Here is a 65,271-nt window from a genome sequence, read left to right as displayed (position 1 = left end):
AGGCTAGGGTAATGTCTATGGCTATGTCTATGTCTATGGCTATATATACCATGGCTATGTCTATATCTATGTCTCTGTCTATGTCTATGGCTGTGGCTATGTCTATATCTATGTCCACAGCTACAGCTATGGCTACGGCTACGTCTTTGGCTACGGCTAAGGCTACATTTATGACTATGGCTCTGGCTATGTCTATGGCTATGGCTATGGCTATGGCCATGTCTCTGGCTATGACAATGGCTATATATATGTCTATGTCTATGTCTATGGCTACGGATAAAGCTACAGCTACGGCTACGGCTACATCATATGGCTATGGCTACGGCTACGGCTACGGCCACATCTATGGCTATGGCTATGGCTACGTCATTGGCTATAGCTATGGCTATGTCTATGGCTATGTGTATGACTATGGCTATGTCTCTGTCTATGTCTATTGCTATGGCTATGGCTATGACTATGGCTATAGCTCTGGCTATGTGTGTGTCTATGGCTATGGCTATGGCTATAGCTCGGTCTATATCTATGGCTATGTCTATGTCTATGGCTATGTCTATGTCTATGGCTATATCTATGTCTATGTGTATGGCTATGTCAATGGCTATGGCTCTGGCTGTCTATGTCTATGTCTATGGCTATAGCTATGGCTCTGGATGCTATGGCTATGGCTATGGCTATGATTATGGCTATGTATATGGTTATGGGTATGTCTATGTCTATGTCTATGGCTATGGCTTTGGCTATGTGTATGGCTATGGCTAGGGCTATTGCTCTGTCTATAGCTATGGCTATGGCTATGTCTATGTTTTCAGCTATGGCTATTTCTATGTCTTCAGCTATGGCTAAGGCTATGGCTACTTCTCTGTCTGTCTATGGCTATAGCTATGGCTATGGCTATGTCTATATATATGTATATCTATGGCTATGGCTATGGCTATGGCTATGGCTATGTCTATTTAAAATGCTATGGCTATAGTTATGTCTATGTCTATGTCTATGGCTATGGCTATGGTTATGGCTATGTTTATGTCTATACCCATGGACATGTCCATGTCCATGTCTATGTCTATGGCTATGGCTATGGCTATGGCCATGGCTACGTCCACGTCCACGTCCATGGCTATGGCTAAGGCTTCGGAAAAGGCGATGGCAATAGCAACGGCGACATCTACGGCTACGGCTAAGTCTCTGGCTATGGCTTTGTCTATGGCTATGTCTATGGCTATATCTATATCTATGGCTATGGCTATGGCTCTGGCTCTGGCTATATCTATGTCTATGTCTAAGTTTATGTCTATGTCTATGGCTATGGCTATGTCTTTGCCTATGGCTGTATCTATGGCTATGGCTATGTCTATGGCTTTGGCTATGGCTATGGCTATGTCTATGGCTTTGGCTATGGCTATGGCTATGGCTATGTCTGTCTATGGCTATGGCTATGTCTATGTCCATTGCTATGGCTAAGGCTATGTCTATGGCCATGTCTATGTCTATGACTATGGCTATGTCTATGTCTACCATGGCTATGGCTATGGCTAGGTCTATATTTATGTCCACGACTATGTCTATGTCTATGGCTATAGCTATGGCTATGACTAAGTCTATGTCTATGTCTAAGTTTATGTCTATGTCTATGTCTATGGCTATGGCTATGGCTATGGCTATGGCTATGTCTATGGCTTTGGCTATAGCTATGGCTATGGCTATGTCTGTGTATGGCTATGGCTATGTCTATGTCCATTGATATGGCTAAGGATATGTCTATGGCTATGTCTATGGCTATGACTATGGCTATGACTCTGTCTATGGCTATGGCTACGGCTCTGGCTATATGTACGTCTATGTCTATGACTATGGCTATGACTATGGCTCTTGCTCGGGTTATGTCTATGTGTATGTCTATGGCTATGGCTATGGCTATGTCTATGTTTATGTCTATGGCTATGTCTATGTGGCTACGGCTATGGCTATGGCTATGACTATGGCAATGGCTATGGCTACGGCTATGCCTACATCTACGGCTACGGATACGTCTATAGCTATGTCTATGGCTATAGCTATGGCTATGGCTATGTCTATTTCTGTGTATGGCTATGACTAAGGCTAAGGCTATGGCTAAGTCTATGGTTATAGCTGTCTATGGCTATGGCTATATCTAAGGCTATGGCTATGGGTATGTCTATGTCTATAGCCATGGCCATGCCCATGTCCATGTCTATGTTTATGTCTATATCTATGGCTAGGGCTATGACTATGGCTATGGCAATGTCTATGGCTATGGCTATTGCTATGGCTATGGCTATGGCTATATATACCATAGCTATGGCTATGGCTATGTCTATGTGTATGGCTAGAGCTACGGATAAGGCTACGTCCTCGGCTACGGCTACGGCTACGGCTATGGCCATGGCATCATCTATGGCTATGGCTATGGCTCTGGCTATGGCCATGTCTATGGCTATGGCTATATCTATGCCTATGGATATGGCTATGTCTATGCCTATGGCTATGTCTATGGCTATGGCTATGGCTATGTTCATGTTTATGGCTCTGGCTATGTCTAAGTCTATGTCTATGGCTATGGCTATGGCTCTGTCTATGGATAAGGCTACGGCTAAGGCTATGTGTTTGTCTCTGTCTATGACTATGGCTATGGCTCTGGTTCTGGCTAAGTCTATGTCTATGTCTATTGCTATGGCTATGGCTATGTCTATGTTTATGTGTATGGCTATGTCTATGTGGCTACAGCTATGGCTATGTCTTTGTGTATGGCTATGGCTATGGCTATGGCTATGCCTATATCTACGACTACGACTACGACTCTATCTATGGCTATGCCTACATCTACGACTACGACTACGTCTATATCTATGTCTATGGCTATAGCTACTGCTATGGCTATGTCTATTTCTATGTGTATGGCTATGACTAAGGCTAAGGCTATGGCTAAGTCTATGATTATGGCTGTCTATGGCTATGGCTATGTCTATGGCTATGGGTATGTCTATGTCTATAGCCATGGCCATGGCCATGTCCATGTCTATGTTTATATCTATTTCTACGGCTATGGCAATGGCAATGTGTATGGCTATGGCTATGGCTATGGCTATGGCTATGGCTATGTCTATGTTTATGTCTATGGCTATGTATGTGTGGCTATAGCTTTGGCTATGTCTATGTCTATGGCTATGGCTAAGGCTATGTCTATGTCTATGGTAATGTCTATGGTTTTGGCTATGGCTATGGCTATGTCATTGGGTATGTCTAGGGCTATGTCTATCTTTATGGATTTGTCTATGGCAATGGCTAAGGCTAGGGTAATGTCTATGGCTTCGGCTATGGCTATGTCTATGTCTATGGCTATATATACCATGGCTATGTCTATATCTATGTCTATGTCTATGTCTATGGCTGTGGCTATGTCTATATCTATGTCCACGGCTACAGCTATGGCTACGGCTACGTCTTTGGCTACGGCTAAGGCTACATTTATGGCTATGGCTATGGCTATGTCTATGGCTATGGCTATGGCTATGGCCATTGTGATGGCTGGCTTTGACCACCACTTAAAACACTACACTTATCAAATAGTATTCACCATCCTACAGTACTAAGTCCACTAAAGGTGGAATAGTAACCAAACATCAATACGAGTGCAAAGTCAACTCAAGGGGACAAAGAAAATACCACAAAAATTTCCTTAATTTTAATACATAATAACAAGACAGAAATAACACCTGAACCACAATAATACAATGATAAATGATACACACTCAATCTTAACTCCCTGTAAAAGAAAACAATTACACGATTACAGAAAGATCATCAACACATGCATACTAAATGGAGAGAGGGTCCAGAAAGGAGAAGGCCAACGAAAAGTGAGAACATCCTAACAAATACAAACTAAATATCCCTATCAAATTGACGATGACTGGTGTGATTGAAAGGCTTTCACAAGCTCCACTAATGACGTCAGCTGACTATCAACGGTCGTGATGACGATATTTAAGCAGGTATAAATATTATTACCTTGGGACAGAGAGGTCCCCTTGGCTTTTACTGAACCAAGGGCAGTGCACAAAATGTTAAGACGATCTGGGTCCTTGCTGCAGAGAAAGGATATCCAAAAAGCTAAATAGCTTCACACTGTAGCTCTGCAACGGCGAGGAGTAAATATAATCCAGTAGCAAATGTCGTGCCCTTCAATGTTGGAGGCTCAGAAACACACTGAGGAACCATCCTCAAAAAAAGCCCCTCCAAAACTCCGTTCACGCAGGAGCGCAGCCACGTAATCCGCACCACTTGAAAATATAAACAGCCTTTAGTCCATTATAAACACTAACAAAACCAGTGAAAAGACAAACTAGTAAACAATAAGTCTACAGTATATTTAACCTTATACATCTATAAAACTTAAATAATTTAGAAATATATAGCAATAATATTACACCATGTCTATGGCTATGGCACTGGCTATATATATGTCTATGTCTATGTCTATGGCTACGGATAAAGCTACAGCTACGGCTACGGCTACATCATATGGCTATGGCTACGGCTACGGCTACGGCTACATCTATGGCTATGGCTATGGCTACGTCAATGGCTATAGCTATGGCTATGTCTATGGCTATGTCTATGACTATGGCTATGTCTCTGTCTATGTCTATTGCTATGGCTATGGCTATGACTATGGCTATAGCTCTGGCTATGTGTGTGTCTATGGCTAAGGCTATGGCTATGGCTATAGCTCGGTCTATATCTATGGCTATGTCTATGTCTATGGCTATATCTATGTCTATGTGTATGGCTATGTCAATGGCTATGGCTCTGGCTGTCTATGTCTATGTCTATGGCTATAGCTATGGCTCTGGATGCTATGGTTATGGCTATGGCTATGATTATGGCTATGTCTATGGTTATGGCTATGGCTATGTCTATGTCTATGGCTATGGCTATGGCTATGTGAATGGCTATGGCTATGGTTATGTTCATGTGTATGGCTATTGCTATGTCTATGTCTCTGTCTATGGCTATGACTATGGCTATGACTCTGTCTATGGCTATGGCTACGGCTAGGGCTATATGTATGTCTATGTCTATGACTATGGCTATGGCTATGGCTCTGGCTCGGGTTATGTCTATGTGTATGTGTATGGCTATGGCTATGGCTATGTCTATGTTTATGCCTATGACTATGTCTATGTGGCTACGGCTATGGCTATGCCCATGGCTATGACTATGGCAATGGCTATGGCTACGGCTATGCCTACATCTACGGCTACGGCTACGTCTATAGCTATGTCTATGGCTATAGCTAAGGCTATGGCTATGTCTATTTCTATGTGTATGGCTATGACTAAGGCTAAGGCTATGGCTAAGTCTATGATTATGGCTGTCTATGGCTATGGCTATGTCAATGGCTATGGGTATGTCTATGTCTATAGCCATGGCCATGGCCATGTTCATGTCTATGTTTATATCTATGTCTATGGCTATGGCAATGGCAATGTCTATGACTATGGCTATGGCTATGGCTATGTCTATGTTTATGTCTATGGCTATGTCTGTGTGGCAATAGCTTTGGCTATGTCTATGTCTATGGCTATGGCTAAGGCTATGTCTATGTCTATGGCAATGTCTATGGTATTGGCTATGGCTATGTCACTGGGTATGTCTATGGCTAGTCTATCTCTATGGATTTAGCTATGGCAATGGCTAAGGCTAGGGTAATGTCTATGGCTATGTCTATGTCTATGGCTATATATACCATGGCTATGTCTATATCTATGTCTATGTCTATGTCTATGGCTGTGGCTATGTCTATATCTATGTCCACAGCTACAGCTATGGCTACGGCTACGTCTTTGGCTACGGCTAAGGCTACATTTATGACTATGGCTATGGCTATGTCTATGGCTATGGCTATGGCTATGGCCATGTCTATGGCTATGGCAATGGCTATATATATGTCTATGTCTATGTCTATGGCTACGGATAAAGCTAAAGCTACGGCTACGGCTACATCATATGGCTATGGCTACGGCTACGGCTACGGCCACATCTATGGCTATGGCTATGGCTACGTCATTGGCTATAGCTATGGCTATGTCTATGGCTATGTGTATGACTATGGCTATGTCTCTGTCTATGTCTATTGCTATGGCTATGGCTATGACTATGGCTATAGCTCTGGCTATGTGTGTGTCTATGGCTATGGCTATGGCTATAGCTCGGTCTATATCTATGGCTATGTCTATGTCTATGGCTATATCTATGTCTATGTGTATGGCTATGTCAATGGCTATGGCTCTGGCTGTCTATGTCTATGTCTATGGCTATAGCTATGGCTCTGGATGCTATGGCTATGGCTATGGCTATGATTATGGCTATGTATATGGTTATGGGTATGGCTATGTCTATGTCTATGGCTATGGCTTTGGCTATGTGTATGGCTATGGCTAGGGCTATTGCTCTGTCTATAGCTATGGCTATGGCTATGTCTATGTCTTCAGCTATGGCTATTTCTATGTCTTCAGCTATGGCTAAGGCTATGGCTACTTCTCTGTCTGTCTATGGCTATAGCTATGGCTATGGCTATGTCTATATATATGTATATCTATGGCTATGGCTATGGCTATGGCTATGGCTATGTCTATTTAAAATGCTATGGCTATAGTTATGTCTATGTCTATGTCTATGGCTATGGCTATGGTTATGGCTATGTTTATGATGTCTATACCCATGGACATGTCCATGTCCATGTCTATGTCTATGGCTATGGCTATGGCTATGGCCATGGCTACGTCCACGTCCACGTCCACGTCCATGGCTATGGCTAAGGCTTCGGAAAAGGCGATGGCAATAGCAACGGCGACATCTACGGCTACGGCTAAGTCTCTGGCTATGGCTTTGTCTATGGCTATGTCTATGGCTATATCTATATCTATGGCTATGGCTATGGCTCTGGCTCTGGCTATATCTATGTCTATGTCTAAGTTTATGTCTATGTCTATGGCTATGGCTATGTCTTTGCCTATGGCTGTATCTATGGCTATGGCTATGTCTATGGCTTTGGCTATGGCTATGGCTATGTCTATGGCTTTGGCTATGGCTATGGCTATGGCTATGTCTGTCTATGGCTATGGCTATGTCTATGTCCATTGCTATGGCTAAGGCTATGTCTATGGCCATGTCTATGTCTATGACTATGGCTATGTCTATGTCTACCATGGCTATGGCTATGGCTAGGTCTATATTTATGTCCACGACTATGTCTATGTCTATGGCTATAGCTATGGCTATGACTAAGTCTATGTCTATGTCTAAGTTTATGTCTATGTCTATGTCTATGGCTATGGCTATGGCTATGGCTATGGCTATGTCTATGGCTTTGGCTATAGCTATGGCTATGGCTATGTCTGTCTATGGCTATGGCTATGTCTATGTCCATTGATATGGCTAAGGATATGTCTATGGCTATGTCTCTGTCTATGGCTATGGCCATGGCTATGTCTATGTCTACCATGGCTATGGCTATGGCTAGGTCTATATTTATGTTTATGACTATGTCTATGTCTATGGCTATGGCTATGGCTACAGCTATGGCTATAGCTATGGCTATGGCTAAGTCTATGTCTATGGCTATATGTATGGCTATGGCTATGATTATGTCTATGGCTATGGCTATGGCTATGGCTATGGCTATGTCTATGGCTATGGCTATGTGTGTCTATGCCTATTGCTATGTCTATGTTTATGTCTCAGTCTATAGCTATATCTATAACTTTATCTATGGTTATGGCGATGGCTATGGCTATGGCTATGGCATGGGCTATGGCTATGGCTATGACTATGTCTATGGCTATGTATACCGTGGCTATGGCTATGTCTTAGTCTAGGTGTATGGCTACAGCTACGGCTCTGACAATGTCTATGGCTTTGGCTCTGGCTATGGCCATGTCTGTGGCTATGTCTCTGTCTATGTCTACGGCTACAGGTACGGCTACGGCTACGGCTACATTTATGGCTATGGCTATGGCTATGGCTATGGCTATGGCTACGTCAATTGCTATGCTATGTCTATGTCTATGGCTATGTCTATGTCTATGTCAATAGCTATGGCTATGGCTATGGCTATGGCAATGTCTATATCTATGGCTATGGCTATGTCTATGGCTATTGCTATGTATAAGGCTATGGCTATGGCTATGTCTATGTCTATGGCAATGAATAGGACTATGGCTATGTCTATGTATATGGCTATTGCTATGTCTATGTCTAGGGCTAGGAATATGGCTAAGGCTTTGTCTATGTCTACCATGGGTATGGCTATGGCTATGGCTATGGCTATGGCTATGTCTTTGTCTATGGCTATGGCTATGGCTAGGGCTATGGCTATGTCTTTGTCTATGGCTATGGCTATGGCTATTGCTATGGCTATGGCTATGTCTCTGGCTATGTCTAAGTCTTTGGCTATGGATATGGCTGTCTTTGGCTATGGCTATGGCAATTTCTATGGCTATGGCTATGGGTAGGGCTCTGGCTATGGGTATGGCTATTGCTATGTCGATGTCTATGGCTACGGCTACGGCTATGGCTACGTCTATGGCTACGGCTGTGGCTACAGCTAAAGCTATTGTTATGGCTATGTCTATGGCTTTGGCTATGTCTATGTCTATGTCTATGTCTATGGTTACGTCTACGGCTACGGCTACGGCTACATCTATGGCTTTGGTTATGGCTATGGCTACGGCTACAGCTACGTCAATGGCTATGCTATTTTTATGTATATGGTTATGTCTATGTCTATGTCTATAGCTATGGCTATAGCTATGGCTATGGCAATTTTTCTGTCTATGACTAGGGCTATGTCTATGGCTATTTCTTTATATAAGGATATGGCTATGGCTATGTCTATGTCTATGGCTATGGCTATGATTATGGCTATGTTTATGTCTATGGCTATTGTTATGTCTATGTCTATGTCTCTGGCTAGGGCTATGGCTATGTCTTTGTCTATGGCTATGGCTATGGCTATGGCTAGGCTCTGGCTATGTCTTTGTCTATGGCTATGGCTATGGCTATAGCTATTGCTATGTCTATGGCTATGTCTATGGCTATGTCTAAGTCTATGGCTAAGGCTATGACGTTGGCTATGGCTATGGCTATTGCTATGGCTATGGCTATGTCTAGGGCTATGGCTATGGGTATGGCTATTGCTATTTCTATGTCTATGCCCATAGCTATGGTTATGTCTATGTCTATGTCTAAGGCTATGGCTACGCTATGGCTACGTCTATGGCTATGCCTATGGCTATGACCATGTCTATGGCTATGGCTATGGCTATATCTATGTCTATTTCTATGTCTATGGCTATGGCTATGACTATGGATATGGCTCTGTCTTTGTCCGTCTATGTCTATTGCTCTGGCTATGTCTATGTGTATGGCTATGGCTATGGCTATATCTATGGCTATGGCTTTGACTATGGCTAATGCAATATCTATGGCATTGGCTATGGCTATGGCATTGGCTATGGCTCTGTCAATGTCAATGTCAATGTCTATGGCTATGGCTATGGCTATGGCTATGGCTATATTTATGGATATGGCAATGGCTATGTCTATGGCAATTTCTTTGTCTGTCTATGTGTATGGCTATCGCTATGGCTATGGCTATGGCTATGTATATATTTATGGCTATGGCAATGTCTATGTCTACCATGGGTATGGCTATGGCTATGTCCATATCTATATATATGTCTATGGCTATGTCTATGTCTCTGTCTATGTCTACGGTTAGGCTACTGCTACGGTTATGGCTACATCTACAGCTACAGCTACGGCTACGGGTAACGGCTACGGCTATGGCTATGGATATAGCTATGGCTAGGGCTATGGTTATTGCCCTGGCTCCGGCTATGGCTATGTCTATGGCTTTTTCTATGGCCATGGCTGTGTCTAAGTCTATGGCTATTGCTATGGCTATGTCTATGGCTCTATCTATGGCTGTGGCTATGGCTATGGCTATGTCAATTTAATGTTTATGTCTTCAGATATGGCTATGGCTATATCTATGTATATGTCTATGTCTGTCTTTGGTTATGGCTCTGTCTATGCGTATGGCTATGGCTATTGCTATGGCTATATCTATGTCTATATCCATGGCTATGGCCATGTCCATGTCTATGTTTATGTCTATTTTATGACTATGTCTATGGCTATGACTATGGCAATGTCTATGACTATGGCTATTACGATGGCTATGTCTATGTCTATGGCTATGGCTATGGCTATGTCTAGGGCTATGGCTATGGCTATGTCTATGTCTATGGTTATGGCTATGGCTATATCTATGTCTATATATATGGCATTGGCTTTGGCTATGGCAATGGCTAAGGCTATGGCAATGTCTCTGGCTATGGCTATGGGTTTGGCTATGTCTATGTCTATGGCTATGGCTATATATATAATGGCTTTAGCTGTGGCTATGTCTATATCTATGTCTATGGCTGTGGCAATGTCTATGTCTATGTCTACGGAGACGGCTATGGCTAAGGCTATGTCTATGGCTACAGCAACGGCTAGGGATATGGCTACAGCTTTGGCTATGTTTATGGCTATGGCTGTGGCTATGGCCATGTCTATGGCTCTGGTTATGATCATATCTATTTCTATGTCTATGCCTATGGCTATGGGTATGGCTTTGTCTCTGGCTATGGCTATAGCTACGGCTACGGCTACGGCTATATCATATGGCTATGGCTATGGCTTTGGCTATGGCTGAGGCTCCGGCTACGGAAACATCTACAGCTATGGCTATGGCTACAGAAACATCTACGGCCATGGCTATGGCTATGTCAATGGTTATTGCTATGGCTATGTCTTTGGCTATGGCTTTGGCTATGTCTAATTCTATGGCTATGGATATTGTAATATAAATAAATAATTCTGTTTTGAATAGTTTGGGAAAGATGGACTAGACAATTTTTCAAATGCCAGTTAACTACTTGTTCCCCATTTGTTGGCAGGAACGAAGGTTTCGGAGGTCACGTCACTGCAACGAGAATTATAGTCGGCAGTGAGAAGGTGTCTGTCTTCAAGGAAGGTCACTGATACTTTTGGAAGATACGGTGTTGGATCCGGTGTTTCGCCGTTGAGTTTGGAGCAATCAATTCCGTTCCCATGTGATGGTTGTGGCTGTTTGAGAAGCAGCATGGGCCTTCTCGAGTTACGTTGGTGTGGCCTGTTTAAATGTGGGAATTTCAGGAGTGTGGCTTCATTCCTGGATTGTAATTTCCAGGTGTATCTTCGTATCGGTGGCTGAAGAAGAACACCTCACTCAAGAATTTGTTTTCGAATACTCTCTACTCACTCGGAGACCTCTAGAACTACTTGTTTGAATGTCAGCTAAGTTTTGTTTTATTATATTTATTAATTATTTTTCCATGAATATTACCTGAGCTCTTAGATACCGGTCGTATCTGCAAGTGTTTTGTTATTTAAGCATAATGAAAATGCTTTGAAGTGTTGTTTTGTGTGTAATTCTCCTCCTCATAATTAAACCTGTTTTTAAATATGTGTTATGGTTGTTCATGATGTGGACATCGTAACAATATACACCTACACCTACACCTATACATATAAACCTACACCTACACCTACACCTACGCCTACACCTACACCTACATTTACACCTATACATACACCTACACCTACACCTGCACCTATACCTACACCTACACCTACACCTATACATATACACCTACACCTACACATACACCTATACATATACACATACACCTACACCTACACCTTTACACATACACCTACATCTATACCTACACCTACACCTATACATACACCTAAACCTACACCTAGACATACACCTATACATACACCTACACCTAAACATACACCTACACTTACAACTATACATACACCTACACCTACACTTATACATATACACATACACCTACACATACACCTATACCTATACACCTACACCTATACATACACCTATACCTATACAACCACACCTACACATACACCTATACCTATAAACCTACACCTACACATACACCCATACCTATAAACCTACACCTATACATACACCTAACTTATACACCTACACCTACACATACACCTATATATATACACCTACACCTACACATACACCTATACATATACACATACACCTACACACACATCTATACATATACATCTACACCTACACATACACCTAGACATATACACCTACACCTACACCTATGCCTATACATACACCTACAACTACACCTACACCTACACCTATACATACACCTACACCTACACAGACACCTATACATATACACCTAATCTACACAAACACCTATACATATACAACTACACTTACACATACACCTATACATATGCACTTACACATACACACACACCTATAAATATACACCCACACCTACAAATAAAACTATACTTATACCTACACCTACACCTATGCCTATACATACACCTACACCTACACATACACCTACACCTATACATACACATACACCTACACATACACCTATACATATACATCTAATCTACACAAACACCTATACATATACAACTACACCTACACATATACCTATACATATGCACCTACACCTACATATACACCTATATATAAACACCTACACCTACACCTACACATACAACTATACATATACAATTACACCTACACATACACCTATACATATACACTTACACCTACACATATACCTATACATATACACCTACACCTACAAATACACCTATACATATACACCTACACCTATACATACACATATACATATACACCTGCACCTACACATACACCTATACTTATAATCCTACAACTACACATACAGCTATACATATACACTTATGCCCATACATACACCTATACTTATACACATACACCTACACATACACCTATACATATACACTTACACCTAAACATACACGTAAACATATACACCTACACCTACACCTACACCTATACATATACACCTACACCTCCTACACCTACACCTACACCTACACCTACACCTACACCTACACATACACCTATTCATACACCTATACCTACACCTACACCTATACATACGCCTACACCTAAACATACACCTATACATACATATACACCTATACATACACCTACACCTACACCTACATCTATACATGCACCTACACCTACACCTACACCTATACCTACACCTACACCTACACCTATACATATATACCTACACCTACATATACACCTATACATATACACCTACACCAACACCTACACTTATTCATATACACCTATGCCTACACCTACATCTATACATATACACCTACACCTAAACCTACACCTATAAATATACACATATACCTACACCTACAACTACACCTATACATATACACCTACACCTACATATACACCTATACATATACACCAATACATATACACCTACACCTACACCTACAACTATACTTATACACCTACACCTACACCTATACATATACACCTACACCTACACCTACACCAACACTTGTACATATACACCTAAACCTGCACATACACCTATACATATACACCTAAACCTACACCTAGACCTATACATATACATCTACACCTAAACCTACACCTATACATATACAACTACACCTACACCTACACCTACACCTATACATATACACCTACACCTACACCAATACCTATACATATACACCTACACCTACACCTACACCTATACATATACACCTACACCAACACCTATATATATACACCTACACCTACCTCTATACATATAAACATACACCTACACCTACACCTATACATATACACCTACACCTACACCTACACCTACACCTACACCTATACATATGCACCTACACCTACACCGACACCTATACACCTACACCTACACCTACACATACACCTATACACCTACAACTACATCTACACCTACATACACCTACATCCATACACCTACACCTACACCTACAACTATACATACACCTACACCTACACTTACACCTATACATACACCTACACCTAAACATACACCTATATATATACACCTACACCTAAAAATACACATATACATATACACCTACACCTACACATACACCTATACATATACACCTACACCTACACATACACCTATACATATACTCCTACACCTACACATACAACTATATTTATACACCTACATCTACACATACACCTATACATATACACCTACACCAACATATACACCTATACATACACACCTACACCTACACAAACACCTATACATATACACCTACACCTACACCTACACATATACCTATACATACACATCTACACCTACACATAAAGCTATACATATACACCAACAATTACACATACACCTATACATATACACCTACACCTACACATACACCTGTACACATGCACCTACATATACACCTACACATACACTTACACCTACACATAAACCTATACATACACCTACACCTACACCTACACCTACACCTACACATACACCTATACATACACCTACACCTACACAAACACCTATACATACACCTATACCTACACCTACACATATACATACAACTACACCTATACTTACACCAACACCTACATATACACCTTTACATACACCTATACCTACACCTATACATACACCTAAACCTAAACCTACACCTACACATACACCTACACCTATACCTACACCTATCCCTATAACTACACATACACCTACGCCTATACCTACACCTACACATACACCTACACATATACCTACACCTACAAATACACCTACACCTATACCTTCACCTACACATACACCTACACCTACACCTACACCTACCCCTATAACTACACATACACCTATGCCTATACCTAAACCTACACATATACCTACACATATACCTACACCTACACAGACACCTATACCTATATCTTCACCTACACATACACCTACATCTATACATACACATACACATACACCTACACCTATACATACACCTATACCTATACACCTACACCTATACATCCACCTATACCTATACACCTACATATACACATACACATATATACATACACCTACGCAAACACCTATGCCTATACACGTACACCAACTCATACACTTATACCTATATGCCTACACCTACATACCCACCTATACCTATAAACCTACACCTACACATACACCTATACCTATACACCTACACTTACACATACACCTATACCAATACACCTACACCTACTCACACACTTATACCTATACACCTACACATACACATACACCTATACCTATACACATACACATATATCTATACCTATACACCTACACCTACAAATATACCTCTACCTATACACCTACACCTACACAAACACCTATACCTATGCACCCACACCTACACATACAACTATACATATAAACCTACACCTACACATACACCCATACCTATACAACAACACTTATACATACACCTATACTTATACACCTACACCTACACATACACCTATATATATAAACCTACACCTACACATACACCTATAAATATACACCTATACCTACACACACATCTATACATATACACATACACCTACACATACACCTAGACATATACACCTACACCTACACATACACGTAGACATATACACCTACACCTACACATACACCTAGACATATACACCTACACCTACGAATACACCTATATGTATGAACCTACACCTACACCTACGGATACACCTATACGTATACACCTACACCTACGCATACACCTATACATATACACCTACACCTACACATACACCTATACATATACACCTACACCTACACATACACCTATACATATACACCTACACCTACACATACACCTATACATATACACCTACACCAACACATACACCTATACATATACAGCTACATATAAACCTACACCTATACATATACATATACACCTATACATACACACATACACCTACACATACACATATACATATACACCTACACCTACACACACAACCATATACATATACACCTACACCTACATATATACCTCTACATATACACCTACACCTACATATACACTTATACATATACACATACACTTACATATACACCTATACATATACACCTACACCTACATATACACCTATACAAATATACCTACACCTACACATACACCTATACATATACGCCTACACCTACACCTACACTTACACTTATACATATACACCTATACCTACACCTACACCTATACATATACACCTACAAATACACCAACACCTACACCTATACATATACACCTATACCTACATATAAACCTACACCTATACATATACACCTACACCAATACCTACACCTATACATATACACCTACACCTACAACTACACCTATACATATACACTTACACCTACACCTATACATATACACCTACACCTACACCTACACCTACACATGTACACCTACACCTACACCCACACCTATACACCTACACCTACACCTACACCTACACCTATACCTGTAGATACACTTACACATACATATACACCTATATATACACCTACACCTACACATACACCTATACATACACCTAAACCTACACATTCACCTACACCTACACCTACACCTGCACCTACACCTACACCTATACATACACCTACACCTACATATACACCTTTACATACAAATTCACCTACAAATACACCTATACATACACCTAAACCTACACATTCACCTACACCTACACCTACACCTACACCTGCACCTACACCTACACCTATACTTACACCTACACCTACACATACACCTATACATATACACCTACTCCAACACACACACCTATACATATATACCTACAGCTATACATACACCTATAATTATACACCTACACCTACATATACATCTTTTTCATATACACCTACACCTACACATACACCTATACATATACACCTACATATACACATTCACCTCTACATATACACCTACACATACACCTATACATATACACCTACACATACATCTATACATATACACCTACACCTACACAGACACCTATACATATACACCTAAACCTACACCTACACCTATACATATAAACCTACACTTACACATACACCTATACATATACATTTACACCTACATATACACCTATACATATACACCTACACCTACACATACACTTATATATATACACCTACACCTACACATACAACTATACATGTACACCTACACCTACACTTACACCTATACATATACACCTACACCTACACATACAGCTATACATATACACCTACACCTACAAATACACCTATACATATACACCTACACCTACACATACACCTATACATATACACCTATACATACACATACACCTATACAAATACACCTACATCTAAACATACATGTATACATATACACCTACACCTGCACCTCTACCTATACATATACACATTCCCTACACCTACATCTATACATATACACATACACCTACACCTATACATATACAACTACACCTACACCAACACCTATATATATACACGTACACCTACACCTATGCATATACACCTACACCTACACTTACACCTATACATATACACCTACACCTACACCTACACATATGCGTATACAGCTACACCTACACGTACACATGCACCTACAACTATACATATACACCTACACCTACACCTACATTACACCTATACACATACACCTACACCTACACCCACACCTACACCTATACACATATGCCTACACCTACACCTACACCTGTACACATACACCTACATCTATACACATACACCTACACCTACACCTACACCTGTACACATACACATACACCTACACCTACACCTAAACCTACACCAACACCTACACCTACACATGCAACTACACCTACAAATAAACCTATACATGCACCTACACCTACACCTACACATACACATATAATACAACTACACCTATATATACACCTATACATACACCTATACCTACACCTACACCTCTACATACACCTACGCCTATACTTACACCTACACCTACACATACACCTATAAATACACCTACACCTACACCTATACATACACCTATACCTACACCTATACATACACCTAAACCTACACATACACCTACACCTACAACTATCCCTACAACTACACCTACACCTACGCCTATACCTACAGTCACACATACACCTACACCTATTCCTACACCTTCATATACACCTACACCTATACCTACACCTACACATACACCTACACCTATACATACACATACACATATACCTACACATATATATACACCTATACCTATATACCTACACCTAAAAATACAAACACCAATTACCTACACCTACACAAACACCTACACCTATACAAACACCTACACCTATACCTATACACTTACACCTACATATACCCCTATACCTATACACTTACTCTTACACATACACTTATACCTATATACCTACACTTACACATACACCTATACCTATACACCTACACCTACTCATACACCTATACCTATACACCTACACCTACACATATACTTATACCTATACACCTTAACATACACCTATACCTATACACCTACACCTACAAATACACCTATACCTATACACTTACACCTACACATACACCTATACCTATACACCTACACCTATACATACACCTATACCTATACACTTACACCTACACACACACACTTATACCTATACACCTACACCTATACATACACCTATACTTATACACCTACACCTACACATACACCTATATATATACACCTACACCTACACATACACCTATATATATACACCTACACCTACACACAAACCTATATATATACAACTACACCTACACATACACCTAGACATATACACCTACACCTACACATAAACCTAGACATATATACCTACACCTACACATACACCTAGACATATACACCTACACCCACACATACACCTATACATATACACCTACACCTACACACACCTCTACATATAAACCTACATCTACACATACACATATACATACACCTATACATATACACCTACATCTACATATACACCTATACATATACATCTACACCTACATATACACCTATACATATAAACCTACACTTACACATACACCTATACCTATACACCTACACCTACAAATATACCTATACCTATACACCTACATGTACACAAACACCTATACCTATGCACCCACACCTAAACATACAACTATACATATAAACCTACACCTACACATACACCCATACCTATACAACAACACCTATACATACACATATACTTATACACCTACACCTACACATACACATATATATAAACCTACACCTACACATACACCTATACATATACACCTATACCTACACACACATCTATACATATACTCATACACCTACACATACACCTAGACATATACACCTACACCTAGACATATACACCTACACCTACATATACACCTAGACATATACACCTAGACATATACACCTACACCTACGCATACACCTATATGTATAAACCTACACCTACACCTACGCATACACCTATACGTATACACCTACACCTACGCATACACCTATACATATAAAACCTACACCTACACAAACACATGTACATATACACCTACACCTACACATACACCTACACCTACACATACACCTATACATATACACCTACACCAACACATACACCTATACATATACACCTACATATAAACCTACACCTATACATATACATATACACCTATACATATACACATACACCTACACATACACATATACATATACACCCACACCTACACACACAACCATATACATATACACCTACACCTACATATATACCTCTACATATACACCTACACCTACATATACACTTATACATATACACCTACACTTACACATACACCTATACATATACACCTACACCTACATATACACCTATACAAATATACCTACACCTACACATACACCTATACATATACGCCTACACCTACACCTACACCTACACTTATACATATACACCTATACCTACACCTAAACCTATACATATACACCTACAAATACACCAACACCTACACCTATACATATACACCTATACCTACATATAAACCTACACCTATACATATACACCTACACCAATACCTACACCTATACATATACACCTACACCTACAACTACACCTATACATATACACCTACATCTACACCTACACATATACACCTACACCTACACCTACACCCACACCTATACACCTACACCTACACCTACACCTATACACCTACTACTACACCTATACTTACACCTATACCTATAGATACACCTACACCTACATATACACCTATATATACACCTACACCTACACATACACCTATACATACACCTAAACCTACACATTCACCTACACCTACACCTACACCTGCACCTACACCTACACCTATACATACACCTACACCTACACATACACCTATACATACACATTCACCTACACATACACCTATACCTACACCTACACCTAAACATTCACCTACACCTACACCTACACCTGCACCTACACCTACACCTATACATACACCTACACCTACACACACACCTATACATATACACCTACTCCAACACACACACCTATACATATATACATACAGCTATACATAAACCTATAATTATACACCTACACCTAAATATACATCTTTTTCATATACACCTACACCTACACATACACCTATACATATACACCTACATATACACATACACCTATACATATACACCTACACATACACCTATACATATACACCTACACATACATCTATACATATACACCTAAACCTACACAGACACCTATACATATACACCTATACCTACACATACACCTATACATGTACACCTACACCTACACTTACACCTATACATATACACCTACACCTACACATACAGCTATACATATACACCTACACCTACAAATACACCTCTACATATACACCTACACCTACAACTACACCTATACATATACACCTATACCTACACATACACCTATACAAATACACCTACATCTAAACATACATGTATACATATACACCTACACCTGCACCTCTACCTATACATATACACATACACCTACACCTACATCTATACATATACACCTACACCTACACCTATACATATACAACTACACCTACACCAACACCTATACATATACCTGTACACCTACACCTATACCTATACACCTACACCTACACTTACACCTATACATATACACCTACACCTACACCTACACCTACACCTTCACATATGCGTATACAGCTACACCTACACGTACATATACACCTACATCTATACATATACACCTACACCTAAACCTACAATACACCTATACACATACACCTACACCTACACCTAAATCCTATACACATACGCCTACACCTACACCTACACCTGTACACATACACCTACACCTATACACATACACCTACACCTACACCTACACCTGTACACATACAGCTACACCTACACCTACACCTACAACTACATCAACACCTACACCTACACATGCAACTACACCTACAAATAAACCTATACATGCACCTACACCTACACCTACACATACACATATACATACACCTACACCTATATATACACCTCTACATACACCTATACCTACACCTACACCTCTACATACACCTACACCTATACTTACAGCTACACCTACACATACACCTATACATACACCTACACCTATAAATACACCTGCACCTACACCTATACATACACCTATACCTACACCTATACCTATACCTACACCTATACATACACCTAAACCTCCACCTACACCTACACCTACAACTATCCCTACAACTACACCTACACCTACGCCTATACCTACAGCCACACAATCACCTACACCTATTCCTACACCTTCATATACACCTACACCTATACCTACACCTACACATACACCTACACCTATACATACACATACACATATACCTACACCTATACATACACCTATACCTCTATACCTACACCTAAAAATACACAAACACCAATTACCTACACCTACACAAACACCTACACCTATACCTATATACTTATACCTACATATACACCTATACCTATAAACTTACTCTTACACATATGTAATAATTTGAATAGTAATATTACATGTTTAAAACAAATGACGTAATATGTCATGTTGGTTGGAAGAGCTAACCCTGGGATTTGCTGTAGTCATTCAAATTATAAACAGGATGTATAATGCAAACCTCGGCAAATTGACATTCTTTCTTAACGTCAACACATTGTCTCCTCGTGTGAAAGTTTGTGACGTCACCGGATGCAGGTGTCTTCCGATTCCGTCACGTGGCTAAATTAAAGCAAGCATACGATATCTGTGATATCGATGATTTGTTCAGTTCATATCTAAACTTCACCAGAATTGGTCGTCTGGACCAACACAGCTTCCTCCAGTGATGGAGATGTTTAACTCTGTTGTTTTATAAAAATAAAACTTAAAAACCATTAAGATGTATTCAGTTAATCCATTTAAATACATCTGAAAAAGACTCATACTCAAATGTGTGCTTAAGACAGTAGCACACCAATAAATGGTGGCAGCGATTAAACTCTAAGACAGCGATTAAACTCTAAGGCAGCGATTAAACTCTAAGACAGCGGTTAAACTCTAAGAATTAGAGAAATATCTTCAAGACTTCAAAATAAATAGCTGTAAAACCAGAGAAATATCTTCAAGACTTCAACATAAAAGCTGTAAAACCAGAGAAAGATCTTAAAGACTTCAAAATAAAAGCTGTAAAACCTGATAAAGATCTTCAAGAACTCAACATTATCTACAAGAATCTACAATTTTGATTAAGTCCAACGGAAAAGCTAACATCAACATATGTTAGTATACAACTTGAATCTTCAATCAACATCCTAGGAAACCCAAGGACTGGCGTTCAACAATTGCAAGACATATCCAGGAAGAACTACATTCAACAAGAAACTAGAACGAGACATCGCTAACAAAACATCAAGAGAGAGAGAGAGAGAGAGAGGACGTGTCGACTTCATACGTAAGCTAAGTACAGACGTTTTTGTATTCATTTCAGTTTGGGCAGTGAAGTGTAGTTATCACAAGTCGTTAGTCAATTATTACTGGGGTGAGTGAATTCCTAAACTTTGTTATAAGAAACTCCGAATTCTCATTTGGAATTTTTCTTTCTTTGTGCTAATTCCTTTTTCTTTCAGAAACTCTTGGGGGGAAATGTTTTGGGATTAGTAACATTGTTGGGGGAATTTTATTATACATATGCGTTTACGCAGTGGGCGTCTGTACTCATATAGATATTTTGATAGGATTGAAAGGGGTCAAAGAGATAGAAAAAAAAAATACAGCAGTCATGGCTCCTCCTGTCAGCCCTACCCCTGGACCTAGTGGTGTAGGCCAGGCTAATCCTCCTCCAATTGTGACGCTTGTAAATGCCAGGTCGGCAATCCTTCCTTTTCAAGGTCGTGTCAACGGGTTCTTGCCACAAAATGTGGAGTCATGGATTTCATCCGTTGATGCCCATTTAAATGCCAAACAAATCGTAGATCCTTTTGTACAATTACAAGAAGCTAAAAGTTTTATAGATTTTTCTAAAGGGGATGCGAGTGCGTATTTAAGAGGTGTTTCATTTCAGGAAGCAGTTACTTGGGATGATTTCAAAGTTAGGTTACGCGCGATTTATGGGGGTGAGGAAGCTTTGGATGTAGTGTTAACGTTACGAAATACACTTAATCAAGCCACTATGAATCGGCTTAATGTTGTTGAGAGAGCAGCTCTCATAGCTGATAGGCTTAACGAATATCAGGACATTTTAGGTAATTCCACTTGGGTTACTAACGATAACATCTCCGTGAAAGATTTTTTACGATTAATGTATTTAACTTGCATGACACTTATGTTGCCTGAAGCTTTAGTGCGGTGCTTTGATAAGAAGTTAATGCCTGCAAGTACGGAATTGGATGTCTATAAACAGATAAAGAAACACATGTCCAAGTGTCCAGATCTCGATCCCGTGTTAACTCAAGTTTTTGCTAAGAATGAAACAAAACCACAAACAGTGAACGTAATTAACAGTCCAGTAGCGGGAGTGACGTGTTACAACTGCAAACGTCAAGGTCACATAAGCGCAGACTGTAGAACGAAATTTTGTTCAGTTCACAACACAGCATCACATTCTTATAGTCAATGTTACGCGCGTAAGACACAACAATATCCTAGAAATACACAGTCAATTCCACAGTCAGTTCCATATGGAACTAAAAAGAAAAATCCTCATTTTAACAATAAGAAGAAACAACAAAATGTCAATGCAGTTCAGAGTCCGAAACAAACAAACACTTCTTCAAATATCGCTGAGCCTGGGCCGTCAAACCAGACCTCGCAAAGTCAGCCTAATTTTCAGAATGTGCAGAGCAAAGCAAATACCACATAGTTAACTCTAGAGGGGAAGAGAGTGATGTTGGGTCATGGTCATTTATGTCAACATCAATAGTATTGAATAATCAATTTAATGTTCTATCAGATAATTGTGAGACAATAGATTTTCCTATGAAACACACGGCCGAATTAAGTAAAACAGTGCATGCTCCCGTAGATTTGCAACGAATTCATACAATAATAAGCCAAAATGAGTTACGGCCAACCTTATATGCTGTAAATTTAGAACACAAATCCTTTACGTTATTTTTTGACTCTGGTAGTCCACGTAATATTATGGATTTGAAGACGCATCATTTGTTGTTTTCGAACTTTCCGATTGAAAAATCAGGAATTAGACTTTCAGGTATAGGAAATAATGAATTAAACGTCATAGGCATAACTCATATTCAGTTCAGAGTCGGTAATCGCACGTTTGCCGATACATTTGTTGTAGTAAAAAACATTAATATGTATCCAGCTGTAATTATAGGATACCCATCTATGGGAAATCAAAACATTATCTTAGCTCCTGCCAAGCACGGCGTGTATATCAAAGGGAAATTCTATAAGTCTTCTAATACCTTAAAGTCAGTTTTGGATAAAAAGGAGACGACAAATGTAACCGTAACGTACGTTGAAGAACCAATAACTTGTCTCACTAATAAAGAAATAATATACGCGACCCAGCAGAATTCTCGTTCACCCGTAATATCATCTTGCACGCAATATATCGAACCAAACATACCTTCGAATTTAATAGTGCAAATAAAGAAAACACTACCGGGATCTGAAATATTAATCCTTTCCGATACTTTGAAAACTAAAGGATTGTCTGTCACACAAGCTATTTATACAGTAGGTTCACATCAGCAATGTAATATCGAAGTCTGTAATCATTTAAATAACACTTTAGTAATTCACAAAAATCAACATATCTTGGATGTAGAAGTTTATAAACATCGTATTCTTACCGTTGCTGAAATCAATCACTCTCAATCAGTTGCGGATGAGTCCCTTTTGCGATCTATTAAAAATAAAATCAGTAAGGACATTCAAGACGAAGAAATTCAGCAGAAAATTTTTGAACTTTTAACTAAATATACAGATGTCTTTTCCACTACGGATGGATCCTTAGGAAAAACAGATGTGATCGAGCATCAAATAAGGTTAAAAGACAAGCAGAAAATTATATATGTACCCTCGTACAGACTCCCTATGAAATTCCAGAATGAAATAAATGATGAAGTAGGTAAAATGTTAGAGGAAGGAGTCATTAGAAAATCAAATAGCCCTTATAATTTTCCTTTAATAGTTGTACCGAAAAAAGATCGAACATGGCGTATCTGCGTCGACTTTCGTCGTCTAAACGAGGAAACGATCCCTGATCGATTCCCAGTGCCATGTACTGACAATATTTTGTCTTTGTTAGGTCAGAATAAATATTTTACCAGTTTGGACTTACTTAAAGGCTTTCACCAGATATCATTAGAAGAAGATAGTATCCCATACACAGCCTTCAGCACAGCCAGGGGACATTATGAATTTTTGCGGATGCCTTTTGGTTTACGTTGTGCTCCTATAACATTTACAAGAATGATTAACATAGTGTTTGGAGACTTGTTAGGGGATATATTGCATGCCTATATGGATGATCTTGTAATCTTTTCCAACACCTTAGAAGAACATCTACGTAAGTTAGAACTAGTACTACAGAGATTAAGACAACATAACTTAAGGGTAAAGATTAGTAAGTGTGAGTTTTTCAAAACAGAATTAATATATTTGGGTTTCATGGTGTCAAGCCAAGGTCTTAAAGTAGTCCATGATAAGGTGTCGGCTATACGTAATTCTCCCATACCTACTAATGTCAAGGGAATACAACAATTTCTGGGTTGTAGTGGATATTACAGGCGTTTTATACGCAACTATTCAATAATAGCCGCTCCTTTAACTGATCTTACGAAGAAGGGCGTAGATTTCATATGGTGTGAGCAACATCAACAGGCGTTTAATACTTTGAAAGATGAACTGTGTAGTTCTCCTATCTTAAAATTTCCTGACTTCGGTAAGGAATTCTTCATTGCAACAGACGCCTCAGACTTAGGAGTAGGAGGGGTATTGCTTCAGCAATATGATAAACAGTTTTTCCCGATAGCTTTCTATTCTCGAAAATTGAGAACTTCCGAAAGTAAGTATGCAGTAATAGACAAGGAAGGACTAGCTATTGTTAATTCGCTAGTGCATTTTAAGTTCATAATTTACGGTTATCCCGTTAAGGCTCTTACTGACCATAAACCACTAACAGAGTTCTTTAAAGGCTTCAATCACAGCCCTAAACGAACTCGTTGGCATTTGATCATTCAAGATTTTGGTGCAAGAATCGGGTATTTACCTGGGAAAGCAAATATCATTGCGGATGCATTATCACGCAACCCCGTGTCATCTTGTACGGAGCCTTTAGCTGAATTAATAGATATATCAACATCCATGCCTATTGTAAAAACAATATCTGAACAAGAAGATTTAGGCTGAAGTGCTGAATTGTTACAGACTGAGCAAAGAAAAGATCAGAAAATAGAAACAATTATAAATGCTTTGAAAGGCAATCATAAAGAAAAGGAATATATAAAGTATAAGCAGCAGAATTATATAATCAAAGATAATATTCTGTGTAGGACTGTGACAAGGAAAACCCGCAATACACCACATGTAACTAACGACCAGGTAGTAGTACCAAACTCACTTATTTCCACTGTCCTGAATTGGTTGCATTCAAATCCGTTACATGGACACCCTGGGTTCTCATTAATGTCACAGAAAGCCAAATCATTGTTTTATTGGCATACAATGCTTACAGATATAAAAAGACACATAGCTAATTGTCGCACATGTCAGGAAAACAAAGGGCATACGAAAACACCTGTCAGCCTAGGAGCTTATCCTGTTCCCAATCAACCCTTTGAAAGAATACATTTAGATTTGTTAACAGGATTTTACGAGTCAGACAGAGGAAATAAGCACCTCTTAGTAAATATAGATGCTTTAACTCGATATACAGAACTAATAGCGCTTAAAACTAAAACTGCGATTGAATGCGCTAGGAAGTTTTACGAGTGTTACATTTGTAAACATGGAATTCCACACAAGATAATCTCAGACTCGGGTGGTGAATTTAACCCTGGATAGGTACGCTCCTCGGACACCCCTTTAAGGGTATACTCGGACGCGAACGACCCCGACGCCAAAAAAAATTCTTGAAAAATCAGTTTTTGCAGTAACCTCCTTTTTTCTTTTGCCAAAAAAAACTTCAATGAATGCTTAAAACAACTGTAAAGATAAATACTACTCATCTGCAGAAAAACTATTTATTATAAATATTTTAAAAAATTAAGTAGAAAAAAAAAGACCTGACATAAAAATTCATAAAAAAAGAGTTTATACATATATACACAAATCCTTTTAGGAATTGATTCTTGAATGTTTAGGACACATCTTGATGTATTTTGGATGAAGTCAGACCCATGGAGGTGAAGATCTGAAATGAGAAAAAAAGAGTAACTTTTTTTGGCCAAAAAAATTTGTCCAAATTTCATGAATTTTTTTGGGTACCCAAATGAAATAGGAAGTTGCTAATTTTTTTTAGGGAATAAACATATGTTATCCTAAAATAGAAATATGTAAAAAAATCTTCATTATTTTGTAAATTACATTTATATCAGGGGCCATATCTAAAGGTAATTTTTTGAGTACTTAGAAATTTCGTAAAAAAATACATATATTTGATATATAATATGATATTTATGCAGGTAAAAATATACCAAAATATCACAAATTCTATAGGGAACAAGAATATATATAGATAGGGCAGCTTACGCTTCGGATATGTCCACAAAATGGCCGCCAACCACACTGACTCAGACTCCCTAATCTGCCACTTGAAATGTAGGAAGGGTATGTCAATTTCAAGGTGTTATTTACTAATCTAATTATTATTGGATATGCATAAAAATTGTATGGTGGGTTGCTGGATAATTGTCGATTATTTTACGACTATAAAATTGAAATTCTGACCCAAAAAAAAATTTTTGAAGGGAAATAAAATCGAAAAAAAAAATGTAAAACAATATAATATTTTAGCTAAAAAAATTTGATGATATTCAATCGAAAAAAAAGTAAAAAAAATTTTCCGACAAATAAACATCTAGAGGAATCATTACTCTGTGATAGTTCCTTAGTACGTAGTAATTTTGAAAGAATTGGGAAAAAACGAAAAAATAGCAATCACCGGAAAATCGAACACATACCTATATATACGCCATATCTGGCTAAAAAAAAGATAGGCATGGGTAGCCAGATCATCTAGAAACACTTTCCAACACTATAAAAATATAAGTTTTGCGACACTACTTGCCAATTCCTTACGGTAACATGACTAAGCGAAAAAATGCAAAACAAATAAAAAGGGGCACTCGCGGAAAAATGGCTAACATTCTAATATACGGCATTTCAGAAAAAGAAAATTCAGCCACGTGCTAGGCAAACCATCAAGGCACATTTTCCGACAAATAAACATCTAAATGAATCATTACTCTGTGATAGTTCCTTAGTACGTAGTAATTTTGAAAGAAATGGGAAAAAACGAAAAAATGGCAATCACAGGAAAATCGAACACAAACCTATATATACGCCATATCTGGCTAAAAAAAAAGATAGGCATGGGTAGCCAGATCATCTAGAAACACTTTCCAACACTATAAAATTATAAGTTTTGCTACACTACTTGCCAATTCCTTACGGTAACATGACTAAGCAAAAAAAATGCAAAACAATTAAAAAGGGGCACTCGTGGAAAAATGGCCATTCTAATATACGGCATTTCAGAAAAAAAAAAATTTCAGCCACGTGCTAGGCAAACCATCAAGGCACATTTTCCGACAAATAAACATATAAATCAATCATTACACTGTGATAGTTCCTTAGTACGTAGTAATTTTGAAAGAAATGGGAAAAAACGAAAAAATGGCAATCACAGGAAAATCGAACACATACTTATATATACGCCATATCTGGCTAAAAAAAAAATAGGCATGGGTAGCCAGATCATCTAGAAACACTTTCCAACACTATAAAAATATAAGTTTTGCGACACTACTTGTCAATTCCTTATGGTAACATGACTAAGCAAAAAAATGCAAAACAAATAAAAAGGGCCACTCGCGGAAAAACGCCCAACATTCTAATATACGGCATCTCAGATAAAAAAAAAGACATGCACGTGTTAGCCCAACCATCAAGGCACACTTTCTAACACATAAACATGAAAAGAAAATCAATAATATACGGCAATTCCTTACTACGTAGTAAATTTTTACAAATATTGAAAAAAAACAGAAATTGGCAACCGCAGTTAAATACCCAATATACCAATAACTACGTCGTATCTGACAAAAACAAAATCACGCATGGGTAGCCAGATCATCTAGACATACTTTCCAACACTAAAAAAGCAAAAGTTTTACGACACTATTTAGCAATATCGTACGGAAAAATGACTTGGCAAAAAAATGAAAAAAAATGAAAAAGGGGTACTCGCGGTAAAATGCCCGACATTCTAATATACGACATCTCAGATAAAAAAAAAGACATGCACGTGTTAGCCCAACCATCAAGGCACACTTTCTAACACATAAACATGAAAAAAAAATGAATAATATACGGCAATTCCTTACTACGTAGTAATTTTTACAAATATTAAAAAAAAACAGAAATTGGTAACCGCAGTTAAATACCCAATATACCAATAACTACGTCGTATCTGACAAAAACAAAGTCATGCATGGGTAGCCAGATCATCTAGACACACTTTCCAACACTAAACAAGCAAAAGTTTTACGACACTATTTGGCAATATCTTACGGAAAAATGACTTGGCAAAAAAATGAAAAAAAATGAAAAAGGGGCACTCGCGGTAAAATGGTCCTCGTGGTAATGAACGACATTTTAACTAAAAAAAAAATCATGCACATGGTAGCCAAACAATCCACCAAGACTTTCCACAACTGATAACCTATACAAGTTGCACCATTCTACGACAATTTCATAATACGTAATAACTTTGATAATTATGCAAACTACCTTAGAAGGGTAAACTCGGTCGCGCTCGACCCCGACGCGTCTCAGAAATCGGGGAAGGAGTACAGCTACAGCAATGCACATCTGGACACTACTAGAGCGTGTAGGGGAGACACCTCCTGCAGGTCGATCACCCACAAATTCAGTCACGGGGGTGAGTCACGTGAGAAAAACCTGTTTTTTTTTGACGCTCGGGGTCGCGAACGACCCATCGTACCTATCCAGGGTTAATAATCACTTTCTTACCTCATTTTGTGAATTCCTCAGCATAAAGAAGATTAATACCATGATATATCACCCAGAGTCGAATGGGCTAGTGGAAAGAGCAAATAGGAAGATATTAAATATATTGAGGGTAACACTAGGGGGATCAGACCCCAACTGGGATATTGCAATACCGGCGGCACTGAGTACTCTGAATCATTCATATCATATATCAATTAAAATGTCACCGCATGAAGCATTGTATGGTACCCCAGTTAGAACACCTTTCCATGTATTAACGCCTACAACTAATCTATCAAATCCTTTAAAAGAATGTATAAATGCAAGTATAAGTCGATATGATATCCTTCGAAAGAATTTAGAAGAATCACAAATCATAATGAAACGGAATCATGATAAAATAGCGAAACCAACTAAAACATATACCGTGGGTGATAACATCTATATTCAAATCAATGTCAGAAAAGGGCTCAACTATAAACTAACACCTAAGTTTGAAGGCCCATTTAACATTTTGGAAACATTAACGGCCAATAGGTTTAGAATTCAAAACGTAGCCCAACCCACGGATGAGAGAATAGTACCATTGTCTCACATAAGAAATTAAAAAGAAAAGAGAGGAAAAGAAGTGAGGAAAAATTTTATTTTGTGTGACTAAAAGTTTTCTTTTTAATACAGGAGTAATTACATATATTTTTTCTCGTTACAGGTTTCCAAGATGAATTTTTTGTTGTTGGGAGTGATATTGTTCGCTCAGACATTTTTCTCGTATGGGATGAGTTCTAAGACTAAAAATATATATTTTAAATATGGCAATATAGTTGAAAGACAAGAAGACATTTTTATTACATCAACCAACGTAATTGTCGAAGTGCATATGCAAGCAATTTTTCTTCAAGAGAATGATGTCACTAGCTTAAGAACCGCCATTTCAAGGTTTTCTGCATCATTGGATGAGTTGCATAGAAGACATTTTCATTTGACTACTAAGAGTTTGCTTGGATCAACATTAAAAGTTGCAGAGATGCTATCTGATGACTTGAAAAATAAGGCTGGCGAGACAGGATCTTTGGCTTATGACCTTTTGATGTGGACTGTAGGACACGAACATAAAGAAAGACGGAATCCGTTCATTTATGCTGCATTAAGCATCTTTGGGTCTGTTGCAAGTTTAGGTTTAGGAATTTCCAATCGTCTTAAAATTAGTAATCAAAATAAGAAAATTGAGTTCTTGACTCATAAAGATGAATTGATTATGTCAGAACTAAGGGATCAGTTAGCTTCAATCAATAAAATTATGGATTTGTTAAATGAACATTCAGATAATATCGTTCAAATTATGGAAGTACAGGATTTGTTGGCAACATTAACGTATTATGATTCAAAGATAGATCACATACATAACAGAATTGCACATTTCATTGAGAAATCCAAGGATTATGTAGAAGCTATCACGTTAGCAACTAAAGGTGTATTGTCGCCCCATTTGTTGCCTATACGTTACTTAAAATTAGTTCTGGAGAACGGAAGGGATAAACTAGGCTATGTTCCTTTGTTAGACGAACATAGGTTAGAATTTTATTACAGCCTAATTACAGTAAACGTAGATAATAACAAGATTAGGATTACAATTCCCTTTGATTCTTCTGATGCCTGGCAATCTTACAGGATATCACCATTTCCGACTTTCATGACGAATCACTCAAATCCAGTAATATCCAGTTTGACAGGACACGTATTGATTTCCCCAGACAAGGAAACATATACGGTCATTAAAGACTTAAATCAATTAACTCACTGTTCAGACGCAATGGATAGAAAAATATGTACAGCTGACTCATTTGAATTCCGTAAAAACTTAATGGATTCATGCGAGTTAGGTATAGTGCTAGACGGTGCTCTCTCCCATACAAGTGAAAATTGTCTGGATAAGCTTTATCACTTTGACAATAAAGAATTCAATTGCAGACTAAATAATGGCTCGTGGATACGATACGACAAGGACGGCTTCAATGTATCATGCCCTGACGGATCCACATCCTTCACCCACATCTTCGTCGCAGCAGATGGTTGTATCGGGACTTCCCCGAATTCCATGGTGACTGGCCTACGGACAATCATCAGAGAACGAGCCTACTTCGCGAACTTCACGTGGACCTCTACAATGCCAGCACTTCCTCTCCCATACAACGGTCGTGTGGCAAAGCGGTTGATGAAACTTACCGAAAAGGACCACCTGTCACCGACTTATAAAGAGATTCTTCACCCCATAATACTGGCTAGTTTGTGTTTCACGGTGATGATATTTATCGCCGTGAACATCCTTGTTTGGCGTAGGTTACGGCACAGCAAGCAGCTACAAAGGAATGAGTTGCATAGCCCTGACAATACCCCCTATTTAATCCAGTTCAAAGCTGTATGAGTGGCCACCTCATTCGCTAAGGGAGTAATTTGTCGGGAAGATGTTTGTATGAAAAGCTGATTAGTACGCTAGTAATATGTAATTAAAGAAATTCTCTACATTTTGCATTGTTAAAAATACATTTAAAACAACATTTAAAAAATAAATAAAATAAAAAAGGATATAAATCATTTTTTTCTCTTGGCATCTAATAAAAGTATATAAGCCTGAATGTTAAAAAAAGAAAAGAGAAAAAAAAATATAATAAAATATATAACAGAATCTATGGGCATCTAATAAAATATATCAGCCCTATATATAAATATATATATATATGTACGAAACCGTGGTACGTGTACGTACCAGGAATTCGAGTTTGTGCACTAAAAATTGAGTATCTTGTTTCTGACAAAGGTAACAATTATTCTTTATCAAGTTACCGAATCATATGTAAGTCAGAATTTATTTTGTTTTTTGGTACCATGTAATCATTTGCTAGCAATGTACCATATATATGATCTTGGTTTTATCATGCATTTTTCTTTTTGCTTTGGTAATGTCTTTTTTGTATGCATTATTGTTATTATTTTTTATTGTGCCTATTTGGACATTCGTCCTCAGTTGATTATGGCTAAAGTTAAACAAAGAATAATATGTATGTCCAGTCACACCTAATGACCATGTTTCGGCTTGTTGTTAAATTTTTGTAAAAAAAATTGAGATAGCTGGCCGAGCTTATGTAATAATTAGAATAGTAATATTACATGTTTAAAACAAATGACGTAATATGTCAAGTTGGTTGGAAGAGCTAACCCTGGGATTTGCTGTAGTCATTCAAATTATAAACAGGATGTATAATGCAAACCTCGGCAAATTGACATTCTTTCTTAACGTCAACACATTGTCTCCTCGTGTGAAAGTTTGTGACGTCACCGGATGCAGGTGTCTTCCGATTCCGTCACGTGGCTAAATTAAAGCAAGCATACGATATCTGTGATATCGATGATTTGTTCAGTTCATATCTAAACTTCACCAGAATTGGTCGTCTGGACCAACACAGCTTCCTCCAGTGATGGAGATGTTTAACTCTGTTGTTTTATAAAAATAAAACTTAAAAACCATTAAGATGTATTCAGTTAATCCATTTAAATACCTCTGAAAACAACTCATACTCAAATGTGTGCTTAACCCTGGATAGGTACGGTCCTCGGACACCCCTTTAAGGGTATACTCGGACGCGAACGACCCCGACGCCAAAAAAAATTCTTGAAAAATCAGTTTTTGCAGTAACCTCCTTTTTTCTTTTGCCAAAAAAAACTTCAATGAATGCTTAAAACAACTGTAAAGATAAATACTACTCATCTGCAGAAAAACTATTTATTATAAATATTTTAAAAAATTAAGTAGAAAAAAAAAAGACCTGACATAAAAATTCATAAAAAAAAGTTTATACATATATACACAAATCCTTTTAGGAATTGATTCTTGAATGTTTAGGACACATCTTGATGTATTTTGGATGAAGTCAGACCCATGGAGGTGAAGATCTGAAATGAGAAAAAAAGGGTAACTTTTTTTGGCCAAAAAAATTTGTCCAAATTTCATGAATTTTTTTGGGTACCCAAATGAAATAGGAAGTGGCTAATTTTTTTAGGGAATAAACATATGTTATCCTAAAATAGAAATATGTAAAAAAATCTTCATTATTTTGTAAATTACATTTATATCAGGGGCCATATCTAAAGGTAATTTTTTGAGTACTTAGAAATTTCGTAAAAAAATACATATATTTAATATATAATATGATATTTATGCAGGTAAAAATATACCAAAATATCACAAATTCTATAGGGAACAAGAATATATATAGATAGGGCAGCTTACGCTTCGGATATGTCCACAAAATGGCCGCCAACCACACTGACTCAGACTCCCTAATCTGCCACTTGAAATGTAGGAAGGGTATGTCAATTTCAAGGTGTTATTTACTAATCTAATTATTATTGGATATGCATAAAAATTGTATGGTGGGTTGCTGGATAATTGTCGATTATTTTACGACTATAAAATTAAAATTCTGACCCAAAAAAATTTTTTTGAAGGGAAATAAAATCGAAAAAAAAATTTAAAACAATATTTTAGCTAAAAAAACTTGATGATATTCAATCAGAAAAAAAGTAAACAAAATTTTCCGACAAATAAACATCTAGAGGAATCATTACTCTGTGATAGTTCCTTAGTACGTAGTAATTTTGAAAGAATTGGGAAAAAACGAAAAAATGGCAATCACCGGAAAATCGAACACATACCTATATATACGCCATATCTGGCTAAAAAAAAGATAGGCATGGGGAGTCAGATCATCTAGAAACACTTTCCAACACAATAAAAATATAAGTTTTGCGACACTACTTGCCAATTCCTTACGGTAACATGACTAAGCAAAAAAATGCAAAACAAATAAAAAGGGGCACTCGCGGAAAAATGGCTAACATTCTAATATACGGCATTTCAGAAAAAAAAAAATTCAGCCACGTGCTAGGCAAACCATCAAGGCACATTTTCCGACAAATAAACATCTAAATGAATAATTACTCTGTGATAGTTCCTTAGTACGTAGTAATTTTGAAAGAAATGGGAAAAAACGAAAAAATGGCAATCACAGGAAAATCGAACACATACCTATATATACGCCATATCTGGCTAAAAAAAGAAGATAGGCATGGGTAGCCAGGTCATCTAGAAACACTTTCCAACACTATAAAATTATAAGTTTTGCGACACTACTTGCCAATTCCTTACGGTAACATGACTAAGCAAAAAAATGCAAAACAAATAAAAAGGGGCACTCGTGGAAAAATGGCCATTCTAATATACGGCATTTCAGAAAAAAAAAATTTCAGCCACGTGCTAGGCAAACCATCAAGGCATATTTTCCGACAAATAAACATATAAATGAAATATTACTCTGTGATAGTTCCTTAGTACGTAGTAATTTTGAAAGAAATGGGAAAAAACGAAAAAATGGCAATCACAGGAAAATCGAACATATACCTATATATACGCCATATCTGGCTAAAAAAAAAATAGGCATGGGTAGCCAGATCATCTGGAAACACTTTCCAACACTATGAAAATATAAGTTTTGCGACACTACTTGCCAATTCCTTACGGTAACATGACTAAGCAAAAAAATGCAAAACAAATAAAAAGGGGCACTCGCGGAAAAATGCCCAACATTCTAATATACGGCATCTCAGATAAAAAAAAAAAGACATGCACGTGTTAGCCCAACCATCAAGGCACACTTTCTAACACATAAACATGAAAAAAAATCAATGATATACGGCAATTCCTTACTACGTAGTAAATTTTTACAAATATTGAAAAAAAACAGAAATTGGCAACCGCAGTTAAATACCCAATATACCAATAACTACGTCGTATCTGACAAAAACAAAATCACGCATGGGTAGCCAGATCATCTAGACACACTTTCCAACATTAAAAAAGCAAAAGTTTTACGACACTATTTCGCAATATCTTACGGAAAAATGACTTGGCAAAAAAATGAAAAAAAATTAAAAAGGGACACTCGCGGTAAAATGCCCGACATTCTAATATACGACATCTCAGATAAAAAAAAAGACATGCACGTGTTAGCCCAACCATCAAGGCACACTTTCTAACACATAAACATGAAAAAAAAATGAATAATATACGGCAATTCCTTACTACGTAGTAATTTTTACAAATATTGAAAAAAAACAGAAATTGGTAACCGCAGTTAAATACCCAATATACCAATAACTACGTCGTATCTGACAAAAACAAAGTCATGCATGGGTAGCCAGATCATCTAGACACACTTTCAAACACTAAACAAGCAAAAGTTTTACGACACTATTTGGCAATATCTTACGGAAAAATGACTTGGCAAAAAAATGAAAAAAAAATGAAAAAGGGGCACTCGCGGTAAAATGGTCCTCGTGGTGATGAACGACCTTTTAACTAAAAAAAAAAACATGCACATGGTAGCCAAACAATCCACCAAGACTTTCCACAACTGATAACCTATACAAGTTGCACCATTCTACGACAATTTCATAATACGTAATAACTTTGATAATTATGCAAACTACCTTAGAAGGGTAAACTCGGACGCGAACGACCCCGATGCGTCTCAGAAATCGGGGAAGGAGTACAGCTACAGCAATGCACATCTGGACACTACTAGAGCGTGTAGGGGAGACACCTCCTGTAGGTCGATCACCCACAAATTCAGTCACGGGGGTGAGTCACGTGAGAAAAACCTGTTTTTTTTTGACGCTCGGGGTCGCGAACGACCCACCGTACCTATCCAGGGTTAAGACAGTAGCACACCAATACATACACCTATACCTATATACCTACACTTACACATACACCTATACCTATACACCTACACCTACATATACACCTATACCTATAAACTTACTCTTACACATACACCTATACTTATATACCTACACTTACACATACTCCTATACCTATACACCTACACCTACTCATACACCTATACCTATGCACCTACACCTACACATATACCTATACCTATACACTTACACATACACCTATACCTATACACCTACACCTACACATACACCTATACCTATACACTTACACCTACACACACACACACTTATACCTATACACCTACACCTATACATACACCTATACTTATACACCTACACCTACACATACACCTATATATATACACCTACACCTACACATACACCTATACATATACAACCACACCTACACATACACCTAGACATATACACCTACACCTACACATACACCTAGACATATACACCTACACCCACACATACACCTATACATATACACCTACACCTACACACACCTCTACATATAAACCTACATCTACACATACACATATACATACACCTATACATATACACCTACACCTACACATACACCTATACATATACATCTACACCTACATATACACCTATACATATAAACCTACACTTACACATACACCTATACATATACACCTACACTTACACACATACCTATACATATACACCTACACATACACACACACACACCTATACATATACACGTATACCTACACATACACCTATACATATACACCTACACCTACACATCCCTATACATATACCCCTACACCTACACCTACACCTACACCTACACCTATACATATACATCTACACCTACACCTACACCAATACATATACACCTACACCTATACATATACACCTACACTTACACATACACCTATACATATACACCTACATCTACACATACAACCATATACATATAAACCTACACCTACACATATTCCTTTACATATACATCTACACCTACATATACACTTATACATATATACCTATACCTACACATACACCTATACGTATACACCTACACCTACACATGCACCTATACATATATACCTACACCTACATATAAACCTATACATATACAACTACACCTACACATATACATATACACCTATACCTACACCTACACCTATACATAAACACCTACACATACATCTACACCTACACCTATACATATACACCTATACCTACACATACACCTGCACCTATACATATACACCTACACCTACACATACACCTATACATATACACCTGAACCTACACATACACCTATACATATACATCTACACTAACACATACACCTACACCTACACATACACCTATACATATACACCTACACCTACATATACAACCATATACATTTATACCTACACCCACACATTCAATCATATATATATACACCTACACCTACACATACACCTATACATATACACCTACAATTACACATACAACCATATACATATACACCTACACCTACACATATACCTTTACATATACAACTACACCTACACATACACCTATACATGTACACCTACACCTACTTATACACCTACACTTACACCTACACATATACATACACCTACACATACACCTTAACATATGCATACACTTACACATACATTTACACATATACATATACCTACACCTACACCTATACCTATACATACACCTACACCTACACCTATACCTATACATACACTTACACCTACACATACACCTATACATATACACCTACACATACACCTACACCTATACATATACACCTACACCTATACATATACACCTACACCTACACATACACCTATACATATACACCTACACCTACACATACACCTATACATATACACCTACAACTACACATATAGCTATACATATACACCTACACCTACACATACACCTATACATATACACATACACATACACATGCACCTATACATATACACCTACACCTACACATACACATATACATATACACCTACACCTACACCTATACATATAAACCTAAACCTACAACGATACATATACACCTACACCTACACCTACACATACACCTACACCTACACCTATACCTACACATACACCTATATATACAACTACACCTACACATACAATTACACTTACACCTATACATACACCTACACCTACACCTGCACCTATACCTACACCTACACCTACACCTATACATATACACCTACACCTACACATACACCTATACATATACACCTACACCTACACTTACACCAACACCTATACACATACACCTACACCTATACCCACACCTACACCTATACATACACCTACACCTACACCTACACATACACTTATACATACACCTACACCTAAACATACACCTACACTTACAACTATACATACACCTACACCTACACTTATACATATACACCTACACCTACACATACACCTATACATATACACCTACACCTACACCTACACCTATAAATATACACCTACACCTACGCCTACACCTAAACATATACACCTACACCTACCTCTACATCTATACATATACACCTACACCTAAACCTACACCTATACATATACACCTACACATACACCTATACATACACCTACACCTACACATACGCCTATACATACGCCTATACCTACACCTACACCTATACCTACACCTACACTTATACATATACACCTACACCTACACATACACCTATGAATATACACCTACACCTACACTTACACCTATAAATATACACCTACACCTACACCTAAACATCTACACCTACACCTACAAATACACCTATACATACACCTACACCTACACATACACCTATACATACACCTACACCTACACCTACACCTACACCCACACCTATACATATAAACCTACACCTATACTTATACATGTACACCTACACCTACACCTACACCTATATATATACACATACACCTACACCTACACCTATACATATACACCTACACTTACATCTACACTTACACCAATAAATGTACACCAACACCTACACCTACACCTACACCTACACTAACACCTACACCTACACCTACACCTAAACACCTACACCTATACACCTACACCTACATCTACACCTACATCTATACACCTACACCTACACATACACCTATACATACACCTACACCTACACATATGCCTATACATACACCTACACCTACACCTACACCAATACATACACCTACACCTACACATACACCTATATATATACACCTACAACTACACATACACCTATATTATTATTATTATTATTACCATCCAAGCCACAACCCTAGTTGGAAAAGCAAGATGCTATAAGCCCAGGGGCTCCAACAGGGAAAAATAGCCCAGTGAGGAAAGGAAATAAGGAAATAAATAAATGAAGAGAACAAATTAACAATAAATCATTCTAAAATAAGAAACAACGTCAAAACAGACATGTCATATATAAACTATTAACAACATCAAAAACAAATATGTCATAAATAAACTATAAAAAGACTCATGTCCGCTTGGTCAACAAAAAAGCATTTGCTCCAACTTTGAACTTTTGAAGTTCTACTGATTCAACCACCCGATTAGGAAGATCATTCCACAACTTGGTAACAGCTGGAATAAAACTTCTAGAGTACTGCGTAGTATTGAGCCTCATGATGGAGAAGGCCTGGCTATTAGAATTAACTGCCTGCCTAGTATTACGAACAGGATAGAATTGTCCAGGGAGATCTGAATGTAAAGGATGGTCAGAGTTATGAAAAATCTTATGCAACATGCATAATGAACTAATTGAACGACGGTGCCAGAGATTAATATCTAGATCAGGAATAAGAAATTTAATAGACCGTAAGTTTCTGTCCAACAAATTAAGATGAGAATCAGCAGCTGAACACCAGACAGGAGAACAATACTCAAAACAAGGTAGAATGAAAGAATTAAAACACTTCTTCATAATAGATTGATCACCGAAAATCTTGAAAGACTTTCTCAATAAGCCTATTTTTTGTGCAATTGAAGAAGACACAGACCTTATATGTTTCTCAAAAGTAAATTTACTGTCGAGAATCACACCTAAAATTTTAAAAGAGTCATACATATTTAAAGAAACATTATCAATACTGAGATCCAGATGTTGAGGAGCCACCGTCCTTGACCTTCTTACAATCATACTTTGAGTTTTGTTAGGATTCAACTTCATACTCCATAATTTGCACCATGCACTAATTCTAGCTAAATCTCTATTAAGGGATTCACCAACCCTAGATCTACATTCAGGGGATGGAATTGATGCAAAAAGAGTAGCATCATCTGCATATGCAACAAGCTTGTTTTCTAGGCCAAACCACATGTCATGTGTATATAGTATGAAAAGTAATGGGCCAAGAACACTACCCTGTGGAACACCGGATATCACATTCCTATAATCACTATGGTGCCCATCAACAACAACTCTTTGAGATCTATTACTTAAAAAATCAATAATAATGCTAAGAAACAACCCACCCACTCCCAACTGTTTCAATTTGAAAACAAGGGCCTCATGATTAACACGGTCAAAGGCAGCACTAAAATCAAGGCCAATCATACGAACTTCCCGACCACAATCAAGGGATTTCTGTACAGCATTGTAAGAAGGGCATCACATGCTCCAAGGCCTTTACGAAAACCAAATTGCAAACTAGGGAGTAGATGATTACCTTCAGCAAACCTATTAAGACGTTTTGCCAGAAGACGTTCAAAAACTTTAGATAATATAGGAGTTATGGAAATTGGGCGGTAATCAGTGGGACTTGAGCTACCACAAACACATTTACATAGAGGAGTAACATTACAAATTCTCCAACTAGTGCTAAAAGCTCCTCTTCTTGCTAACTTGCGCAAAATAACAGATAACTTTGGAGCTAAGAAATCTGTCGTCTTTATAAAAAACAAAGGAAAAATACCATTTGGGTCTACACCTCCATAAGCATCAAGGTCCATCAACAGAGCTTTAATCTCACGAGATCGAAAAGCTAAACTAGTTAGTTTAGCCTCAGGAAAACAGGAATGAGGAAGTTCAAGTTTTTCATTACTCTGTCTACTGTCAAAAACATCAGCCAAAAGGGTTGCCTTTTCCTTTGGACAGTGAGTGACTGAGCCATCTGGTTTAAGTAAAGGAGGAACTGTTGCATCTACACCAAAGAGTGCAGATTTAAGGGTAGACCACCATTTATGTTCCTGAGTTGTACCAGAATGTGTTTCTTTTATGGTTAAATTGTACTCCTTTTCAGTTGAGGCATAAACTCTCTGAGCAAAAGCTCGAAGCTGAGTATAGTTGTTCCAGGTCAAATCTGATCTGTTACCCTTCCAAAGATGATAGGCCTCCTGTTTCTCCAAATAAGCACGTCTACAATCATCATTGAACCACGGTTTGTCCTTCACTCGGTACCTTAGCACACGAGAAGGGATACGCCTATCAATTATGTTGACTAGATTCTCATTCAAAGGGACAACAGGATCTACACTATCATATAATTGTGACCAGTTCAAGCACAAAAGATCATGTAAAATACCATTCCAGTCTGCTTGGGATTTCATATAAATTTTACAAGAATATGATATATCAGGGACAGGCTGCTCAGTCTTCACTAATAATGAAATCAAGGCATGATCAGATGTCCCGACTGGAGAACCAACCTTACCAGTTATAACGCCAGGGGAGTCTGTGTATACGAGGTCCAAGCAATTACCAGACCTGTGAGTAGCTTCATTTATGATTTGCTCACAGCCTGATTCAAAGGCAAAGTCTAAAGCTCTTAAGCCATGGCGATCGGTAGGAGAGATAGAACTTAACCACTCCCTATGGTGAGCATTAAAATCACCAACAAAGACAAAAGAAGCCTTTCTATCATCTTCTTGTATCTTACCCATAATGGTAAGAAGACAATCGAAGATAGAATCATCCATGTCTGGATTCCGGTAGATCGAACATAAATAAAAGTTGTTATGCCTGCCACAAACTTTTATTACCTGAATCTCATGACATCCACATTGATAGCAGGACTTATGAGAAGCAGGGTACTCGGTCCTAATATACACCGCCATTCCCCTGGCCCTAGGGATGGCATCACGTTTCAACATTATTGGCTTCTTAAAACCAGTTATAAGGAGCTCAGATGAGTGCCTCATATTAGAAACCAAAGTTTCTGAGCACAAAAGAATATCATACTGTCTGGACGCAACTGTAAGGTCTTGGATATTTGCATGAAGACCACGAATATTGCAATACAGAAGACGACATTGACGAAATCTAGGACGTACTGGTCCCGGATTTCGCTCAATGTCTCCAGACAGCATGAGAATTAATAGAAATATAAAAGAGACATCATACTTAAAAACTAGATTAAAAAGAATTATAACAAAAACAATACGTACAGAATTATAAACAAAGTGATTGATGATACCCATAGACTATAGTAAAAAGTCGGAAAAACTGGTCAACATGGAGGAGCCGATACACCATGCAAGGCTAAATACCCTCCAGGATAGCCACTTCAACCGAAGGGAGGACAGTAAGGATGGTTTTGAGAAGAAAAAATAATCAGAAAAATGAAAAGACAACCTCTTGATAAACCACCAGGCATCCACGGCCCTTCTATTAAGCCTGCCCAACACACCATTTCAAAAAAACAAGAGGAAGAAAAAAAAATAAAAAAAAATAAGATAGAACATATACATATACACCTACACCTACACATACGCCTATACATATACACCTACACCAACACATTCACCTATACATATACACCTACACCTACAAATACACTTATAATTATACACCTACACCTATACATACACCTACACATATACACCAACACCTACAAATACACATATACGTATACACCTACACCTACACATACACCTATACATATACACCTACACATACACCTATATATATACACCTACACCTACACATACACCTATACATATACACCTACACCTACACATACACCTACACATATACACCTACACCTACACGTACCCCTATACATATACACCTATACCTACTGATACAACCATATACATTTACACCTACACCTACACATACAACCATATTTATATACACCTACACCTACACATACACCAATACATATACACCTACACATACAACCAAATACATATACACCTACACCTACACATATACATTTACATGTACACCTACACCTACACATACAGCTAAACATATGCATACACCTACACATATATTTACACATATACATATACCTACACATACACCTATACCTATACATACACCTACACCTATACCTATACATACACTTACACCTACACATACAATTATACATATATACCTACACCTACACATACACTTATACATATACACCTACACCTACACATACACCTATACATATACATGTACAACTACACGTACAGCTATACATATACACCTACACCTACACCTACACCTATATATATATACACACATACACCTACACATGCACCTATACATATACACCTACACCTACACATACACGAATACATATACACCTACATCTACACCTACACCTACACCTACACCTATACATATACACCTACACCTACACCTATACATATCCACCTACACCTACACTTTCACCCATACACATACAACTACACCTACACCTACACCTAAGCCTATACACCTACACCTACACCCACACCTACACATACACCTACACCTACACATAAACCTATACATACACCTACACCTACATCTACACAAACACCTATACATACACCTACACCTACACATACACCTATACATACACCTATACCTACACCTACACCTATACATACACCTACACCTACACATACACCTATACATACACCTACACCTATACCAACACCTACAAATACACCTACACCTATGCATACACCTATACCTACACCTACACCTATACCTACACCTATACATATATACCTACACCTACACATACACCTATACATGTACACCTACACCTACACCTACACCTATACATATACACCTACACCTACACCTACACCTACACCTATACATATACACCTACACCTACACCTACACCTACACCTATACATATACACCTACACCTACACCTACACCTACACCTATACATATACACCTACACCTACACCTACACCTACAGCTATACATAAACACCTACACCTACCTCTACATCTATACATATACACCTGCACCTAAACCTACACCTATACATATACACCTACACCTACACCTACACCTATACCTACATAGTCTATGTCTAGTGCTATGGGTAGGGCTGTGACTCTGTCTCTGGCAATGTCTATGTCTTCAGCTATTGCTATGGCTATGGCTATTTCTATGTCTATGTCTGTCTATGGCTATGGCTCTGGCTATGGCTATGGCTATGTCTCTATCTATTGCTATGGCTCTGGTTATGTCTATGTCTATGTCTCTCTCTATGGCTATGGCTATGGCTATGTTTATGTGTATACCCATGGACATGTCCATGTCAATGTCTATGTCTATGGCTATGGCTATGGCTATGGCTACGTCCACGTCCACGTCCATGGCTACGGCTACGGCTCCGGCAACGGCGATGGCAACAGCAACGGCAACTTCTACGGCTATGGCTACATCTCTGGCTATGGCTTTGTTTATGTCTATGTCTATGGCTATATCTATGAGTATGGCTATGGCTATGGCTCTGGCTCTGGCTCTGGCTATGTCTATGACTAAGTCTATGTCTATGGCCATGGCTATGTCTGTGTGGCTATGGCTATGGCTATGGCTATGACTATGACTCTGGCTATGGCTATGGCTATGGCAATGGCAATGGCTATGGCTACGGCTATGACTATGGCTATGGATATGGCTATGGCTATGTCTATGTATATGTCTACCATGGCTATGGCTATGGCTATGTCTATGTCTCTGGCAATGGCTAGGTTTATGTCTATGGCTATATGTATAGCTATGGCTATGACTATGGCTTTGGCTATGGCTATGACTATGGCTTTGTCTATGGCTATGGCTATGGCTATGTCTGTCTATGGCTATGGCTATGTCTATGTCTATGTCTATGGCTATGGCTATGGCTATGTCTATGTGTATGGCTATGGCTAGGTGTATGTCTATGGCTATGGCTATGGGTATGTCTACCATGGCTATAGCTATGCCTAGGTCTATGTCTATGGCTATGTCTATGTCTATGGCTATATCTATAACTTTGTCTATGGTTATGGTTATGGCTTTGGCGATGGCTATGGGTATGGCTATGTCTATGGCTATGGCTATGGGTATGGCTATGTATACCATGGCTATAGCTAAGGCTATGTCTTTGTCTATGTCTATGGCTCTGTTTATGTCTATGTGTATGGCTAAAGCTACGGCTACTGATATGGCTACATCTATGGCTACGACTACGGCTATGGTTACAGCTATGGCTATGGCTTTGTGTATGTCTATGGCTATGGCTATGGTTTTGGCCATATCTATGGCCATGTCTAGGCCTATGTCTATGTCTATGGCTACGTCTAAGGCTATGGCTTTGGCTACGGCTACGGCTAATGCTACGTCTATGGCTATGTCTATGTCTATGTCAATGGCTAAGGCTACAGATACGGCTACATCTATGGCTATGGGTATGGCTACGGCTACGGCTAAGGCTACGTCAATGGCTATGCTATGTCTATGTCTATGGCTATGTCTATGTCTATGTCTATAGCTATGGCTATGGCTATGGCTATGGCTGTATCAATGTCTATGTCTATGGCACTGGCTAAGTCTAAGGCTATGGCTATGACTAAGGCTATGGCTATGTCTAAGGATATTCTATGGTTATGTCTATGTCTATGGCTATGGCTATGACTATGGCAATAGCTCTGGCTATATGGTTTTCTATGTCTATGGCTATGTCTATATCTATGGCTATGGCTAACGCTATGTCTATGTCTACCATGGGTATTGATATTGCTATGGCTATGGCTATATCTATGTCTATGGCTATGGTTATGGTATGTCTTTGTCTATGACTATAGCTATGGCTAAGGCTATAGATATGGTTATGTCTAAATCTATAGCTAAGGGTATGTCTATGGCTATGGCTATGGCTACGGCTATCTCTATGGCTATGGCTGTCTATGGCTATGGCAGGTTATGTCTATGTCTTTGGCTATGGCTATGGCAATTGCTATGGCTATGGCTTTGTCTAGGGCTATGGCTATGGGTATGGCTATGGCTATGTCTATGTCTAGGGCTAATGCTATGTCTATGTCTATATCTATGTCTATGTCTATGTATACGGTTACGCTACGGCTACGGCTATGGCTACAGCTACGTATACGGCTAGAGCTATGTTTTCGGCTACGGCTACGGCTATGGCTACGGGTATGGCTTTGTCTTTGTCTATGGTTATGGCTCTGGCTATGGCTCTGGCTATGACTGTGGCTATGGCTATTGCTCTGGCTATGGCTATGTCTATGTTTATGGCTATGTCTATGGCTATTTCTATGTCTATGGCTATTTCTATGTCTAAGGCTATGGCTATGGATATGTCTATGGCTATGGCTATGGTTATGGCTATGGCTCTGGCTATGTATATGTCAAAGTCTCTGGATATGGCTATGGCTAGGGCTATGGCAATGCCTTTGCCTATTGCTATGGCAATGGCTGGTTTTATATATCTATGGCTATGGCTATGGTTATGGCTATGGCTATGTCTATGTCTATGGTTCTGGCTATAGAGACGGCTACGGCTACGGCTATGGCTACATATATGGCTATGGCCATGACTATGGCCATGACTATGACTATGGCTATGGCTCTGGCTATGTCTATGTCTTTGTCTATGGCTATGGCTATGGCTAGGGCTATATCTGTAGATATCGATGGCTATGTCTATGTCTATGTCTATGTCTATGGCTATGGTTATGTCTATGTCTATGGCTATGACTATGGCTATATTTATGACTAGGCCTATGGCTATGTCTATTGCTATGAGTAGGGCTATGGCTATGGCAATGGCTATGGCTATGTCTATGTCAATGTCAATGTCCTTGTCAATGGGCATGGCTATGGCTGTGGCTATATCTATGGCTATGGCTATGGATATGGCTATGGCTATGGCTATGTCTGTAGCTATATCTATGTCTATGTCTATGGCTATGGCTATGTCTATGTCTATGGCTATGGCTATATATATGTCCATGTCTGTGGCTATGGCTATGGCTAAGTCTATGTCTATGTCTATGTCTAAGTCTGTCTATGTCTAAGTCTATGGCTTTGGCTATGGCAATGTCACTGGCTATGGCTATGGCTATGTCTATGGCTATATCTATAGCTACGGCTATGTCTATCATGGCTATGGCTATGGCTATGGCTATGACTATGTCTATGTCTATGTCTATGTCTAAGGCTAATGCTATGTCTTTGTCTATGTCTATGTCTACAGTTAGTCTATGGCTACAGCTATGGCTATGACTAAGGCTATGGCTACAGCTGGGGCTACCTCATTGGCTAAGGCTACAGCTATGGCTACGGCTATAGTTAAATCTCTGGCTATGTCTATGTCTATGGTTCTGGCTATATCTGTGTGGCTCTGGCTATGACTATGGCTAATACTATGGCTATGGCTATGGCTATGGCAATGGCAATGGCTATGCCTATGGCTATGTCTATGGCTATAGATATGGCTATGGCTATGTCTATGTATATGTTTACCATGGCTATCGCTATGGCTATGGCTATGTCTATGGCTATGGCTGTGTCTCTGTCTATGTCTATGGCTATTGCTATGTCTATGTCTCTGGCTATGTCTATGTCTCTGTCTCTGTCTATGTCTATGGCTATGTCAAATTTTTATGTGTGTCTGTCTATGTCTATGTCTATGTCTATGTCAATGTCTATGGCTATGGCTATGTCTATTTATATGGCATTGGCTATGGCTATGGCTTTGTCTATGGCTATGGCTATGGCTATTGCTATGTCTGTCTATGGCTATGTCTATGGCTATGGCTATGTCTATTTTTATGGCTATGGCTATGTCTTTGTCTATGGATATGGCTATGGCTAGGTCTATATCTATGTCTATGGCTATGTCTATATCTATGGCTATGGCTATGGCTACAACTATGGCTATAGCTATTGCTATGGCTATGGCTATATCTATGTTTATGGCTATGGCTCTCTCTATGTCTATGTCTATGGCTATGGCTATGTCTCTGTGTAGGTCTATGTCTATGTCTGTCTATGCCTCTTGCTATGTTTATGTCTATGTCTATGTCTATAACTTTGTCTATGGTTATGGCTATGGCTATAGAGATGACTATGGCTATGGCTATATCTATGGATATGGCTATGTCTATGGCTATGTATACCATTGCTATGGATTAGGTTATGTCTATGTCCATGGCTCTGGCTATGTCTATATCTATATCTATGGCTACGGCTATGGGTACGGCTATTGCTACGTCTATGGCTACGGCTACGGCTAGGGCTACAGCTATGGCTATGGCTATGTGTATGTCTATGGCTATGGATATGGTTATGGCCATATCTATGGTTCTGTCTATGCCTATGTCTATGTCTATGGCTACGTCTAAGGCTATGTCTATGGATGTGGCCACATCTATGGCTATGGGTTTGGCTACGGCTACGGCTATGGCTACGTCAATGGCTCTGCAATTTTTTATGTCTATGGCTATGTCTATGTCTATAGCTATGGCTATGGCTATGGCAATGTCTAAGTCTATGGCTATGTTTATGTCTATGGCTATGGCTATGTCTAAGGCTATGGCTAAGGCTATGGCTAAGGCTATGGCTAAGGCTATGGCTATGTCTATGTCTATGGCTCTGGCTATTACTACGGTTATAGCTATGGCTATGTGTATGTCTATGTCCATGTCTATGTCTATGGCTATGGCTAAGGCTATGTCTAAGTCTACCATTAGTGTGGCTATGGCTATGGCTATGGCTATGTCTATGTCTATGGGTAAGGCTATGGCTATATCTTTGTCTATGGTTATGGCTATGGCTATGGCTTTAGCTATGGCTATGGCTATTGCTATGGCTAAGGCTATGTCTATGTCTATGGCAAAGTCTATGTCTATGGCTATGGCAATGGCTATGGCTATGTCTATGGCTATGGCTCTGGCTATGGCTGGTTATGTCTGTCATTGGCTATGGCTATTGCAATTGCTATGGCTATGGCTATGTCTAGGGCTATGGCTATGGGTATGGGTATGGCTATGGCTATGTCTATGTCTATGACTACGGCTACGGCTAAGGCTACATCTATGGCTATGCCTATGGCTATAACCATGTCTATTGCTATGGCTATGTCTATGTCTATGTCTATTTCTATGTCTATGTCTATATCTATGGCTATGGCTATGACTTTGGCTATGGCTATGTCTATGTCTGTCTATGTCTATGGCTATGGCTATATCTTTGTCTACGGCTATGGCTATGGCTATATCTATGGCTATGGCTATGACTATGGCTATGGCAATGTCTATGGCTATGGTTATGGCTATGGCATTGGCTATGGCTCTGTCAATGATAATGTCAATGACTATGGCTATGGCTAAGGCTATGGCTATGTATATGGCTATGACTATGGATATGTCTATGTCTATGTCTATGGCTATGGCTATGTCTGTGGCTATGGCTATGGCTATGGTTATGGCTATGTCTATGACTAAGGTTCTTTCTATGCGTATGTCTATGTCTGTTTATGTATATGGCTACGGCTATGGTTCTGGCTATGGATAAGTTTATGGCTATGGGTATGGCTATGGCTCTGTCTATATCTATGGCTCTAGCTATGACTATGTCTATGTCTATGTCTATTGCTATGGCTATGGCTATGGATGCTATGGCTATGGTTATGGATATGTCTATTGCTGGGTCTATGTCTATGGCTATGGCTATGGCTATGGCTATGGTTCTATCTCTGCCTCTGGCTATGGCTATGTCTATGTCTATGTATTCAGCTATGGCTATGGCTATGGCTATATCTATGTCTATGTCTATGTCTGTCTATGGCTATGGCTATGGCTATGTCTATGTCTATGGCTATGGCTATGTATACAATAGCTAAGGCTATGGCTATGTCTATGTCTATGGCAGATGCTATGGCTATGGCTATGTCTATGTCTATGTCCATTTCTATGTCTATGTCTATGTCTATGCCTATGGCTATGACTTTGGCTATGGCTATGTCTATGTCTGTCTATGTCTATGGCTATGGCTATATATTTGTCTACGGCTATGGCTATGGCTATATCTACGGCTATGGCTATGACTATGGCTATGGCAATGTCTTTGGCTATGGCTATGGCTATGGCATTGGCTATGGCTCTGTCAATGTCAATGTCAATGTCTATGGCTATGGCGAAGGCTCTGGCTATGTATATGGCTATGACTATGGCTATGTCTATGTCTATGTCTATGTCTATGGCTATGGCTATGTCTCTGGCTATGGCTATGGCTATGGCTATGTCTATGGCTATGGCTATTTCTATGTGTATGTCTATGTCTGTTCATATATATGGCCATGCTTATGGCTATGGCTATGGATATGTTTATGGCTATGGCTATGGCTATGGCTCTGTCTATATCTAAGGCTCGGGCTATGTCTATGTCTATGTCTATGTCTATTGCTATGGCTATGTCTATGGATGCTATGGCTATGGTTATGGATATGTCTATTGCTAGGTCTATGTCTATGGCTATGGCTATGGCTATACCTCTATTTATGCCTCTGGCTATGGCTATGTCTATGTCTATGTCTATGTCTTCAGCTATGGCTATGACTATGGCTATATCTATGTGTATGTCTATGTCTGTCTATGGCTATGGCTATATCTATGTCTATGGCTATGGCTATGGCTATGTCTATAGCCATGGCCAAGGCCATGGACATGTCTCTTTATGCCTATGTCTATGGGTATGGCTCTGGCTATGGCTATGGCATTGTCTTTGGCACTGGGTATGGCTATATCTATGTCTATGGCTATGGCTATGTATACAATGGCTATCGCTATGGCTATGTCTATGTCTATGGCATTGGCTATGGCTGTCTATGTCTATGTCTATGTCTATGGTTATGGCTATGGCTATGTCTATGGGTATATCTATGGCTATGGCTATGTCTATATCTATGGCTTTGGCTATGGCTCTTGCTATGGCAATGGCTATGGCTATGGCTATGTCTATGTCTATGTCTATGGCTATGGCTATGTATACCATGGCTATATGTATGTTTATGTCTATGTCTATGGCTGTGGCTATATTTATGTCTATGTCTACGGCTATGGCTACGGCTACGGCTACGGCTACAGCTACAGCTATGGTTATGGCTATGGCTAAGGCTATGGCTATGGCTATGAATATATTTATGTCTATGTCTATGTTTAAGGCTATGGCTATGGCTATGTCTATGGCTACAGCTACAGCTACAGCTACAGCTACGGCTAAATCATTTGGTTATGGGTATGGCTATGGCTGTGGCTACGGCTATGGCTACAGCTATATCTACCGCTCCGGCTATGGCTACGTCAATGGCTATGGATATGTCTATGGCTATGGCTATGGCTATGTCTATGTCTATGGCTATGGCTCTGGCTATGTCTATGTCTATGGCCATGGCTATGTCTATGGCTATGGCTATGGCTATGACTATGGCTATAGCTCTGGCTGTGTGTATGTCTATGGCTATGGCTATTGCTCTGTCTATATCTCTGGCTATGTCTATGTCTATGGCTATGTCTGTGTCTATGTGTATTCCTATGTCTATGTCTATGGCTATGGCTATGGCTATGTCTCTGTCTATATCTCTGGCTATGTCTATGTCTATGGCTATGTCTGTGTCTATGTGTATTCCTATGTCTATGTCTATGGCTATGGCTATGGCTACAGCTATGTCTATGTCTATGACTATGGCTATGGCTATGGCTATGTCTCTGGCTAGGGTTATTGCTCTGTCCATGGCTATGGCTATGGCTATGTCTATATCTTCAGCTATGGCTATGTCTATGTCTATGTCTATGGCTATGGTTATGTCTATGTCTATGTCTATAGCTATGGCTATGGCTATGGATATGTTTATGTCTATACCCATGGACATGTCCATGTCCATGTCTATGGCTATGGTTATGGCTATGGCTATGGCTAAGTAAACGTCCACGTCCATGGCTACGGCTACGACTTCGGCAACAGCGATGGCAATGGAAACGGCAACATCTACGGCTACGGCTATGGCTATGGCTAAATCTATAGCTATATCTATGTGTATGGCTATGGCTATGGCCATTAGGGCTGGGCAAAAATTGCATATTTTGGACTTGACAAAATCGACTCTTGGAGAGGGTGGACTCGCAAGAATCGATTCTGAAGTCGACTCCCCTCCCAACGTCATTCTGTAGTATATAGTGGCGAGAGGTTCGACGCCGTCGATGGAGTTGACTCCCTGGGTGCAGCTGCACCTAAGACAAACAAACAAGGGACTCGGGGGGTGGGGGGAGGTCTTGGAGGAAAGAAATATTCTCCGAGTCACTCGGGCGCTTCCTAAGCCGCTTAAGAGAGACATAGGCCCATATTCCAGGATAATTACATGCAGGTGTTCACTGTCCAACCAAACAAGACTATAAAATCAATCCAAAATCGAGTGGTAGGGAGGAGTTTAAACAGATTAACATATCGTCGCCTATTTTCATATGGGAGAACATTGCTTTAGGCTGTGTCTGCTTTATCTGGGCCATCTTATCCTCTTAATCTATGACCTTGCCCTATGGCTTTTAGTTTTGGCAGTTTGTCTCGAATCTTATAGCCTATTCCTTGGTTTTTTTTTTCATGATAAATGCTATACTTATTTCCTTCTTTAGTGTTTGTCTTATTAACATATGATCAATTATTTTACTATATGTTTCAAAGATTGATTGTAAGTTTAATTTCAATTACAATTGTTTACACTCATTTTTATTCACCTCAGAAATTTTCTTTATTAGTCTATTTCATTTGACACTCCCTTATTATGTTTTTGTTTACTCTCTCTTTTATATATCCTCCTTCATTTTATTCTTCTTTCTCTTTTATACATCTTCCTCTCTTTTTAAGCTTTCACTTTTACTTTATACATCTGTTTATTTTAAAGGTCCGCCGTTTCTTTTTCCTTGCTGGAAATATTTGAATATCACATTACAGTAATGACAAACATTTCCAATATGATATGACAATACATAATAAATATTTTTCAGTATCACATTTGGTACATAAATCGACCAGTTAACCAATATCACATGTAGTAATGGTGAAAGCTCAGTAACACATATTACAGTAATATATATTTTCAATATCCCGTTACCTACACCAACCAATAAAGCAATATATATCATATGTATTAGTAATGAGGAGGGATCAGTATCACATATTACAGTTACAGTAATGATAAACATTTTCAATATCACATGGTTCCGACCGTGGTTCCTACATCAATCAATAAAGCAGTATCACATATATTAGAGATGGATCAAACTAGCAGTATGCCATATTAGTAATGGTAATAATTAAAATAAATCTTCAGATAGGGTTTATTTACATGTTTTCATATTACAGTAATATATATTTTCAATATCACAAGTTACCTACACTAACCAATAAAGCAATATATAGCACATGTATGAGTAATGATGAGGGATCAGTATCACATATTATAGTTACAGTAATGATAAACATTTCCAATATCACATGGTTCCTACATCAATCAATAAAGCAGTATCACATATATTAGAGATGGATCAAACTAGCAGTATGACATATTAGTAACGGTAATAATTGAAATAAAGCTTCAGATAGGGTTTATTTACATGTTTTTATCAAAAAACAATATCATGTTGATATTTGTATCACTCAAAGCACTACGTCTGTGTGAAATTAGTTCCCCTGCTTTCGAAAAAAGTCTGTCAGAAGGTACAGAAGTAGCTGGAATGCATAGAAACTTTTTAGCTAAGGCATGCAGCTTTGGAAAAAGTACACTATGCATTTTCCACCATTTCAATGGGTCCTCATCCCGGGGAATTATTGGTTCCTCGAGGTACCTCCTCAATTCAATGTGAGGCCCTATGCATGTCAATCGTTGTGACTTCATAGTTGTTTCCACTTTAGCATCAAAGCATTGCCAGAGTGATCCCAGTTTAGCCTGCACTTCATTTATGTGGCTCTCTGTCTCTGACGACTGGGATACATGAGGTACTGGCACAGACTCGTTTATCTCCTCTTGAGAACATTCACTGCGCATTAAATTCACAATTCTCTCTTCAGTCACCTTCACATTTCCCATGTCAACAAAAGACACTTTTTTAAACCTCACGTCTAGCAACGTTGCTGCTCCCAGCTGGAACACCTTTTCCACTGTTGCAAATCTTTTTTGCAACTGTTTTTGCAGTTCAGTGACAAAACCTGTTCTCATGTGAGCATTTGAGTTTATGCACTGCTGAAGTGCCCTCGTAATTAGAATAACCTTTGACAAGGATGTGAAATTTTCTGTGGACATCTCTCTCGTTGCCTCTTCAAACGGTCCCAGTAGCAACACTGCACATTTTACAACTTCCAGTTCCTCACTACTAAGGCACATGTTGCTTTTCCCTACGAAACACAAAGTGGTGGTAATGGCTTCATGCTGTTCGAGAAATCTTTCCATCATATAAAACGCCGAGTTCCACCTGGTGTCAACATCCATTATTAACTTTTTCCTTTCCACTCCATTTTGGTTTTGAATTTCACTTAGTTTGTCTGTTGCCTTCACGCTGTGGTGAAAAAAGACACTATGCGCTTAATTTTTTCTTGTGACAGCTTTATTTCATTTGTGTTTTTTATTGAATCTTGCACAACGAGATTCAGTGTATGCGCAAAACATGGCTGTTGTTTTATTTGCATGTATTTTGTTACTGCTGCCAAAATATTTGCTGCATTATCAGTAATAATGCAGCATACTTTATCAAGAATTTCCCATCGAGTGCAAATGCGTTTTAGTTCATCAGCAATATTTTCTGCTGTGTGATCCACTTTCAAACGAGCCGTTTCTAATACAGCTGATTTTAAATTCCACTCTAAGTTAATGTAATGAGCAGTCACGGTGATAAAGCCCCTAGTTTGCCTTGAAGTCCATAGATCTGTTGTGAGCGATACATGTGGTGTTTCTCTTAGCTCGCCCTGAACTTGTTTCACAGCTTCATCATACATTGCAGGCAAATATTTTCTAGTCAGATCCCTCCGGCTAGGCATAACATACCGAGGATCTAGACCATGAACAAAAGTTTTGAATCCTTTGTCTTCGACAATGGATATTGGCTGCAAGTCAGTTGCAATCATTTTAATGAGCAGTTTATCAAGTTGTTGCTTTTTCAAACCTCCTTCCTTATAGCCATCTTTTTTAGCAAATACATCAGGCAGAGTTTGCTGGGCAAAGTGGCTTGATGTGGCTTGCGATTGAGACAATGTTGCAGGTGAAACAGGTGAATTATTTTCTTTCTGTTCTGCATACTGTAAAGGGTGCTTCGACTGAATATGCTTCATCATAGAACTTGTAGTTCTATTGTAAGCTAACGTTTGCTTACATATCAAACACTTAACGGTGGTGGGGGAATCCTGTTCCATGAAGTCCCACACAGGACTCTTTCTTGCACGTTTTGCGGCTGGCTGCATGATTAGAATCAAAGTCCACGGACGAAATCTGAGAAAAAAAAAAACTGTCTGTATTTTCACTTAGTAATTCTGCTTAGAAGCATAAAGAAATGTTTCTTCGAAGTTGAAAGTGAATTCGAAATTAAAAGGAATTCGTGGCTTATTTGAAAAAAAAATGTATGTCACGTGTATTTGTGACTATTTCTCATAATTACTACTATTTACTGTCATAAATACCACTGCTACTATTTATAACACGTATGTATGTACGCAAGATAGGAGGGAGGGTTACTTGGGGCATTGCCGTAGGCAATCTTTCTTTACCGATTACCATTAGCTTATTTGATGAACGAGACCTGGCTCATTCACTAAAGTAGATTTGTTCGAAAAACATAAAACTGGCCCAATACTTCAATAATAAATTGAGCTATTATAACAACTGAATGTATAAAAGACGAGGGAGATTGTAGAGAATATGAACTTAAAATTTAAGTGACATTAGAAATAGCAAACATTTGTTTATAAAAGTACTAGATGATGAAAAGTATTAATACTATGCTATTAAATTCTGTACAAAAAATACAATTTATGTTGTAAAAATCCATTAAGAAAACATTTATTTTCCATTGATATATTATGTATGGATACATCTGAAGGAAAGTAACATTTTTATTTTGTCTGTTTTGATGTAGAGCACGAGTATAGCTGAAGGAAATGCTTATTTAAATTTTGTCCATTTTAATGTGTAGTAAGGCTAGGTTTATCCAAAAGAATTACGTCATTTTATTTTGTCTCAGTTTATGTGAAATAATAAAATGTATCTTATAGTATTCTCTCTCTCTCTCTCTCTCTCTCTCTCTCTCTCTCTCTCTCTCTCTCTCTCTCTCTCTCTCTCTCTCTCTCTCTCTCTCTCTATATATATATATATATATATATATATATATATATATATATATATATATATATATATATATATATATATATATATACTGTATATATATATTTATACATATATATATATATATATATATATATATATATATATATATATATATATATATATATATATATATATATATATATATATATATATATATATATATATATATATATATATATATATATATATATATATATATATATGTACTGTAGTCAATGCAAATATTAGCATGTACGATAATTCCATAGGAAAAAACATAATTTTGAAGCCCTTGTACACTTACATTAAAATGAGGCGATTCAGGCGATTCCGACACCGACGACGAAATCTTCCAATAACCACTGACTGTCATTGACTGATGATCGATCCCTGACCCTGAGCGGTCACCGAGCTGACCCCAGGTTGGTGATCTTGATGAATGAGTCATGATCACGTGCGCCGAACGGCTGGCGGATAGAGAGCAGAGTGGAGTCGATTTTCTATGGATGTGAGTCGACTCCGGGATCGCTAAGGTAGACTCGCCAAGATCGATTCTGGAGTCGATTTCTGCCCACCACTAATGGCCATGGCTCTGGCTCTGGCTATGTCTATGTCTATGTCTATGGCTATGTCTGTGTGGCTATGGGTATGGCTATGGCTATGACAATGGCTTAGACTATGGCTATGGCAATGGCAATGTCTATGGCTATGGCTATGTCTATGGCTATGGATATGGCTTTGGCTATATCTATGTATATGTCTACCATGGCTATGGCTATGACTAGGGCTATGTCTATATCTATGTCTATGGCTATGGCTAGAGATATGTCTATGGCTTTGGATATGGATATGTCTATGGCTATGGCTATGGCTATGTCTATGTTTATGTCTCTCTGTCTATGTCTATGTCTATGTCTATGTCTATGGTTATGTCTATGTCTATGGCTTAGGCTATGGCTATGGTTTTGTCTATGGTCATGGCTATGGCTATGTCTGTCTATGGCTATGGCTATGGCTATGTCTATGTCTATGGCTATGGCTATGTCTATGTCTATGGCTATGTCTACCATGGCTATGGCTATGGCTAGGTCTATATCTATGTCTATGGCTATGTCTATGTCTATGGCTATGGCTATGGCTACAGCTATGGCTATACCTATGGCTAAGACTATGTCTATGTCTATGGCTATGTCTATGGCTATGGCTATGTCTATTTCTATGGCTATGGCTATGGCTATGTCTATGGCTGTCTATGTCTATGCCTGTCTATGCCTATTGCTATGTCTATGTCTATGTCTATGTCTATGGCTATATCTATAACTTTGTCTATGGTGATGGCTATGGCTATGGCTATGTCTATGGCTATGGCTATGTGTTTGGCTATATATACCTTGATATGGCTAAGGCTATGTCTATGGCTATGGCTCTGTCTACGCCTATGTCTATATCTATGTCTATGGCTATGAAAAAGGGGCACTCGCGGTAAAATGGTCCTCGTGGTGATGAACGACCTTTTAACTAAAAAAAAAAACATGCACATGGTAGCCAAACAATCCACCAAGACTTTCCACAACTGATAACCTATACAAGTTGCACCATTCTACGACAATTTCATAATACGTAATAACTTTGATAATTATGCAAACTACCTTAGAAGGGTAAACTCGGACGCGAACGACCCCGACGCGTCTCAGAAATCGGGGAAGGAGTACAGCTACAGCAATGCACATCTGGACACTACTAGAGCGTGTAGGGGAGACACCTCCTGCAGGTCGATCACCCACAAATTCAGTCATGGGGGTGAGTCACGTGAGAAAAACCTGTTTTTTTTTGACGCTCGGGGTCGCGAACGACCCACCGTACCTATCCAGGGTTAAGACAGTAGCACACCAATACATACACCTATACCTATATACCTACACTTACACATACACCTATACCTATACACCTACACCTACATATACACCTATACCTATAAACTTACTCTTACACATACACCTATACCTATATACCTACACTTACACATACTCCTATACCTATACACCTACACCTACTCATACACCTATACCTATACACCTACACCTACACATATACCTATACCTATACACCTACACATACACCTATACCTATACACCTACACCTACACATACACCTATACCTATACACTTACACCTACACACACACACTTATACCTATACACCTACACCTATACATACACCTATACTTATACACCTACACCTACACATACACCTATATATATACACCTACACCTACACATACACCTATACATATACACCCACACCTACACATACACCTAGACATATACACCTACACCTACACATACACCTAGATATATACACCTACACCCACACATACACCTATACATATACACCTACACCTACACACACCTCTACATATAAACCTACATCTACACATACACATATACATACACCTATACATATACACCTACACCTACACATACACCTATACATATACATCAACACCTACATATACACCTATACATATAAACCTACACTTACACATACACCTATACATATACACCTACACTTACACACATACCTATACATATACACCTACACATACACACACACACACCTATACATATACACCTATACCTACACATACACCTATACATATACACCTACACCTACACATCCCTATACATATACCCCTACACCTACACCTACACCTACACCTATACATATACATCTACACCTACACCTACACCAATACATATACACCTACACTTATACATATACACCTACACTTACACATACACCTATACATATACACCTACATCTACACATACAACCATATACATATAAACCTACACCTACACATATTCCTTTACATATACATCTACACCTACATATACACTTATACATATATACCTATACCTACACATACACCTATACATATACACCTACACCTACACATGCACCTATACATATATACCTACACCTACATATAAACCTATACATATACAACTACACCTACACCTACACATATACATATACACCTATACCTACACCTACACCTATACATAAACACCTACACATACATCTACACCTACACCTATACATATACACCTATACCTACACATACACCTGCACCTATACATATACACCTACACCTACACATACACCTATACATATACACCTGAACCTACACATACACCTATACATATACATCTACACTAACACATATACACCTACACCTACACATACACCTATACATATACACCTACACCTACATATACAACCATATACATTTACACCTACACCCACACATTCAATCATATATATATACACCTACACCTACACATACACCTATACATATACACCTACACCTACACATACAACCATATACATATACACCTACACCTACACATATACCTTTACATATACAACTACACCTACACATACACCTATACATATACACCTACACCTACTTATACACCTACACTTACACCTACACATATACATACACCTACACATACACCTTAACATATGCATACACTTACACATACATTTACACATATACATATACCTACACCTACACCTATACCTATACATACACCTACACCTACACCTATACCTATACATATACTTACACCTACACATACACCTATACATATACACCTACACATACACCTACACCTATACATATACACCTACACCTACACATACACCTATACATATACACCTACACCTACACATACACCTATACATATACACCTACAACTACACATATAGCTATACATATACACCTACACCTACACATACACCTATACATATACACATACACATACACATGCACCTATACATATACACCTACACCTACACATACACATATACATATACACCTACACCTACACCTATACATATAAACCTAAACCTACACCTATACATATACACCTACACCTACACCTACACCTACACATACACCTACACCTACACCTATACCTACACATACACCTATATATACAACTACACCTACACATACAATTACACTTACACCTATACATACACCTACACATACACCTGCACCTATACCTACACCTACACCTACACCTATACATATACACCTACACCTACACATACACCTATACATATACACCTACACCTACACTTACACCTACACCTATACACATACACCTACACCTATACCCACACCTACACCTATACATACACCTACACCTACACCTACACATACACTTATACATACACCTACACCTAAACATACACCTACACTTACAACTATACATACACCTACACCTACACTTATACATATACACCTACACCTACACATACACCTATACATATACACCTACACCTACACCTACACCTATAAATATACACCTACACCTACGCCTACACCTAAACATATACACCTACACCTACATCTACATCTATACATATACACCTACACCTAAACCTACACCTATACATATACACCTACACATACACCTATACATACACCTACACCTACACATACGCCTATACATACACCTATACCTACACCTACACCTATACCTACACCTACACTTATACATATACACCTACACCTACACATACACCTATGAATATACACCTACACCTACACCTACACCTATAAATATACACCTACACCTACACCTAAACATCTACACCTACACCTACAAATACACCTATACATACACCTACACCTACACATACACCTATACATACACCTACACCTACACCTACACCTACACCCACACCTATACATATAAACCTACACCTATACTTATACATGTACACCTACACCTACACCTACACCTATATATATACACATACACCTACACCTACACCTATACATATACACCTACACTTACATCTACACCTACACCAATAAATGTACACCAACACCTACACCTACACCTACACCTACACTAACACCTACACCTACACCTACACCTAAACACCTACACCTATACACTTACACCTACATCTACACCTACATCTATACACCTACACCTACACATACACCTATACATACACCTACACCTACACATATGCCTATACATACACCTACACCTACACCTACACCAATACATACACCTACACCTACACATACACCTATATATATACACCTACAACTACACATACACCTATATTATTATTATTATTATTACCATCCAAGCCACAACCCTAGTTGGAAAAGCAAGATGCTATAAGCCCAGGGGCTCCAACAGGGAAAAATAGCCCAGTGAGGAAAGGAAATAAGGAAATAAATAAATGAAGAGAACAAATTAACAATAAATCATTCTAAAATAAGAAACAACGTCAAAACAGACATGTCATATATAAACTATTAACAACATCAAAAACAAATATGTCATAAATAAACTATAAAAAGACTCATGTCCGCTTGGTCAACAAAAAAGCATTTGCTCCAACTTTGAACTTTTGAAGTTCTACTGATTCAACCACCCGATTAGGAAGATCATTCCACAACTTGGTAACAGCTGGAATAAAACTTCTAGAGTACTGCGTAGTATTGAGCCTCATGATGGAGAAGGCCTGGCTATTAGAATTAACTGCCTGCCTAGTATTACGAACAGGATAGAATTGTCCAGGGAGATCTGAATGTAAAGGATGGTCAGAGTTATGAAAAATCTTATGCAACATGCATAATGAACTAATTGAACGACGGTGCCAGAGATTAATATCTAGATCAGGAATAAGAAATTTAATTGACCGTAAGATTCTGTCCAACAAATTAAGATGAGAATCAGCAGCTGAACACCAGACAGGAGAACAATACTCAAAACAAGGTAGAATGAAAGAATTAAAACACTTCTTCATAATAGATTGATCACCGAAAATCTTGAAAGACTTTCTCAATAAGCCTATTTTTTGTGCAATTGAAGAAGACACAGACCTTATATGTTTCTCAAAAGTAAATTTACTGTCGAGAATCACACCTAAAATTTTAAAAGAGTCATACATATTTAAAGAAACATTATCAATACTGAGATCCAGATGTTGAGGAGCCACCGTCCTTGACCTACTTACAATCATACTTTGAGTTTTGTTAGGATTCAACTTCATACTCCATAATTTGCACCATGCACTAATTCTAGCTAAATCTCTATTAAGGGATTCACCAACCCTAGATCTACATTCAGGGGATGGAATTGATGCAAAAAGAGTAGCATCATCTGCATATGCAACAAGCTTGTTTTCTAGGCCAAACCACATGTCATGTGTATATAGTATGAAAAGTAATGGGCCAAGAACACTACCCTGTGGAACACCGGATATCACATTCCTATAATCACTATGGTGCCCATCAACAACAACTCTTTGAGATCTATTACTTAAAAAATCAATAATAATGCTAAGAAACAACCCACCCACTCCCAACTGTTTCAATTTGAAAACAAGGGCCTCATGATTAACACGGTCAAAGGCAGCACTAAAATCAAGGCCAATCATACGAACTTCCCGACCACAATCAAGGGATTTCTGTACAGCATTGGAGATTGTAAGAAGGGCATCACATGCTCCAAGGCCTTTACGAAAACCAAATTGCAAACTAGGGAGTAGATGATTACCTTCAGCAAACCTATTAAGACGTTTTGCCAGAAGACGTTCAAAAACTTTAGATAATATAGGAGTTATGGAAATTGGGCGGTAATCAGTGGGACTTGAGCTACCACAAACACATTTACATAGAGGAGTAACATTACAAATTCTCCAACTAGTGCTAAAAGCTCCTCTTCTTGCTAACTTGCGCAAAATAACAGATAACTTTGGAGCTAAGAAATCTGTCGTCTTTATAAAAAACAAAGGAAAAATACCATTTGGGTCTACACCTCCATAAGCATCAAGGTCCATCAACAGAGCTTTAATCTCACGAGATCGAAAAGCTAAACTAGTTAGTTTAGCCTCAGGAAAACAGGAATGAGGAAGTTCAAGTTTTTCATTACTCTGTCTACTGTCAAAAACATCAGCCAAAAGGGTTGCCTTTTCCTTTGGACAGTG

At 38.5% G+C, this 65,271-nt stretch overlaps 4 protein-coding genes across 4 annotated transcripts; 2 read left to right on the top strand and 2 right to left on the bottom strand.

Moving 5' to 3' along the window:
• Positions 1 to 10,820: 10,820 nt before the first annotated feature.
• Positions 10,821 to 47,508, top strand: LOC137633672 (glycine, alanine and asparagine-rich protein-like). Its single transcript, XM_068365920.1, has 4 exons — positions 10,821 to 10,937; positions 45,913 to 46,325; positions 46,765 to 47,282; positions 47,366 to 47,508. Exons 1-4 carry the CDS (start codon positions 10,821 to 10,823, stop codon positions 47,506 to 47,508), a joined length of 1,191 nt encoding a protein of 396 aa, XP_068222021.1.
• A 1,139-nt stretch (positions 47,509 to 48,647) lies between these two features.
• On the top strand, positions 48,648 to 49,119 carry LOC137633671 (uncharacterized). Its single transcript, XM_068365919.1, has 2 exons — positions 48,648 to 48,773; positions 48,913 to 49,119. Exons 1-2 carry the CDS (start codon positions 48,648 to 48,650, stop codon positions 49,117 to 49,119), a joined length of 333 nt encoding a protein of 110 aa, XP_068222020.1.
• Positions 49,120 to 55,501: 6,382 nt separating this feature from the next.
• Positions 55,502 to 56,377, bottom strand: LOC137633541 (zinc finger BED domain-containing protein 4-like). Its single transcript, XM_068365834.1, has one exon. The coding sequence runs from the start codon at positions 56,375 to 56,377 to the stop codon at positions 55,502 to 55,504; it is 876 nt and encodes a 291-aa protein (XP_068221935.1).
• A 62-nt stretch (positions 56,378 to 56,439) lies between these two features.
• Positions 56,440 to 57,213, bottom strand: LOC137633540 (E3 SUMO-protein ligase ZBED1-like). Its single transcript, XM_068365833.1, has one exon. It carries the CDS (start codon positions 57,211 to 57,213, stop codon positions 56,440 to 56,442), a length of 774 nt encoding a protein of 257 aa, XP_068221934.1.
• Positions 57,214 to 65,271: the final 8,058 nt, after the last annotated feature.

Source organism: Palaemon carinicauda, chromosome 43, assembly GCF_036898095.1.
Source record: "Palaemon carinicauda isolate YSFRI2023 chromosome 43, ASM3689809v2, whole genome shotgun sequence".
Taxonomy (NCBI): Eukaryota; Metazoa; Arthropoda; class Malacostraca; order Decapoda; family Palaemonidae; genus Palaemon; species Palaemon carinicauda.
This window is presented reverse-complemented; position numbering and strand designations above follow the sequence as displayed.

Excerpts from the sequence above, each read along its gene's own strand:
- LOC137633672 (XM_068365920.1), top strand. The coding sequence starts at position 10,821 with ATGGCTATGGCTACAGAAACATCTACGGCCATGGCTATGGCTATGTCA. Across the intron at positions 10,938-45,912 it reads ATTCTATGGCTATGGATATT|TCTATGTCTAGTGCTATGGG; the intron begins GTAATATAAATA and ends ATACCTACATAG. Across the intron at positions 46,326-46,764 it reads GTCTATGGCTATATCTATGA|GTGTATGTCTATGGCTATGG; the intron begins GTATGGCTATGG and ends GGCTATGGCTAG.
- LOC137633671 (XM_068365919.1), top strand. The coding sequence starts at position 48,648 with ATGGCTATGGCAATGGCTATGGCTATGTCTATGTCAATGTCAATGTCC. Across the intron at positions 48,774-48,912 it reads CTATGGCTATGGCTATGTCT|TCTATGGCTTTGGCTATGGC; the intron begins GTAGCTATATCT and ends TCTATGTCTAAG.
- LOC137633541 (XM_068365834.1), bottom strand. The coding sequence starts at position 56,377 with ATGGATGTTGACACCAGGTGGAACTCGGCGTTTTATATGATGGAAAGA.
- LOC137633540 (XM_068365833.1), bottom strand. The coding sequence starts at position 57,213 with ATGAAGCATATTCAGTCGAAGCACCCTTTACAGTATGCAGAACAGAAA.